Here is a 72,089-nt window from a genome sequence, read left to right as displayed (position 1 = left end):
GGGGATTTATAGAACTGTTTTGATAATTACATTTTTTTGATAATTATTGCCTCCTTTGAATTTCTGAGGACTGAGGTTTGCACTCTGCAAACGCCCAGCCCTGTTTAATCATCGTATGTCAGCTACCAGTTGTTTCCTACTCTGAGACATTTTACAGGATCATGGGACAGCAAAAAAATATGGAGGAAATTGCTTTTCACTTTCTGTTGCCATGACTCAACTTTCTTGAATTGCAAAAGAATTACTGCTTTTCACATTTTTTTATCTGAACTTTGTGTAATGCATACCCAACTAACGTTTTTATCTTTTTCTGGTCTAGGAAGGAATGCCTAATTGCAAGTCTTCTCCTGTTTTTAATTCTGCAAACACACTTAGAGATCCCAGTATAATAAAATCATAAAATATTAAACAAGAGAATTCAGTCCCTGGGTTCATTATCTCCATCATCTCAGATGACAACAGTACATCTGGTACTCGCCACACTTGCATACAAAGAAAAATACAATTTACCTCTGCTCTGAGCTTTAAAAAGAGAAGTAGTCTCCAAATACACCGGCTCATTCACACTATCACTGCTGACAGTGCAGGAGGTCTTTCAGCAATCGTGGAAATGTAGTGAAACACCATCGGATTTACTTGAGAGAGATAAGCCTTATTACATCAAAATGAGTTTAACCAAGGAGAATAAAATTCAAACACAGTCAGAAGAGAAACCGTATCACTGCTCAGAGTGTAGAAAGAGTTTTAGTGTGAAAGGAAATTTTGTTAGACACCAGCGGATTCACACGGGCGAGAGGCCTTACCGCTGTACAGAGTGCGGAAAGACTTTTTCTCAAAGTGGAAATTTAGTGACACACCAGCGCACGCACACTGGAGAGAAGCCTTTTTCCTGCTCACTATGTGGAAAGCGATTTACTGAAAGAGGATCTTTAGTGAAACATCAGCGCACTCACACTGGAGAAAGGCCTTATTCCTGCACCGAATGTGGAAAGAGTTTTAAACAAGTAAATACACTCCAAAGACATCAGCGAATTCATTCAGGAGAGAAGCCGTATCTCTGCTCGGACTGCGGGAAGAGTTTTAGTGGGAGAGGAAATTTGGTTAAACACCAGCGGATTCACACAGGAGAGAAACCTTATTACTGCACAGTGTGTGGAAAAAGTTTTTCTCAAATTGGAGGGTTATTGACACACAAACGGATTCACACCGGAGACAAGCCTTATTACTGCGCGGAGTGCGGAATGAGTTTTAAACAACAGAGTCATCTCCAAAAACACAAGCGCTATCACACAGGAGAGAAGCCTTATTACTGCGTGGAGTGCGGAATGAGTTTTACTCAAGATGATCATCTCAAAGCACATCAGCGTATTCATTCAGGAGAGAGGCCGTATCACTGCTCACAATGCGGGAAGAGCTTTAATGAGAGAGGAAGTTTGGTGAGACACCAGCGGATTCACACTGGAGAGAAACCTTATTACTGTGCAGAGTGCGGAATGAGTTTCAAACAATGTAGTAATCTCCAAAGACACGAGCGCACTCACACAGGAGAGAAGTCGTATCACTGCTCAGAGTGCGGGAAGAGCTTTAATGAGCGAGGACGTTTGCTGAGACACCAGCGGATTCACACTGGAGAAAAGCTGCAGCACTGTTTACAGTGCGGGAAGAGTTTCCCTGACAGAAGTAGTTTGGTGAAACATGAGCGTGCTCACACAGAAGAGAAGCCGTATCACTGCACAGAATGCGGAAAGAGTTATAAAACCAAAGAATCTTTAGGAATACACCAGCGGATTCACACTGGAGAGAAGGCATATCACTGCACAGAATGCGGGAAGAGTTTTACTCGACGGAATCATGCCCAAAGCCATCATTGCGTTTGTTTAGTAGAGAAGGCGTAACAATGCTCAACACGGTCAGGAAACAAACTATCGCCGTCATACATACACGAGAAGCTGCACGCCTCTTAACTCTGTGGACTGAGCTTCATTTAAACATGTACATTTAAGGCATACAGATGAACTGTCAATAATTTTTTTATTATTATGGGTGTGATGATACTAGCATCATGATTTAATTTACACTGATTCTCAGACTGTGTAGAACTAAATTTAAACAAAAGGTCACAGTCTTATTGTCTTACAATTCTCCTCTCTGTTCAGTTTTTAACAAATTAGTATTGTTGAATCATCTCAAAAATGTTTCTCAAAATAGTCGTTTAAACTGAGATACCAATGTTTTGCAGAATTAAAAAATTAAAATCAAACTTAATAAAAAGATAAATGTATATTTTTATAACTCATTTAATTAATTTATTTTTTATAAATGAATATACCATGCTTTGTTGTAAAAAGGCTTAGGAGTTGTTCATTGGGCATGTATAAATACAGAACCCTTTGTGAACTTGGTTCCTATATTTTGTCAACTTGCTACACTGGTAAAGAATGCGGGCATGCGGACCAGAACCAAGCCCACAAAAATCACCAGAATGAGATCTGGGGTATCTCCTTGAAAGCAACTTGCAACTACGGCCAAACTCTGATGCCTTCAGCATTAAAAAGCCACACGGATGTAATAACCTGGTTATTTAGTACGTTCATCAGCTGACTTTATTGCCCCTGATCCAAAACCTGAGCAACATTGAACTCTTTGACACTCTTTGTCACCAGTTTACTGGTATATAATCTACACTGAACAAAAATATAAACGCAACACTTTTATTTTTGCTCCCATTTTTCATGAGCTAAACTCAAAGATCTGTAACATTTTCTACATACACAAAAGACTCATTACTCTCAAATATTGTTCACAAACCTGTCTAAATCTGTGTTGGTGAGCACTTTTCTTTTGCCAAGATAATCCATCCCACCTCACAGGTGTGGCATATTAAGGTGCTGATTAGACAGCATGAATATTGCACAGGTGTGCCTTAGACTGGCCACAATAAAAGGCCACTCTGAAATGTGCAGTGTGATCACACAGCACAATGCCACAGATGTCGCAACCTTTGAGGGAGCGTGCAGTTTGCATTCTGACTGCAGGAATGTCTTCCAGAGCTATTGCTCATGAAATTAATGTTTTCTCTACCATAAGCCATCTTCAAAGGCATTTCAGAGAATTTGGCAGTACATCCAACCGGCCTCACAACCGCAGACCACGTGTACCCACACCAGCCCAGGACCTCCACATCCAGCATGTTCACCTCCATGATCGTCTGAGACCAGCCACCCGGACAGCTGCAGCAACAATCGGTTTGCATGATCGAAGAATTCCTGCACAAACTGTCAGAAACCGTTTCAGGGTAGCTCATCTGCATGGTCGTCATCCTCATCGGGGTCTGGACCTGAATGCAGTTTGTCGTCGTAACCGACTTGAGTGGGCAAATGCTCATATTCGATGGTGTCTCACACGTTGGACAGGTGTTCTGTTCACGGATAAGTCCCTGTTTTCACTGTTCAGGGCAGATAACAGACAATGTGTGTGGCATCATGTGGGTGAGCGGTTTGCTGATGTCAGTGTTGTGGATCGAGTGGCCCATGGTGGCGGTGGGGTTCTGGGGTCCGTTCTTCGTACGTCGCTAACTCAGTTAGCTGGATTTGATTGTTGTGGATTTGTCCTGATCTTGGATTGTTTCGTTCTTCGATGCGCTTCTAGCATTTGTTGTCATAGCAACATATCCGTAAGCTTGAACCTGCTCGGGAGCAGGTTTATTTCATGTAAACAGGATTTAGCCTGCTCTCCTGCCAGGTTATGATTGGTTGAAATGGCGAGGTCACATCTGATTGGTTAAAGAGCATGACTGACTCACGTGGAAAAAGAAAAGTATATGCCCCCTGCCATGGACTCCCCCCCACTCACACACACACACACACACACACACACATAATCGCTATCAAATATTATATATGAACATAAATTCATAGGTTTAGTATTATCAAATATGATATTACTTTTATAATAAACCCTAGGCATGAGACAGCCGTCGAGACCATTATTACAAACTCTTGTATAATGTTTATTTTGTAACATTTATTTTTCAGGGGTTTGTCATAAAAATATGCTAACAAATAATTATTAAAAATTAATATTTTATAATGATAAATTGGACGAAACTAATTTTATTATAAAATAAACAATATAAAAGTATACATAATATTTCTATTTTTTCATATACAACATATTTATTTTCATATTGCTTATTTTATTTTATTGTCTCATGTAATTTGTAATTTGTAAACCATTAACCTATGAATTTATGTTCTAATATAATATTTGATAGCGATTATGTAGGGGGGGCAATCCATGGCAGGGGGGCATTTCAGCGCATAACACGTGTTATAAAAAAAATTGAGCCGCTCTTTTTCCATTTCGTCAACCAATCGGAGGGCTTGTGATCAGTGTTTCTACTGTCGATGCATATCGCCTTTTAAACCAACGCACGAGCGCGCAATAATCCTAGACAACTCAGTCCAGCTATACTAATCATCAACCACACGTGTGCTCAAAGAACCAACTTAGCCGGATCGTAATTAGCACGATGATCTCATCTTAGATGTGTCAATTCATCTCGGATGTGTCAAGCGACGTACGAAGAACGGACCTCTGGTATGGGAAGGGATATTATGGACAACAAACACGGGTGCATTTTATTGATGGCATTGTGAATGCACAGAGATATCGTGACGAGATCCTGAGGCCCATTGTTGTGCCATTCATCCACGACCATCACCTCATGTTGCATCATGATACACAGCCCCAAATTGCAAGGATCTGTACACAATTCCTGGAAGCTGAAAACATCCTGGTTCTTGCATGGCCAGCATACTCACCGGACATGTCACTCATTGAGCATGTTTGGGATGTTCTGGATCGGCGTATACGACAGCGTGTTCCAGTTCCTGCCAATATTCAGCAACTTTGCACAGCTATTGAAGAGGAGTGGACCAACATTTCACTGCCCACAATCAACAACCTGATCAACTCTATGCGACGGAGATGTGTTGCACTGCGTGAGGCAAATGGTGACGACATCTGTGGCATTGTGCTGTGTGATCACACTGCACATTTCAGAGTGGCTTTTTATTGTGGCCAGTCTAAGGCACACCTGTGCAATATTCATGCTGTCTAATCAGCACCTTAATATGCCACACCTGGGAGGTGGGATGGATTATCTCGGCAAATGAGAGGTGTTTACTATCACAGATTTAGACAGATTTGTGAACAATATTTGAGAGTAATGGGTCTTTTGTGTATGTAGAAAATGTTACAGATCTTTGAGTTCAGCTCATGAAAAATGGGAGCAAAAATAAAAGTGTTGCGTTTATATTTTTGTTCAGTGTATGATCAGTGATATTCGATTCACTGGTTGGCTGTGTCATGGCTGATTGAGGAAAGGCTGTGTTGTGAAAGGACTTCCTATTCAAATAATCTCCTTCAATTAGTGAAGAGTCTGTGATAGGATTGTTAGTTAGAATCCAAATAGATGCTGTAGCTTCCCGCAGCCCGGGGCCTAGAGAGAGCTGATTGGCCGTGTTCTTTTAGAAAGGTGGAATGGAGGTACCTAGCGCTCTCACATCAATCACGGCTCTACAAACAATCATGGGCGTCTGTGAGATCATGCAAGCAGAAGGAGCAGAAGAGTAGTCTCAAAGAGTGATTCATTCATTTTCTCCTGGAAGCACATGCGTAAAGCATTGCAAATCCTCCATAGGTTATGTATAGGAAACTGAATTAAGCAGTACATCTCCTGAAGGTGAGTTGCAGTCGGCCTGAAATACCCTGCAGAGTACCCTGAACAAGTGAACTTCACTTCACCGGGGAAGGGAAAAAAAAATTCTCAGGGAATAAAAAAAAGTCATGAAAAAAATGGAGCTTGATAAAGGATTTATATACTTATCACTATTATCGAGGACAACATTATATTAAAAGAGTACAAAAAAAATGCAATTTTAATAAAGAAATCCTTAGTATTATAGAGGCTAGTAATCTAAGTTATACACGTTTCAAGAGTGTTTTATACTGGTATCAGTTTTTGTTTGAATAAATATTCAATATTTAACGTCAGTAGTGTTAGATTTCCACAGCAGCAGCGACAGGCATCCAAGATGTATAAGAAAAATGGGAGAAAACTCCTTAATACTTACCATGAATTCAACATCATCACTGAAGATTAAACGGACACTTTTCCACTTTCAGCGGAGAGATGAGCTGCTCATTCTGTTTATCGTACGTCCTTAGCTGAATTAAAATGTTTTAATTACTTTTTAATAAAGGCAAACATTTGTGTATGTAGAAATTTTATTTTATTTCTGATCAAAAGAATGAAATTAACTAAATGACTAGACTAAACTAAATTCAATGAACCGAGTCACTGAAATGATCCTAATTTCCCATCACTATCCCGCTTTAAACTACTCCTACATCTCTCCTTTGGACTCAGTATTCTTTAACAAATAACTTGCTGAGGTACATTTTTATTACCAGAGTAATTCATGTGTTTTGTGTGAAATGTTTTGTTAATTACAAAAACTAAAGTGGAAGTCTTTGTACACAGGTGTAAAACAATAGTGGACAGTAGAGGGCAGTAATTGCAATGAAACGTCGAAGAAGAAGAAATCCGGCTGTTCCGTTAATCTGAATATAATAGCGCGAGCCGACATGACGTAATTTCCCTGAAGCCAGGCGGCCATATTGGTATACTTAAATCAGAGACACGTGAAATGACATTATTTACACAACAATAATTTATTTACAGAACCATGTAGGCTAAAATTATTTTCAATTGAAATTGTAAATGGTACATTTTATTCCGTTTGTGTGTTTCAGTGTAAACATCCTTATACTGATGAAATTATTTCCATGCTAATGTTTACAAAATATACATATTTATATATAAATTATGTACTTGTAAATATAAAAAAGGTTTATATATTTCTAGTTATATAACTAGCTATGCAGATTTAAGATTACTGTTGATATAAAGGTTTATTTTTGCAAATTTGTAAGCTGCAGCTTTAAGGACAAATATGGCCGTCAGACTCCGCCTCCTGACGTCACTTCCTGGTTTTTACAGCGCCATGATTCTGCTTATCATCTGCACACAGAAACACAGATAGATCTTAATGAGTTAAAATATAGACAGTGGTTATATATCTGTGATGGTTTAAATCGTTCTCTAAGGTAAGTTGAACTAATGATGTGTAAATGAGCTGTTTGGTTTAGAGTTAGTCATTTAAAAATCACAAAAGCTGTAAGGCATTTCAATCATATGCATGCAAACTTGGGTGCATATAAACAGCACTGGTGTGGCATTAGTCTTCAGTTCAGTAAATGCAGTGATTAAGTATTTAAGTATTTCTCTGTAATTTAAATATTTTTTTGACGTACAGTCTGCAACTGATTGTTTTTAACATGGTGAATGTGAGCAGTCCTGAAACAATGTAAGTGCAAATGCCCAAGGAGCCACACTGTTGAGTTATGTGTACAGACTTTGAAGGCGTCTGAGGTGGTAAAATGTCACGTTTTTTAATAATCCTATGGGTGGTGCACTCTATTCAATTCAATAAAATTTTATTTGTATAGCGCTTTTAACAATTGCCATTGTCCCAAAGCAGATTTACACAATTCAAAGAATTATTTAAGTTTGTATGGAATTCGAATGTGTATGAATCTAAATGGTCAGATAGTCCCCGGTGAGCAAGCCGAGGGCGACAGTGGCAAGGAAAAACTCCCTGAGATGGTAATAGGAAGAAACCTTGAGAGGAACCAGATTCAACAGGGAACCCATTCTCATTTTGGTGAAACAGAGAGCAGGAATTGATCTGCATTCATACTGTGTGTTAGTTCGCAGGAAGTTCAGTATAACAGTTGATGTTAATTGATGTTAATATGGAGTCCAGTTAGGTATTGAAAACTCAGGTAGACTTGTATGAAGTTCCAGTCCTGAACTATCGAACAGTCAAGTCCTCAGAGAAACAGCTGTCAACACCAGTCGAGGCCAGAACCGGCTTCTAGGTAGAGAGAACCATCCCCAGACACGAGACGCATCCCAAAGAGACACACGGGGCATCCATGTGACGAGATCTCCAACCAGAAGCGGGGCACCAGGATGGGTCAGACAGGTCCGGAGGGCAGAGGGAGTCTGGATCACTGGCAGCTCAGACCAACAAGTGTAGCTCGAAGGAGAGGGGGAAGGAGAGAGTGGGGACAGGGAAGAGAAAGAGCAATAGAGAGAGCGCAGAAGAGGAGAGATAACAATTAGGTCTGGTCAAAGTCATATAATGTATAATGTAAATGTATATTTACTGTAGTGTGCAAGCAGAGACACCGGCAGGACTATCTATGACAGCATAACTAAAAAGGAGAGCCAGAAGGAAACACAGACATGAGGGCTCTCTGAGATGTAAAGCAACCAATCACCTCACCGTCAACAAACCTGAGTGATCAATGAGAGTGAGGAGGACAGCATATAAACATACCAGTTTACCATAATACTCTATGTCCATGAGTCCTCCAGATCTGCTCCTTTACCTAACGCAAATCTATTTATAAAAATGCTTAATTAAATAAATAAATAGGTTTTTAGCCTGGACTTAAACACTGAGACTGTGTCTGAGTCCCGAACACTATTTGGAAGACTATTCCATAACTTTGGGGCTTTGTAAGAAAAAGTTTGCCCCCTGCTGTAGTTTTCATAATACGCGGTACTAATAAGCAACCTGCATCCTTTAATCGAAGTAGGCGTGGCGGATCGTAAGACACTAGCAGTTCACTCAGATACTGCGGTGCGAGACTATTTAATGCTTTATATGTCCAAAGTGGTATTTTAAAATCAATGCGAAATTTCACAGGGAGCCAATGAAGTAAAGATAAGATAAGTGTGATGTGCTCGTATCTTCTGGTTTGAGTGAGGACTTATGCTACTGCATTCTGGACTAGCTGAAGCTTGTTTATGCACCTAGTTGAACAACCAGACAATAAGGCATTACAATAATCCAACCTAGACGTGATAAAAGCATGAACTAGTTTTTCTGCATCATTTGGTGGCAATATATTTCTTATCTTGGCAATATTACGAGGTGAAAGAATGCTATCCTGGTAATATTATCTACATGTGCTTCAAATGAAAGGCTGGAATCTATAATCACACCGAGGTCTTTTACTGTTGCACTTGATGGAACAGAAAGGCCATTTAAAATCACAGTGTGATCAGAAAGCTTACTTCTAGCTGCTTGTGGTCCTATGACTAGAACTTCTGTCTTATCAGGATTAAGCAGAAGGAAATTAATTAACATCCAATTTCTTATGTCCTGCACACATTACTCAACTTTAGTAAACTGGTTTTTCCCATCTGGTTTTGCTGACGTATACTTGTGTGTCATCAGCATAACAATGAAAACGAATACCCTGTTTACGAATTATGTTGCCCAGAGGAAGCATGTAAAGGGAAAAAGCAGTGGGCCTAAAACAGAACCCTGTGGAACACCAAACTCAACTTGAGAAGATGAGGAATGGTCACCATCTAAATCTACGAACTGATAACGATCAGTCAAATAGGATCTGAGCCATAAGAGGGCCGTTCCCTTAATCCCTACTACATTTTCTAATCTGTGAAGGAGAATACTATGATCAATAGTGTCAAAAGCTGCACTGAGGTCGAGTAACACAAGTATAATGACACAACCCTGAGCAGAGGCCACTAGGAGGTCATTTACTACTTTAACGAGTGCTGTCTCTGTGCTGTGATGAGGCCTAAATTCTGACTGATACAGTTCATGTATGCTATTCCTATGTAGATATAAACATAGCTGCTGTGATGCTAACTTTTCTAGAATTTTAGAGATAAAGGGGAGGTTTGATATCTGTCTGTGATTGTAAAGCTGACAGGGGTCAAGGTTAGGTTTCTTGATTAGTGGTTTAATAACTGCTAATTTAAGGGACTTAGTAACATACCCACTGCTGAGTGAACAGTTAATTACTTTCAACAGGGGTTCTGTTATTGCTGGAACTATCTGCTTGAGAAAATGTGTCGGTATAGGATCTAATTCACAGGTTGATGATTTTGAATAGGAGATGAGTAAAATTTGTTCTCTCGCTTCAAGGGGATTAAAGTATTCTAGGTTCTGATGTGATGTGATTCATTTACCAGAACTTAAATTGTCTGGTTTCAAAGCCTGAATTTTTTGCCTAATATTTATGATTTTGTTATTGAAAAAGTCCATGAAATCCTCAGTACTGTATGTTGTTGTTGTGAAGATTGTCTTTTTTTTAGTTAATTTAGCTATGGTATTAAATAAAAATCTAGGTCTTCTATAAGAAATTCTAAAATCTCTGTTATTTTCTATAAGAGTGGAGAGATACATTAATCTAGCAGCACTGAGAGCTCTTTTATAGTTCAGGATGCTCTCCTTCCAAGCTCTTTGGAAAACTAACAATTTAGTTTGACGCCATTTGCGTTCTAATTTCAGAGCGGTTTGTTTTAGAGTGCGTGTGTGGTCATTATACCAAGGAGCGAGTTTCTTATCTCTAATCATTTTTCTTTTAACTTGAGCTACATTATCTAAGCTATATTGATGTTTTTACTCTAGATATTCAATCACTTGATCGAGTTCTGTGAAGCATGTGCTGGCTGTAAGCCCACTGTCACACATCTTCAACAACACTTAAACAACACGTCAGTAATTGCTTCTAAGTCATCCAGGATTGCCTCTGAACCATCCATGATCTGTTTCGATCCTCCCTAATGCTAAGGAATGTGAGTGTGAGCTTCCGCCACCGCACTGACAGGATCCTGACTCTTCTCACCGCTTTCTTTATGTGCAACATAAAGGTACAAGATACAAAGCTAACTAATTTCTAACAGAAGACTGAATCCCAAAGCCCTCTCTAATCTCTAGACAAGGGCCCTACTTGGTGTGGGAAACAAGAGGGATTGTACATCCTACAATTGCATTAGCTTTCCATTCAACGCTAGTTGGGATTCAACCCTGAAACAGTTAGTTAGCTGAGGCTATTTTAAATTGGATTAAGTGAAAATATGAAGAAAAACTTGAAGGATTTTTAGGACTGTTTTAATGATTAAATTTTTTTAATAAATTCATTTTTGATAATTATTGCCTCTGTATTTTCTGAAAGGTTTGCACTCTGCAAATGCCCAGCCCCATTTAATCATCGTATGTCAGCTACCAGTGTTTCCTACTCACAGGGTAGGCAAATCACAGGGTCATGGGAAAGCAAAAAAAATATGGAGGAAATTGCTTTTCACTTTGTTTCCATTATTGCTAACTTTCTTGAATAAAAAAAAAAATTACTGCTTTTCAGATTTTTATCTGAACCTTCTTTTCATGTGTAATGCATAACTAACTGAAGTTTTTATCTTTTTCTGGTCAAGGAAGGAATGCCTAATTGCAAGTCTTCTCCTGTTGGTAATTCTGCAAACACACCAAGAGATCACAGTATAATTAAATGAAAAAAGATTAAACAAGAGAATTCTTGTCTCTACTCTTCAGAATCTCCAGCTGTCGGATGACTACAGTACATCTGGTACTCGCCTTGTAACGTCAAAATGAGTTTTACTAAGGAGAATAATCTCCAAACACTGTCAAAAGAGAAGCCGTATTACTGTACAGAGTGCGGAAAGAGTTTTAGTGTGAAAGGAAGTTTCGTTAAACACCAACGCACTCACACTGGAGAGAAGCCTTTTTCCTGCTCACTATGTGAAAAGCGATTTACTGAAAAAGGATCTTTAGTGACACATCAGCGGATTCACACTGGAGAAAGGCCTTATTCCTGCACCGAATGTGGAAAGAGTTTCAATCAAGCGGATACTCTCCGTAGTCATCGGCGAATTCATTCAGGAGAGAAGCCATATCGCTGCGAGTGCGGAAAGAGTTTTACTGGGAGAGGCAATTTTATAAAACACCAGCGGATTCACACGGGAGAGAAACCTCATTACTGCACAGTGTGTGGAAAGAGTTTTTCTCAACTTGGAGGGTTATTGAGACACCAACGAATTCACACTGGAGATAAGCCTTATTACTGCGCAGAGTGTGGAATGAGTTTTAAACAACAGAGTCATCTTCAAATACACAAGCGCGATCACACAGGAGAGAAGCCGTACCACTGCTCAGAGTGCGGGAAGAGTTTTAAACTCAAGGAAACTTTGGTAATACACCAGCGGACTCACACTGGAGAGAAGCCGTATCATTGCTTTCAGTGCAGCAAGAGTTTTACTGCGCGAAGTAATTTTGCAAGACATAAGCGCATTCACACCGGAGAGAAGCTGCAACACTGTTTAGAATGCGGGAAAAGTTTTCTTAACAGAAGTAGTTTAGTGAATCACGAGCGCACTCACACAGGGGAGAAGCCGTATTACTGCGCAGAGTGCATGAAGAGTTATAAAACCAAGGAAGCTTTAGCAATACACCAGCGGATTCATACTGGAGAGAAGCCGTACCACTGCTTACAATGCGGCAAGAGTTTTACTAACAAAAGTAATTGTGTGAAACACAAGCGCATTCACACAGGAGAGAAGCCGTATCATTGCACAGAATGCGGGAAGAGTTATAAATCTAAAGAATATTTAGAAATACACCAGCGGATTCACACTGGAGAGAAGCCGTATCACTGCTTACAGTGCGGCAAGAGGTTTAATTACAGAAGTAATTTTGCGAAACACAAGCGCATTCACACAAGAGAGGAGCCGTTTCACTGCACAGAATGCGGGAAGAGTTTTACACAACAGAAGCATGTCCAAAGCCATCATTGCGTTCGTTTAGCAGAGGAGATGCTCAACACTGCTCAACACGGTCAGGAAGAAGAAATCTTGAAACAAACCATCGCCATCATACATATACGAGAAGTTGCATGACTGTTAACCCTGTGGACTAAGGTTCATTTAAACATGTTCATTTAATGCATACAGATGAATTGTCAAGAAATTTTATAATAATAATAAGTGTGATGATACTGGCATCATGATTTAATTTACACTGATTCTCAGACTGTTTAGAACTAAATTTAAACAAAAGTTCACAGTCATATTGTCTTACAATTCTCTTCATCTCTGTTCAGTTTTTAATGTATTAGTATTGTTAAAACATTTAAAAAATGTTTTTCAAAATGGTCTTGTTAAAACCGATAGCTGCAAAAGTCCATGTTTTAATTTAGTTAATTCATTTTTTTAATGAATGCTTTGTTGTAAAATATTTCTAAATAATTAATACAGAACGGTCTGCATGTTTGTCTGTATTATAATTACAAACGTCACAGAATTTTCTTATCTGATATTTTACCACGTTATTTAAATTTACTCTTAGGCATTTGGCAGACGCTCTCATCCAGAAAAAAAATTGCTTTGAAGCTTTCGTTGCTGAATAGATACACTGGGTTACAGGTTATTAACTAAGTGCCATCATTCAAACACAATTGAGAAGTTTGACTGGGAAGTTTTTTTTTTTTGGTAGGGAGGAGGTGGGTGGGACAGGGGGATTAGTCCAAGTATTAATATGTCAAACAACAATTGATTAATCATTAGTAATTACCAGTATCTCAGTGTAGTTTTACTGTATGTAATGTGGTGCCCAGTTCATGTGTGAAAATGATTCCTCATGCTCCCGGAACCACTCAGTCGGAGTCCTTACAGTCGAAACTTACAGTCGGAGTCCTGGAATATACCCCATGGAATCAGGGAAGAAAAACTCTGTAGATGACTGTGATCAAACAACAATTAAATCACTCCTTCAGCCACCGGCCGCAATCTTGGGGTAACTGTGGACAATCATCTGTCGTTTTTCCCACACATCGCTAACCTTACTTGCTCTTGTAGATTTCTTCTTTACAATATCAGAAGATTTCGCCCATTTCTTTCTTCACAGGCTACTCAGGTGCTTGTTCAGTCCCTTGTTATTTCAAGACTGGACTACTGCAACTCACTCCTGGCAGGCCTGCCTCTGTCCACGATTCGTCCTCTGCAACTGATCCAGAATGCAGCAGCACGTCTCGCTTTTAACCTTCCCAAGTTCTCCCACACCACCCCACTCCTTCGCTCCCTGCACTGGCTTCCTGTAGCTGCCTGCATCATATTTAAAACGCTGATGCTTGCCTACAAAGCTAAAAATGGCCCAGCACCCACTTACCTCTCTGCTCTAATCACACCACACACTGCACCATGTTCTGTCTGATCCTCCAGCACTGCTTACCTCATCCCGCCATCTCTCAGGGATCGAGGGCGGCATTTATCCAGATTCTTTTCTGTTCTGGCACCTAGGTAGTTCCTCTAGATCAGTGGTTCTCAAACTTTCAAGCCAGCGAACCCTAATTGAAGATCGACAAGAGCTCGCGACCCCCACTATCAAAAACAAGCAATAAACAGAACAAGCTGTTCACAGTATTTTGACTACATTTACTATACATCAAAATAATTTTGGCTTACCTTTTAATGGGAAGGGTTTACTTTTTTTTTTTTTTACTTTTTTTTTGCTTGTTGAGCAATCGTGTTTGCCGGGCTTTATACTTTCATGAGCAAGCACTTCTGAACAGATTACACATTGAGGGAAATCTACGTTGTCAACAGTAGAGCAAGTGAATCCATACTTTATGAATTCTTTCTGATATTTTCGACGTTTCCTTATTTGGTCTGACGGGGTCTTGCTCTTATGCTTGGTCGAAGTACTTGGTTCAGATGACTCAGGCAAACTGTTCACAATTTCGCTGTGCGCTGTAGCAATAACTAGTGAGCCAGTCGCTGCACAGTGACGTCATATCTTTAAGTCACAAATTTATTTTTTTAAACACTCAATTTAAACACTCACACTCAATCAGTAATATCTTTACAAATCAGAAAATATTTATTTATAGCATTTACCTGTAATACTGAAAAGTGTGTATTATAATCACAAAAAAGACATAATTTTTTAATCCCTCTCACGACCCCATGAAATTATTCAGCGACCCCCAGTTTGCGAACCACTGCTCTAGATGTCCGTACAGCTCCAGTACTCGGACTTATTCACCCCCCCCCCAAAAAAAAAAACTCTCTCCAGTTGTTTGACTAATGGCACTTAGGTATTAACCTAGTTAACTAAGTGTAAGTATCTATCCAGTGATGTAAACTTTACAGCACTTTTTGTAAATCTGCCAAATGCCTAAATGTAAATGTGATAACCTGGTCTTGATTCAGTGCATTCAGGTCATCAGCTGACTTTATTTTATTGCCCCATAACGTTGCTGAGCCAAGAACTAAGCAACATTGAACTCTTTGACTCCTTCAACCATTAAATCCGCTAAGCCTCATACACAGCAGGCTGTGATGCACTGGGTATTTTGATGCCTTTCTTTTGTGGCCTTTTGTTTGTGCTACATTAGCTTTTCTGTAGAATTGGGCAGGTGGGCTGGCCTTTGGTCCCCGTTGGTGTAGACGGACCTTAGGTGTCTATGATCCTGTCTTCAGTTTACTGGTATATAATTGATGATCAATGATATTAAATTAATCGGTTGGCGGTGTCATGGTTGATCAGTGTAAAGCTGTGCTGTGAAAACACTTTCTGTTCACACAATTTCCTTCAATTAGTGAAGCGTCTGTGGTCGGATCGATTTCCAATTAATGCTGTAGCTTACCGCAGCCTGGGGCCTAGTGAGAGCTGATTGGCCGTGCTCTTTCAGAAGGGTGGAATGGAGGGACTTAGCGCTCTCACATCAATCACGACTTCACAAACAATTCGATTTAATTAGGTTTTATTTATATAGCGCATTTAACAATTGTCATTGTAGCAAAGCAGCTTTACAAAATCATAAAAAAATATTTAAATTTGTATGGAATGTGAATGTGTATGAATCAAAATGGATCAGTTAGCCCCTTGTGAGCAAGCAGACTCAACAGGGAACCCATCCTTATTTGGGTGAAACAGAAAGCAGGAATTTATCTGCATTCATACTGTGTTAGGTGGCAGCCAGTTTAGCTATAACAGTTGATTTAGTAATTGATATTAATATGGAGTCCAGGTAGTTTATTGGAGACTCAGGTAGGCTTGTAGGAAATTCCAGTCCTGAAGTATCAAGCAACTGCAGCCAAGTCAAGTCCTCAGAGAAACAGCTGTGAACACCAGTCGAGGCCAGAACCGTCTTCATGGTACAGTGAAACTATCCCCAGCCAGTGAATGCGCATCTCCACTTTGCTCTTTGGTGTGTGTTTGTGTTTTAGGTCTGAATCTTTATAAACATTAAGTGGGGAAAATTATGTTTGAGAAAACAACAACAATTAAACACTTGATCATTTGTGTCTGTGCTATTTTGTGCTTAAGTGACCCATATATATTTTTTTCCTAGTTTAAAAATGCTTTGGGTTTTACGAACTTCATAGACAAACTTAGGAGGAGTGGAATGTGAGAAAGGTAAAGTGAGAAATCTTAGTGGAGAATGTACTGACTCCCCCACTACTGACTGTTAGATTGTGCTAAGATGGGTTTTTTTCGTCTTGCCAGCGCGCAAATGTGTTTGTGGTAAATCCAGCTCAGACAAACCTGACGAATGCAGAAGCACACACACACACCTGTGGCACTTTAACCGTTAGTGCATCAACGTTGTCTTGTAAATTGCTGATTAAACCTATGAACAAAGCTGTTCAAAAGAAATACTAAACAGACACATGGTCTATTTTGTCCGCAAGTGAAATACATCAATTCGCTAATAATTTACACCATGATAACATTAGTGCAGAAGGATCTGAAGAGACTTGTCTCTATGACATCATGACTTTAAGACGTGCAGTATATTCAAACCGTAAACAGTGTTCATTTTGCTGAACATTACAGAACAGCCATGTCCAAATAAACAGTGCATCTTTAATAAGCCATATTGGTTTTGAGTCAGAAGTAAAATTAACGAAAGACTGAGAAGCCCCGAAAACTTGATCCTAAACAGCCACGGGCTGACTTTACCAATAATAGTTGATTGTTTTTATATTTATGTTTTTGTATACATTTTTTAAATTTTAAAATGCACGTTTTAGAGTATATAATTTGTTGTGTCATCTGTTTACAGTATTGGCTGATTTTGTGATTGAGACCCATGGGTTACATTGAGATCATTTTTATTAGTAGTAAACCAGGCTTGGATACATCACAATATAAGCCCTCTCTCAAGCACATGCGCTCTCTCTCTCAATTTCTCTCGCACACACAAAATCAAATAAAACTAAGGAAAAATATAAGCAGTAAAAATACAGTAGTATCCTGTAGGTGATGCCCCATCAGATCCTTGATGGGGAAATGTTATGTATGGTTAAATGACTAAAGAAATACTGAATCCTATAGACAGATATTTGTTCCAGATAATACAGTATGCGTCATCAATCGATTTGTTTTGCCAATATTTGACTATCAGCGAAAAAAATCTGCAAAAACATCAAAAATATAACGAAAATAAACCCAAGCATAAGTAAAATTTTAAGCTTAACTTTGCAGCAAAATATTATCTACCAGTGTATTAAACGGAAATAGAGAAAATATACTGTAATGTAAAATACTGTACATAGCCTGCATTTGTATTCCATACGTACAATGATCGATATAGATAAATTACAGATGTTACCGTGTCTTTAAGGATTATTAAGGATGTCTTGAAAAATATTTCAATAAGTAGTTTAATTAATAAATAAATGAATTAATTTAAAATAGCATAAGCATCATGTGTTGTGTATTGAGTGACTTAAAAAAAATCAGTTTTGTTAACTTTTTTTTTTTTTTTTACCACATCACCTATTTATCAAACTATGTTAACAATGTAAGAACTGCCTATATATTAAACATAGTGTAGACTGCTTGGACACTGCAGTTAACCGAAGCAGTCAGTGCTCCACCTGGCGGGATTAGACAGCATTGCAACCATCTTTTTACGCATGGGGGCGTTTATGGGGCGGGGCATCGTTAACTGCGTCATCGTGGGGGATCACATTCCGTGCATGGATCGTGCATGGACTTGTCATGGTTCTGTTATGGACCTGTCAGGCTCCAGGCGGCTGTTTGAGGTGGCTCCCACTGTAAGTCTACATACTGATATCGATCAGTCAAATAGGATCTGAGCCAGGAGAGGGCTGTCCCCTTAATTCCTACTACATTTTCTAATCTGTGAAGAAGAATACTATGATCAATGGTGTCAAAAGCTGCACTGAAGTCGAGTAATACAAGCATAGTTACACAACCCTGGTCAGAGGCCAATAGGAGGTCATTTACTTCTTTAACGAGTGCTGTTTCTGTGCTGTGATGAGGCCTAAATCCTAACTGATACAGTTCATGTATGCTATTTCTATGTAGATATGAGCATAGCTGCTCCGCTACTATCTTCCCAGAATCTTAGAGATGAAGGGGGAGGTTTCTTAATAATCGGTTTAATAACTGCTAATTTAAAAGATTTTGGAACATACCCAATGCTGAGTGAAGAATTAATTATTCTCAACAGGGGTTCTGTTATTGCTGGTACTATCTGTTTAAGAAAAAGTGTTGGTATAGGATCTAATATACAGGTTGATGAATTTGCAGAAGAGATGAGTGAAATTAGTTCATTCTCTTCAAAGGGGAGTGACGTATTTTAGGTCCCTATCTAACACGGTTAGTTTAACATCTGCATCAATTACATTGTCAAGTTTTAAAGCCTCAATTTCATGCCTGATATTTACAAGTGTATTATAAAAAAAGGTTATAAAGTCCTTACTCTTGCACGATTTTGTGGAGATTTCTGCAGTGGTCTTATTTCTAGTTAATTTGGCTATGGTATTACATACAAATCTAGGATTACTTTTGTTATTTTCTATAAGAGTGGAGAGATATGTTGATCTAGCTACACTAAGAGCTTTTCTATAGTTCAGGACGCTTTCCTTCCATGCTATTCGAAATATTAACAATTTAGTTTGAGCCATTTACGTTTTAATTTCCGAGCAGTTGTTTTAAAGTGCGTGTGTGGTCGTTTTACCAGGACACGTGCTTCTTATCTCTTAATAATTTATTTTTTAAATGGAGCATTATCTAAGGCAGTGGTTCCCAAACTGGGGGTCGCTGAAAAATTTCATGAGGTCGCGAGAGGGATTAAAAAATTGGCTTTTTTTGTGATTACAATACACACTTTTCAGTATTACAAGTAAATGCTATAAATAAATAAATATTTTCTGATCTGTAAAGATATTACTGATTGAGTGAGAGTGTTTAAACTGAGTGTTTAAAAAAAATAAATTTGCGACTTAAAGATATGACGTCACAGTGCAGCGACTGGCTCACTAGTTATTGCTACAGCGCACAACGTGAAAACCACACACAGCACATGAAAACTGCAACTGCCGAGACGGAAAAAATTTGTTATTCACAAATCTAAGAATGTTACGGAAATTGTGGACAGTTTGTCTGAGTCATTGGAACCATGTACATCGACCAAGCATAAGAGCAAGACCCCGTCAGACCAAAGAAGGAAACGTCGAAAATATCAGAAAGAATTCATAAAGTATGGATTCACTTGCTCTACTGTTGACAACGTAGATTTCCCTCAATGTGTAATCTGTTCAGAAGTGCTTGCTCATGAAAGTATGAATCCCGGCTTCATGAAAGTAGGTAAGCCAAACTTATTTTGATGTACTGTATAGTAAATGTAGTCAAAATACTGTAGACGGCTTATGTTTATTGCTTGTTTTTGATAGTGGGGGTCGCGAGATCTTGATCTATGGTATAACGGAACGTCGACTCTAAATATTCAGTCGCCTGATCGAGTTCTGTAGGGTCAGACGGTGATCCAATCAAAGTTGATAACTCTGGGAGATTACTGGTAAAGCTCTGTGTGGTAGTTGATGTGAATGTTTAATATGGTAGTGCGGTGCTGTACGTACATTATTACTATGAGACACTTTAATTGAGACAAAACAGTGATCTGAGATCTGTTCAGTCCCTTGTTATTTCAAGACTGGACTACTGCAACTCACTCCTGGCAGGCCTGCCTCTGTCCACGATTCGTCCCCTGCAACTGATCCAGAATGCAGCAGCACGTCTCGTTTATAACCTTCCCAAGTTCTCCCACAGTTACTATAGAGAATTTGAATTAAATTTGTGCCATGTTTTTGTACGATAGACAGATTATCATTGTAAATAACTGCGATGCGTCCTCCTCTACCAGTTAGCCGAGGCTGGTGTATGTAGCTGTATCCAGGAGGACTAGCTTCATTTAGAGCTACATACTCATCCAGGTTTCTGTTAAACAGAGTATAACAAACTCTTGATCCGTGATAATTTTTTTAATAATAACTGCTTTAAATGCGAGAGATCTAATATTTAACAGTCCTAGCTTCAGATCAGAGGTGCCGGCTGCACATTCAGTGTGATCCAAGTTTGTGGTATCTATGTTAATTAAATTACTAAAACAAACTTTCTGAGTCTTTTTATATTTTTGTTTAGCTTGGGGAACAGACACATTCTCAATATAGTGAACCCTGACGACTCTATGCAGCTAGCAGATGGTTAGTTTAGCCTGTTTGTCTGCTCCCTGGCCTGGGCTCTGTGTAGTCATCGATTAACTAGACCTCTTCTGAGATTATGAGCTATACTACAGGAAATTAGGGCAGCACATCCCAGAGTGGGATGGACACCGTCCCGCCCTAACAGGCCAGCTTTGCCCTCAAAGGTCTTCCAATTGTCTATTCAATTCAATTCAATTCAATTTTATTTGTATAGCGCTTTTAACAATTGTCAATTCAATCAATATCTTGTTTAGAGAAAATTTTATTAATTTGTAACAATCAGCTGTGTTAAAAAAACTTTTTTACATAATAACGGAGTTTAGAATCTAACTTCTGGTGTGATGTAGGCCTAGCGAAGCAAGAAAAGACAAACAACAACAAGTTAACCAAAACTCAAAATGTATTAAGTGACAAAAAAAAAAAACACAATATATACAAAATATATACAAAATACAAAAAATGCACGTGTGTGTGTCAGAGTCCAGGTTATTACTGAATGTGTATTCAGTCTGGGAGCACGAAAACGTATGAAGAGGTTCAGTGAATGAGTCCGGCAAGGATAAATCCAGTAAACGTGAAAGTCCGCTCGCCACGGTAATCACTCTCTCTTGCATAATTACAGCGCTGTCTCCTTATACTCTCCACACCGAGTTGTTTGCCGGTTCCTCTTTTATGTCGGGTCACATGACTCGACAAGTCATCAGGATTCCCTCGTGCTGGGACATCGAGCTCAACCCCGGAACCAAACACTGTCAAATGGGACAAACTAAAACCTATTAGGTTCATTTCCCGGCGCAGGGGTGCTTTATCAGTCCTTAGTGAATTCCCTGCTTTATAAAATGACCCATTTATGTGGCCACGCTACAAATTAAATTCCTATTTGAGAAAGTCTAGTAAATATTATTAGTAAGGTGGTGTTGCAAAATACCCACTACTAACCCTAACCCTAACTGTCTCCCCAGTCACTGATGTGCAGGTGCAGCGGGTGTAAATATGGACAAACTGTATTAAAAAGAAGATTATGGTGGAAAATCATATATTAATCTTGTCTAAAAGTTCATTAAAAAAATTCTACACTAAGGGTGTGGATAAGTTAAAAAGACTGTTTTGTATTAATTATTCCTTTTTTTTTTTTTACAACAAATCATGGTATATATTGTTGACTCACCCTTGTGTGTGTGTTATTTAAATTTTTTCCCCAGTTTTCTTACTCATTTAGTTGTATCTAATTCCCACCTCTCACTAGGGGGATCCGACATAAAGGCTACTACAATCAGTCGATGACGACCAAAGAACCATGCAACGCCAGCTGACCGCATCTTTTTAAATTGTTTGTTTATACACCGTTGGGAGCGGCATAACACACTCAGAGGACAGGGCTCCTTCCGCTTGCGTGATCTCACAGACTCCTGTGATTGGTTGTAGAGCCGTGATTTATGTAAGAGCGCTAGGTCCCTTCATTCCACAATGGTTACAGCATCAATTGGGAATCAAACTAACAATCCTATCACAGACGCTTCACTAATTGAAGGAGATCATGTTAATAGGCAGTCTTTTCACCGATACACTGATCAGTCATGACACTGCCGATCAGTAAACTGAAATATCATTGATCATCAATTATATACCAGTAAACTGATGACAGGATCATGGATATGTAAGATCCGTCTACACCAATGGAGACCAAAGGCCAGCCCACCTGGCCCAATCCTAGAGAAAAGCTAATGTAGCACAAACAAAAGACCACAATAGAAAGGCATCAGAATACCCAGTGCATCACAGCCTGCTACAGTATGTATGAGGCTTAGCAGATTTATTGGTTCAAGGAGTCAGAGAGTTCAATGTTGCTCAGTTCTTGGCTCAGCAACGTTTTGGGGCAGTAAAATAATGACCTGAATGTACTGAATCAGGACCAGGTTATCACATCTACAGAGTTTTTCTTCCCTGATCGCACGGGGTATATTCCAGAACTCAGTGGTGAAAAAGTGAATCAGGGAGCTTAAGGAATCATTTTCACACATGAACAGGACATCACATTACATACAATAAATCTACACTGAGATACTGGTAATTACTAATAATTAATCCATTACTGATTGTTAACGTGGTAAAATATCAGATAAGGAAAATGTGTGATGTTTGTAACTATAATACAAACAAACATGCAGACTGTTTTGTATTAATTATTCTGAAATTTTTACAAAGAAAGCATGGTATATTCCTTCATTAAAATATGAATTAATTAAATAATTAAAGAAAATACATTTTACATCTGCAAAACACAACAGCGGGACAAATAAAATTCTATATTAATAGACGCAACAATGCAATGTTGACAACGTGACAATGTGACAGTAAAGAATTTTTGGAGTTTATGATTGATGAGTACATGATTGAGTAGATTTAAGCCATAATTTTATCTTATATTTAAAACCAGTAAATGAACTGATGTCTGTGATCTCGTTTGGTATGAAGTTCCAGTAATTAGAGGCTCTGATAGAGATGGCTGATCTGCCAAACTTAGTACGTCTGTGCTGTACGGCACAGTGACCTCTACTGGTCCCCCTGGTTGTTCTTCTACTGTCAGAGAGTAATAATATAAACTCCTCCAATGGAGGTGCAGCCAGATTATTAATTATTCTGTACACTAAGCAAACATTGGCGAAGTACATACAATTTTGGAAAGTCATAAGTTTGTGCTTTTAAATGATGCTACAGTGATGATACCCTGGTGGCTTTTTGTCTAATACTTTGAGAGTTTGTTTATATAACGTTTGTAGTGAAGCAAGTATAAATTAGCAGGGAACATCGCTAGTCACACGTCGCACATGTCGCCCGACCCACATGCCTTATTATTCGAGATTATTCGGGCTGAATCTGGGGCGGGACTGCACGTGTCGCTCCATCCACCTGCCTTGTCATTAGTTGTAAGTAAATTAATAATGTCGAGATCACGTAACTCCCACAACTCATCTCATTGGTGGCAAAGTAATGACGTTGAAACTTTTATTTCTGGTGTTCTTTGCTGCATGGTGAGTTTGTGCACCTGCTACATTTTATGTGTAAATTGGTTATTTGTTACAGTTAAATTGTTCAATTAAATTGTTAAAGTTAGTTATTGTAAGTTGTTAATTGAGTAAGTTGTTAACCCAGTGTAAGTATTGTTAAAGTAAGTTGTTAACCCAGTGTAAGTATGTATCCAATGATGTAAACATTAAAGCACTTTTTGTAAGTCGCTCTGCATAAGAGCATCTGCCAAATGCCTAAATGTAAATGTAAATATAAAGTGTATTTTTTCCTCAGTAAATTAACTTAAGGTAAGATGAGATAGGTCTTTATTAATCCCGAAGAAAATAGTTTTTTCAGTGGCTGCATATTTAAAAAGATACAAATACAATAGGGGGAAAAAACAGATATAAATAGAATAAAAAATATATAGAGAAAACTAAAAAACTACAGACTGTACAGAAAGGTGCAGAATTGTCTCTTGTACATTTATGTTATTGCACCCATAATTATATTGCACATAATATTTGATATTGCACATAGAGTAGTAATGATATAGCACACCAAATATATATGAATATTACACATGATTTTCATAATATTGTATAATTAGTGGTCTTGCGTGTGATATTGTTATTGTGATAGTATTGCACTGTGTATCAGGGCATGATAAGAGTTCTATTGATTATTTTGTCATGACAGCTCCCGAATAAAGGGGGAGGAGTTATAGAGTTTAATTGCCACTGGTATAAATGATGTCCTGTGGCGTTCAGTTTTAGACCTTGGTTGTCTCCGTCTGAACGTGCTCCTGTATGACATCAGTGACTCGTGTAGGGGATGTGATGTATTGTCCATGAGAAGACTAAGAAGTTTCATTAAACAGTTTCATTTTTAATGTAGTGATTTTAACTTGTACTTTAAAAGAGCAAAATGTTAGGATTTGTTTCTGAGAATAAAAACTTAATTATAACAACTATATATGCAACTTCTATACATGCACAATTTAAATCATTTGCTACTAAAACCAATGATCTATTTTTTCTATTTGCAGATCCTTGATGTTGACATCCCCATTAATATTCCCTGTGCACCACATTTTTTATTTTGTTTAGCTTGTTTTGTTGTTATTCTCTAACGATTACCGCTACCCATCAATTCTCTCTTTGTTTTCTTCACATAACCCAAGGGGGCTCTTTTAAGAGCCATTTTCCTTGCAAACATGCACAAAACAGTGTTAAGCAAGGGGCAGCGTGAGCAGTATTTAAAAGACTGCTGCAGCAATTGCCCTTTCTGCTCATACACCAGTATGCCACAGTTTACTATGGTTTACTATGGTGCCAAACCAGCCAGTAATGCTCTGTGCATGATTTTTAAGTATGTCTGTGTATGTGTAATTTTTAGGTATGTCTGATTTTTAAATATGAATAATGTGTCAATGGTATGGTACCAATAATCATCTAAATAAATAAATGTAAAAGCATTTAAAATAATTTGTTTTTCAAGTTAGATTGACTGTGTTCAAGGCTACATCAACGGGGCCTTCAACAACAACTGTGGCATCCCACCTTCGTCGCTTGACATACCAGGCCTGTGCAATATAATAAATTTTTTTTAAGTATTGTAAATGTACATATTGCGATATGCACAATTGCTTTAGTTTTTAATCAATTTAGGGTTATAAACAAAAGCACAAAGAGTAATTTTTGTACATTTAATAAGAATCAGTAAATTTTTCATTTTAAAGGCATAGCACTTATTATTTTGAAAACTTTTATTTACATAATATAAACATATTTATCCTTTACTACGTTTCATTACAGGTCTGAAGAAGAAAGACGTGCAACAAAGAGACTCAAGAGGCAACTGAAAATAATGTAATTTAATTACACTTAATATGACTTTTTTTGTCGTATTCTCCAGCCGGCCGAGTTCTTCTGGGTTCACCGCATGGACAGGACACGGGATTTGGGGAAGTCAAGGGGAGGCGGCGTGTGTTTAATGGTGAACAGCAGCTGGTGCAACAGCGCGAGCGTTGTTCCTCCCACACACTCCTGCACACCCAACCTGGAACTACTGTCCATCATGTGTCGTCCTTTTTATCTACCTCGGGAGTTTACATCGGTCATAATTAGTGCTGTTTATATTCCACCACAAGCGGACACGGACACTGCCTTATGCGAGCTGCATGAGGCACTCACACAACAACAATCACAACACCGGGACGCTGCGCTTATTGTGGCGGGGGACTTTAACAGTGCCAACCTCAAACGCGCAGCGCCGAACTTTTATCAGCATATCACTTGCCCCACCAGGGGCGAAAGGACACTGGATCATTGTTATGGGTCAATGACGTGACGCCCCCTTTTTCTGTCCGGGTTAATTTTATTTTGCAGAAAAAACAAAAAAATACATAAAAATTTCTCATCTACTTGTTATACCTTCTTTACCTACTAAACCACTCTAACTTCTCCAAATTTTTAAGTTTTTCATCATTTTTCTGCTATCCGAAGTGCCAAAACACCATATGGGGCGACCGTCCAGGGCGAACTGGTTTAAAAACACTTTAAATCACCTTAAATATATCCCCTTTCCTAGTTGGCATAATTTTAAACATGTTTTACATCCATTGACAAAACTTTAAAGCATTTGCTCATATATTTCTATCATGATATACAAACGAATGTTGTCCGAATTATGTTGATTCTATCCATTTCATCCGGGGCGACCATTAACAAACCACAATTTTGGGACATTTATTTTAAAAAACATTTCAAGGATGGGATACTGCATCAGCCAGACACAAGTGAAGACCCCCTGGAAACAACTGTTTAGTAAATCAGTCTCTCTCATATAGTAAGAAAAAGCTGTTTTTTCATGTGGGGCGACCAACCCAAAACTGTGAATTATAATTTTTTTCCACAAATCTATATTTTGATGATAAATTTGATAGTGCTTTGTCACTAGAAGAAGCTAGTTTGGTTTCTGAGGCTAACCTTTAGCCTGTTATACTTGAGTGAACTTGAAAACATCATGTGGGGCGACCACTGCTGAGTGTTTTAAATGATAGATATATGTCCTATATTTGTAGTTTTCATATTCTATACATCAATTATATACATAGAGTTAATTGTTTAAGTATAATTATTTGTATATTTTATCTTTTTTTTTCTAAATTCAGCCATTTTCCATTCCTTTTATAGGGATAAACATTTATTTTAACTGGATAATAAAGGAGACTCTGATATTATAGAATAAAGTTGTGAAATAATGGTTTTCATAAAATGAAAGGGCACCAAAGTTTATCTTTCTTCATCAGTTTATCTACTTACTAATATGAGTTCAACTAGTCTTAATGATACATAAAAATGTGAATTCTGAGATATATTACGGTCGCCCCAGATGACTTTTTTAAGGCTATGTTTTATTAACTTAAGTGTAAAAACACTAAAATGACAATTTTTTTTACTTTTCTTTATAAAGGCATGTGTACACTACATTCCAAATGTTTAGAAAATGGCCGAACATATCCATATTTTTGGTATTTTAAAATTGGCCTATTAAAAAGTCTTGTCTGTCAATGACCCTTATACAACTGTCAAGGACGGCTACAAGGCACAATCTTGTCCACCGTTTGGTAAATCCGACCACGCCGCCATCTTCCTCATGCCAAAATACAAACAAAGGCTGAAACAGGAAGTTCCGGTTCAGAGGGAGGTTGCGCGCTGGATGGACCAATCGGTGGCCGCGTTACAGGACGCACTCGATGACACAGACTGGGACATGTTCAGAAACAGCTCTGATGATGACGTCAGCGTGTTTACGGAAGCGGTTGTGGGATTCATTGGGAAACTAGCGGATGATACCGTGGAAAAAAAGACTATTAGAACGTTTCCCAACCAGAAGCCGTGGGTGGATAAAACCATCCGCGACGCTCTGAAATCTCGCACCGCTGCCTACAACACGGGACTTGCGTCGGGTGACATGGAACCGTACAAGGCTGCGACCACAGGCAGTAAGGATGGGCGGACATGTCTCAGCCTCCCTCACTCTCAGCACTGGAGCCCCCCAGGGTTGTGTTCTGAGCCCCCTGCTGTACTCTCTGTACACCCACGACTGCGTGGCCACTACCAACTCCACCACCATCATCAAGTTTGCTGACGACACTGTTGTGTTGGGCCTGATCACGAACAACGATGAGACGGCCTACCTGGAGGAGGTTGGAAATCTGGAGAACTGGTGCCAGAGGAACAATCTCCTCCTGAACGTCAGTAAGACAAAGGAGCTGATAGTGGACTTCAGTACAAAGCAGGTGAGGAACTACCAGACCCCCGTCATCAACAGGAGCCCAGTGGAGAGAGTGGACAGCTTCAGATACCTCGGTGTTTACATCACGCAGGACCTGGCATGGTCCTGTCACATCAACACCGTGGTAAAAAAGGCCCGGCAGCGTCTCTACCACCTCAGACGCTTGAGAGACTTTAGTGGTCAAGCACTAGGTGCTCAGGAATTTCTACTCCTGCACCTTAGAGAGCATCCTGACGGGAAATATCACGACCTGGTTCGGGACCAGCACCATGCAGGACAGACGAGCTCTACAGAGGGTGGTGCGATCAGCTGAGCGCATCATCCGCATCGAGCTCCCTGACCTGCACTCGATCTACAGCAAGAGGTGCTTGACCAAGGCCAGGAAGATCGTGAAGGACCTCAGCCACCCCAACAACGGACTGTTCACTCTGTTGCGGTCTGGGAAGTGATTCCGCTCCCTGAGGGCCAACACAGAGAGACTGAGGAGGAGCTTCTTCCCGCAGGCGATAAGGTCTCTCAACCACACCACTATGCAGAACTAACACAATCTTTTCATAATTGATCAATCAATCAATCTTTTTACATCCAAGGACACTATGGACACGCACACCTTCCTTCATATCTACACTACATGTTGTACGTTTACATCCTGGACCATTGCACAAAGACACTTTAAAGGTCCTACACATTATATTTTTCATTAAATTTTAATATGATCTTTAGGGTCCTAATGAAAAGTTTGTATTATACGTTAATTAAAAATTCAAAAGGATTGTGTAAAAAAAACACTACTTTTACCTGGTAAAAACTAGCTCTGTTCTCAGCAACCTGTTTCAGTACATGCTAATTTAAATGCTCATGACCTCTGCTCATGACCTCATAACCCTAGAAAAGGCGATCTGCAAAGAGTCATAGTAAAATAAATCACACTCACCGAGCCTGGTGAAGATGAAGCAGGAACACGAAGCGTTAGTACAGATCCATTTTTTAGGAGCAGCTTCCTAGTAAAACCTGCTTCATATTGACCCACGTTTATATAGCAGTCTGGTGAAAAATGATTATCGCAAACATGAACGCATTTAGGTAGATCAGCGGGGACGTTAGCTTTAAAAACTAAATTCAGCCACTGAGTCCTCAGTGGCTCAGATACCTAACCCTAGGTAGGTACCCTAGGTCACTAACCCTAGGTAGTGATTGACGACTGCTGTGTTCGCTATTACACCCAACAACTGTACACAACACTCGCTTAGGCGTCATTTTGCTCCAGCGGCGAAAAAACAATGGCCGACAGCGTCTTCTCACTCGGGGCAGGTCTTTGCTAAAACACCAGTGTCAATCAACTTGTGTAGGAACGCCCTCTTGTGGTGTGGCGTCACAAGGCAAGGCTTTTGCGATTGGCCTGATTTCAGAAGGGGGATGTTACTGTAATAAACGAAAAGAAAACCACTGGGCGGCTCTTTATCATCGTAGAGTGGTTGTGTACGCACTCTCCTAACACACAGTTTAGTCCAAACAGCTTAAAATAGTGCATGTAGTGCTGTATGACCCCTTTAATAACTTTGCACACCTACCTTCACAACTACACTACATGTTTACGTTTACATCCTGGACCAGTGCACAAAGACACTTCGTTCTATGCATACGTATTTGCACACCCAGTACAGTATATTTTTTAATTTGTACAGTATATTTCTCAGTACAGTATATTTCAATTTGTACAGTATATTTCTATTTTTATGTACATCATATTTCTATTTTTATTTCTATTTTTCCTAGCATATTTCTATTTTTAGTTCTATTTTTCCTAGTTTAATTGAATTTTTCTATCGTATTTCTTTTATTCATATTTATTTCTTATTGTAAACTTTAATTCTCTTTTAGGGTCACTGGCAGTCGTATAAGCATTTCACTACATTTCGTACTGTGTATGACTGTGTATGTGACAAATAAAATTTAAATTTAAATTTGAATGGTTAACAATCCTAGATGAGTTCTGCTTTGTGTGTGCGCTTTTGGCTACAACTATTGTGAACTGGGAAAAATGGAGTGAAACATCAAGAGCTGAATTATGGGTGCCTTTTGAAATAAAAGAATGCAAAATGTGTAAAACGTTATTTAAGACCTGCTTAGGTTATTACAGAAATGGGAAACGTGGTTTTCTCAGAGGACCCAGACTGCTGTCTCACGTGCCATTATTAAATTGGGAGGGAGAATGAATGCTTGACCACAGAGAAATGTATAAATACCTGCTTTCTCCTCCTTTGGAAATAACTGTGAACAGTATAAATAAATAAATAACAGTGAAATTCATTAATGTGTCATCATAATTCATTCATGTGTCATAAATGTTTGTATTTATAAACAATTCTAGTTGTGCAGCCCCACCCCAGATTCAGCCCCGCCACCTGATCTGCAGGCAGCAGACAGGGGCTTCTCAAAATAAACCTTTAAATCAACAGCAATCTTAATTTCGTTGTATTAGTAGAAATATATAAATTTTTACAATTACGTAATGTGTATATACATATGTATACTTTGTAAACATTGGCCTGGAAATAATTTTATCAGTATAAGGCTGTTACACTGAAACACTCAAATGGAATAAAATGTATCATTTACAAATTCAATTGAAAATAATTTTAGCCTACATGGTTCTGTAAATAAATTATTGTTGTGTAAATAACGTCGTTTCACGTCGCTATGTTTTAAGTATTCCAATATGCCCTGGTTTTAGGGAAATTACGTCATGTCGGCTCGTGCTATTATATTCACATAAACGGATCAGCCAGATTTATTCTTCTTCACCGTTTCACCTGCATTACTGCCCTCTACTGTCCACTATTGTTTTAAACCTGTGTACAAAGACTCAACGCAATGCAAACAAAAGGCCACAATAGAAATGCAATTGGAATACCCAACCCATCACAGCCTGTTATGTTTTAGCAGATTTTGGAGTTCTGGCACAAAGTCTCGTTGAGAGTTCTTGAAGAGTGGATGACGCCAGCAGGGGTGGCAAACCGCCCGCAAGGGCGAAAGCCCGAGCTGCTCGGAAGATGTTGTAGGTTGCAGTAGTAGATGTTAACTCCCTCTTACTGTTGTAAACTTCCTTAGGGTTTTTATCCCTTCGGGGTCAGTCCGTCCCACGGGTGATTGGTCCAATCGGATGTGGTTGCGGGGCTTAGCCACGCCTTATGTGGTTCCCCCTTTTGTGCATACCTTAGCCTGGTGTTTCAGCTGTCACGTGGGACCCATGCGGTTGGAGTTTTTAATACTTTTTATAAAGTAATTTTGCATGAGCTCTGTTCATGCTACCACTTTTGTTCACCAATGTTTTTTGAATAAAGCCAGCTTTAGATTAATATCAAACATTACATATCTTACCCACTCATTCTTTCCTTTATTTAATAAAAGGAGTTTGTAAATGCTGATTACACCTTTAAAATTATGCAGAATAATCAAACATGTACAAAAGAAATAAAAAATACTGAGTGAATATGTGTAAATACATTTTGCCCTACTGGCCCACTTTAAAGATGTTTTAAAATAGTATCCATGCCCTATGCCTTTGTTCATTGAAAGGCATGTGCTCCGGAGGTCAAGAGAGTGTCCAGATGTGACTTGGTGGTCCCCCCCCCTCCAGCTCAGGGTGAAGCTGTAAAACGGTCTGGTTTGTTGACCAGATTGCTGATTTACAACCTTGTTTTTGGGGTTTATTTCGAGGCGCCTTGTCTTTACGCCTTGTAAAGTTTCTTGCAGCTTTGATCGCGAATCAGATAAAATCGCAGCCTCGTTTGGCAGACGCTGCTTTATGATCGTGGATCAGATAAGATTATCGGGATGGCGACTTGCTGGCTGGGAGCGGGGCTCTGGGATGTGATAAACTGACTGCTGTCTCTCTCTTTAGGAGCCTCGTTATCCACTACAAATGTTTTAACAATACTAATACATTAAAAACTAAACAGAGATGAAGAGAATTAGGACTGTAAGACTTATGACAATAAGTCTGACAGTCTGAGAATCAGTGTAAATTAAATCATGACGCCAGTACCATCACACCCATAATAATAATAATAATAGTAATAAAATTTCTTGACAATTCATCTGTATGCCCTAAATGTACATGTTTAAATAAAGCTCAGTCCACAGAGTTAACAGTCATGAGGCTTTTTGCATATGTATGACGGCGATGGTTTGTTTCAAGATTTCTTCTTCCTGACTGTCTTGAGCATCTTCTCTGCTAAACGAACGCAATGATGGCTTTGGACATGCTTCTGTTGTGTAAAACTCTCTCCGCATTCTGTGCAGTGAAACGGCTTCTCTCCAGTGTGAATCCGCTGGTGTATTTCTAAATATTGTTTAGATTTATAACTCTTCCCGCATTCTGTGCAGTGATATGGCTTCTCTCCTGTGTGAGTGCGCTTGTGTAACGCACAATTACTTTTGTTAGTAAAACTCTTGCCGCACTGTAAGCAGTGGTACAGGTTCTCTCCAGTGTGAATCCGCTGGTGCATTTTGAAATATTCTTTAGATTTAAAACTCTTCCCGCATTCTGTGCAGTGATATGGCTTCTCTCCTGTGTGAGTGCGCTCGTGTTTCGCACAATTACTTTTGTTAGTAAAACTCTTGCCACACTGTAAGCAGTGGTACGGCTTCTCTCCGGTATGAGTCCGCTGGTGTATTGCTAAAGCATCCTTGGTGTTATAACTCTTCATGCACTCTGCGCAGTGATACGGCTTCTCCCCTGTGTGAGTGCGCTCGTGATTCGCAAAACTACTTCTGTCAAGAAAACTCTTCCCGCACTGTAAACAGTGTTGCAGCTTCTCTTTGGTGTGAATGCGCTTATGTCTCGCAAAATGACTTCGAGCCCTAAAACTCTTTCCGCATTCTGAGCAGTGATACGGCTTCTCTCCAGTGTGAATCCGCTGGTGTATTACTAAATAGTCCTTGAGTTTAAAACTCTTCCCGCAATCTGAGCAGTGATACGGCTTCTCTCCTGTGTGATCGCGCTTGTGTATTTGGAATTGACTCTGTAGTTTAAAACTCATTCCACACTCTGCGCAGTAATAAGGCTTATTTCCAGTGTGAACCCGTTGGTGTCTTATTAACTCTTCAAGTTGAGAAAAACTCTTTCCGCATTCTGTGCAGGAATAAGGCCTTTCTCCAGTGTGAGTGCGCTGGTGTTTAACGAAACTTCCTTTCACACTAAAACTCTTTCCGCACACTGTACAGTGATATGGCTTCTCTTCTGACTGTGTTTGAAGATTATTCTCCTTAGTAAAACTCATTTTGATGTAATAAGGCTTCTCTCTCTTCTAAGTAGACCCGCTGGTGTTTTACTACATTTCCACTATTGCTGAAAGACCTCCTGCACTGTCAGCAGTGATAGTGTAAATGACCTGGTGTATTAAGAGACTACTTTAATTTTTAAAACTCAGAGCAGAGGTAAATTGTATTTTTCCTTTGTCTGCAAGAGTGGCGAGTACCAGATGTACTGTAGTCGTCTGACAGCTGGAGATTCTGAAGAGTAGAGAATGAATTCTCTTGTTTAATCTTTTATGATTTTCTTATACTGGGATCCCTTGGTGTGTTTGTAGAATTACAAGATTCGCAATTAGGCATTCCTTCCTAGACCAGAAAAAGATAAAAACTTTAGTTTGGTATGCATTACATATGAAGTTCAGATAAAAAAAATGTGAAAAGCAGTAATTTTTTAGCAATTCATAGATGTTGAGCAACAGAAAGCGAAAAGCAATTTTCTCCAGATTTTTATGCTGTCTCATGACCCTGTGATTTGTTTAGAGTAGGAAACAACTGTAGCTGACAGACGATGATTATAGGGCTGAGTGCAGAGTGCAAACCTCACAGCACCAAAAGTGTTTTACCTTGACCAGTTGCCACCAATGCCGAATGAATTTTAGAAATGAAAAAGGAAATTATAAAAAAAATGACATATCAAAAAAAAACAATCATCAAAACATATTCGGGTAATGACAATCACCAACCACTACTACGTATGTATGGCATGTACTCAGCCTGCCACAAACCACAATGTAGGCAGGGGTGAAAGTAGTTTTAAATTCTGTACCCAAAATAAGAGTCAAGAACCTGTCAGTGCATTGGCTGAAGCTCACGCTCACATTAATTTCAGAGGCAATCCAGGATGACTTCGAAGCAATTACTGACGAGTTGTATAAGGGTTGTTTTAGTGTTGATGGCGGGCTTATAGCCAGCACATGCACACATTGAAAACCTATGCTCGAACCCGTCAAACACAGTATTGACTGCTTTTGGTAGCCCAAGTGTGTGGAAAGGGGGTGGAGAACACTCAGTACTCACTATTCCGCTGTCTGCAGCGGACTATAAAAGAGCCTTGGATCTCCAGACGGGCAAGTAGATTATTGTCCTAATGCGAACTTACACAGGTAGACAGACTCCATAATCTCGGGTCCAAAATCGCCAAGGAGAAATCTGCCCACCACACGTCCTTGTGCACCCTATTTGCCTCTACCGCCAATGGCCCTCCTGCTCTGAATCTAAGAACTCTACATGCAATGAGCTAGGCTTTGTAGACCCGTATCCTTACTCCACACTAAAGCTCCTAAATGCACATCTGAGGATTACAGTCATTAAAGAGAAGCTGTTCATTGAGCTGTATAAATAAAGAACACTTTGTGTTTTGAGGAACTTGGCTTCTGTGTTTTTCTCTGCCTTGTCAACCTGCTACACTGGTGGAGAACATGGGCATGTGGACCGAAACCAAGCCCACAAAGATCACCAGAATGATATCTGGGGCATCTCCTTAAGACCAACTTGCAACAACAGGTGGTATTGGGAGAACTCGCACAGGGTCCAAACAAATGGCCAAACTCTTATGCCTTAGGCCAAACTTTCATCAGCACATCACCTGCCCCACCAGGGGCAAAAGTCTACTGCATCATTGATACACAATGGTCAAGGAGAACTACAAGGCACACTCTCGCCCCCCCGTTTGGAAAATTCAACCATGCCGCCATCTTTCTCATGCCAAAATACAAACAAAGGCTCAAACAGTCACATCAACACAGTGGTGAAAAAGGCCTGGCATCGTCTCTACTACCTTAGGCGCTTAAGAGACTTCAGACTGCCCTTCAGGGTGCTCAGGAATGTCTACTCCTGCACCATAGAGAGCATCCTGTTACAAAACATCACAACCTGGTTCGGAAACAGCACCATGCAGGACAGACGTGCTCTACAGATCAGCTAAGTGCATCATCTGCACCGAGGTTTTTGACCTGTACTCAATCTACGGCAAGCAGCGCTGAAAGATTGTGAAGGACCTCAGCTACCCTAGCAATGGACTGTTCTCTCTGTTGAGGTCAGGAAAGCGATTCCGCTCCTTGAAGGCCAACACAGAGGAGGAGCTTCTTCCCGCAGGCGATAAGGTTTCTCAACCGCAACACCATATTATACAGCTATTGAATGTTTTAGTAATCGAGTATTCTACCAAAAATTTTATCGATTAATTGAGTAATCAGATAAAATGTACTTTTGCTTAATTAAACAGCAATGGAAATATATAAGAGAAACAAAGATTAATTGTTAATTTTTACTGATTTATTATTTTTAGGAAAATTAACTTCTGTTTCTAAATGCATACAGCCTTTTATCAAAATCAAACATTGCCATTATTTACAATACAAGGAATACCTTATACCCCCATCTCACCTATGCGGTTTGACTCGCAGTGAGATGCGGTGTTGGGCACCGTGAGCCGCTGTGATTGCCCGCCGACGTTCCGCAAAGTTCTGCAAGGTCTGCAAGCTTCCGCAAGAACCGTCATAAAAATTAAACATGTTTAAACATGCTTTTAAGGCGGCTTAAATATGTTAAATTTTGTTTGCAATTACGTTCCAAAGATGGAAATGTAATCGCAGCGCCAAAACTCGCAGTGAATCATAATGAACCGTACTTCTGGCCACCGCGCGAAACCGCGTAGGTGAGCTAGGGCTATTAAAGTTGTCTTATAAATTAATTGCATTAGAGTGCCATACATTGCTATTTTAAAGCCTTTTTTTAGATGCAAAAACTAAAACAAAAAGTGTAAAGTTTTTAAAAAAAGTAAGGCACACATTGAAATAAATAATTATATAAAAACATTAAAGTCTGCAACTAAACTTGAGGAACCAAAAGTTTAAAAACCCACAGCTCGGGCATAACATATAAGCCTCTACTGACAATTTCTGTCGTTTTCTCTTGCTGGTTTCTTCATCTCTTGGCTCGTTGACAATTTTATCGCTCCGTTCCATTTTGTCGCCCGCACCAGAACACTCCCTCAAATTAATACACAGCTAACTGTTTGCGTCTCCTTCCGCTTTTTTGGGTGACGTAAGCGCTTCTTCTTTATTGGTGTTTACTGGCGGCTTGCATCCGGAAGCGCACTTTGTCAAAAGAGCGCTGTTAACAAATAATTGCGCAAAAACATAATGCAAGCTTTTAAAATTAATTAAAAGAAACTTAGAGGCAGAAGATTTTGCCTTAATCATTTTTTGTGATCAAATTACTCGAGGAATCGTTTCAGCCCTAGACTAAACCATTCAAAAAACATGCACAATTATGACATTGTCTCTTTGCACTCATTCTGGACATTCATGAACACCTGCAGATTTATACACACTTACATATTTATATTTAATTTCTTGGCTCATTGCACAGTAGTCACTTTAATTAAGACACTTTCATGCGTACTTGCATACCCCCACAGGCATTTTTTATTTTACACAAAAATTCCTATATTTTTCTATATTGTATAGAATCTTTTCTTTTCCATAGTTGTACAGCTAAGTTTCTTATATTTCTCTCATATTTTACATTTTTGTCTTCTATAGATTCCATTATTCTTATCCTAGCTAATATGTCCTATTGTATTTCTTTTTTATTAATATACATTTCCTATTAATAATCTTTTATTTTTAAGGTCTATCATATAAGCCATATTACAACTCACCATACTGATAGACGCGTACTCAAAGCTTGTCCTATAGAAACTGTGTCTGTTCCCCGAATAGTAAGAAAAAAAGAATAAATTCGTTAAATTCGCCAGAAACAATCCAATAACCAGAAAACCAGAAAAAGTCCAAATAAGTAACCAAAATCTACCTCTAAAGTTTGGACTTCTTAACATCAGATCCCTTGTGCCCAAAGCACTTATTGTTATTAAAATGATCTCAGATCTCACTTTGCCTCACCGAAACCTGGCTTAGACCAAATAAATATATTGGTCTGAATGAGTCTACTCCGTCAGGATATTTCTATAAGCACAAGCCCCGTCAAACTGGTCATGGTGATTGTGTCGCAACTATCTACAATAATGTACTCACTGTTACTCAGAAAACAAGGCCCAGGTTTAACTCATTTGAAGTGCTTATCATTAATGTTGTACTCAGTGAAATGCATAATAAACTCTTGCTAAATTTTACAATGGCCACTGTGTACAGACTCTCTGAGCCATATGTTGATTTTTTTTTTATTAAAGTCTGGACACATGCTATCAGATTAACTCTGACAAAGTGTTGATAGTAGGAGACTTTAACATTCATGTAGATGATGCTAACCGCTTTAGAACTCGCATTTATGGATTTACTAAATTCCTTTGCGGTTAAACAAAATATAAATGAAGCAACTCACCGCTTTAATCATACGCTAGATTTAATTATATCCCATGGTATAAATGTCTCTAATATAGAAGTTTTACCTCAAAGTGATGATATCACAGATCATCACCTCCTGATAAAGAAGACAACCCGTAACCTCGAGCGAAAGTGGAGAAAAACTAAATTCGACATTTTTAAAATTGCGTATAAAGAAAGTATGTGCAGCTATAGACAAGCTCTTAAAGCTGCTAGGACCGAGCATCTGAGCCAACTGATAGCAAGAAACCAAAACAATCCCAGGTTCTTATTTAGTAAGTCACTTAAGTAGTGACTCGCCTAACAAAACCTATGATGCCTGCAGAGAGTATCCAATCACAGTTAGTAGTGAAAACTTTATAGACTTCTTTAATAAAAAAAATCTATAGTGTCAGGAAGAAAATAACGGAGGTTCAACCTCTAATAGCATCTCATGATCCAGTTCAGTCTATAGCTTCACATTTAGATTTTCAGTGCTTTATAGGTATAGGACAGGAAGAGCTGTATAATCTTATCACCTCGGCTAAATCAACAACATGCCTATTAGACCCAATCCCAACCAAATTTTTAAAAGATGTGATGCATACGGTTGGAGAGCCACTTCTAAAAGTTATTAATTTTTTATTATATCTAGGTCACGTCCCTAAACCTTTCAAGTTGGCAATTATTAAGCCTCTTCTTAAAAAAGTGTCAGCTCAAATATGCACATTCTTGCAGGAAAACAACATCCCAGAAAAATTTCAGTAAAGTTTCAGGTCCCATCATAGTATAGAAACTGCACTAGTTAAGATTGCAAATGACTTGATTTTAACTTCGGACCAAGGCTGCATCTCAATACTAGTCTTACTTGATCTTATTGCTGCATTCAACACTATAGATCATAATATTCTCATAGATCTCTATCACATAGGTATTCAGGGACAGGCATTAAAACGGTTTAGATCATACCTGTCTGATCGATACCATTTTGTAGATCTAAATGGAGAATTGTCTGGTGTAATGCCAGTGAAATATGGGGTCCCACAAAGGTCAGATTTAGGACCTCTGCTGTTCTTAATATACATGGTTCCCTTGGGTAACATCATTAGAAGACATGGGATTAGTTTCCATTGTTATGCTGATGATACCCAATTATATATCTCAACTAAACCAGACTAAATACCCAAGTTGTCTAGACTAACTGAGTGTGTCCAGGATATAAAAGATTGGATGACTGATAACTTTCTTTTATTAAATTCAGATAAGACAGAGATATTACTCACCAAAAACCAGTTCACAACAGCTTTCACAATTCAGCTTGTGTTTAGAATGATGTACTATTACTACTAGCTCAACAGTAAAAGACCTGGGCGTAATATTAGACAGTAACTTGTCCTTTGAAAATCATATCTCCAATATTACAAAAAGAGCTTTTTTCCATCTTAGAAATATTTCCAAGCTTAGGAAAATCTTATCCATATCTGATGCAGAAAAGCTAGTTCATGCGTTCATGACCTCCAGACTGGACTATTGTAATGCATTACTAGATGGTTGTCCTGCATCCTTAATAAACAAGCTTCAGTTAGTCCAAAATGCAGCCGCCAGGGTTCTTACTAGATCCAGATACTTGGTCCCCCGGGGTGGTGTTGTCTAAAATGTTTGACTGTTAGGGACATCCCATCCTGTTTGTGAATAAAAGGCTGTCACTTGCTGGTACCTGCACAGAGCTAGGCCACGTGGACCTGCGGCCGAAGTTTAGATTTTTCCCCTGCTACGATTAATTACTAAATGAAGCTGTTCATTGAGCATTTTTAAATAAAAAGAATGCTTTGAGAAACTTGGTTTCCATGTTTTTCCCCACCTTGTCAACTTTCTACAGATGACATTAGCTTCTGTGACTAGACTGAATGTGATGTTTGGCAGCCTGCGTACTGCGTACTGAGTCTTTTAGTGTAACTCAAGGGCCTACTTTTGAAGACATCAAGGGCCTACTTTTACCCATGGTAGTACATCTATGTAAATGGTCATGAGGTTTGCACAACATCACATAATATATATAAGCCAAATCCTTAAATTCCCAACTAAATGCAGGAAGCTTTCTAGCTTTTTCAGGTGAGAAATACAGACAGAACAAAATATGGGAATGTTTCAATATTTGCTGCACCAAAACACTAAACTTTTGTGACTGCTCTATGCGTGACAGATTGATGTATAATTAAATAAAACCTTTCAGTCATAAAGTTTTGTATTACTGGGCAGCTCTGACCGCCAGGGCACGACTCCACAAAACCCCAGAGGGTATGCTTTGGCGTCTCGCATTTGAACATTAGTGACAGATCCTTGGAGTGCCGTGGGTTGCGATGTCAAGCGTCCATGGATCAGACTGATTTATCTGGGGTATTCTATGAATGCTTATTCGAGGAATTTGGGAGCTGGATTAACAATCTTGAACTTCTTCCATGCTGGCCCTCATACTGGGTGATGAACTGAGTGCTCGGATATCTTTATATCAGGCTGGCCTCTGCTGCCTGCAGGCATTGGTCAAGTTCCTGCCACAAGTTTACTGGTGTATAGTTGGTGATCTGTGTTATTTACTTTACCCGTCAGTGGTCATAATGATATGGATGATCAGTGTATATACCTGTAGTTCCAATTTCAGTAAGGAGGATTTACTTGCTAAAGCTTTACTTGTGCTTTTTGCACAAAATGCAATTACTGTAGTATTGTAGTAGGGACATGAGACTCCTTCCCTGGTAGTGTATCAACTCTGTAAGGTATTTTTATATATTTTTAAAAGATATTGTATATGCCATCATGCAAGCAAGAACCGACTGCATTACATTTGCCTCTGACATCACCCTGCATGGTAACACTGCTCAGGTGTAAACTGTTCACCAAACAATTATTCCGTTTTAAACAGTTTAAGGCATTGGACTACTAATCGACAGTCATGGCGGCGCACAGCAGTGTAAAAGCTTCTAAGCTTTTAAACAAACTGTAATAAAATGTAATTCGGCAGTATTCATTCAACAGCTAACCACAGCACTAGGTTAAAACTGGAAGTAAAAATAATGTTAACAAAAAAAATGCAGCACTGTTGTGCACGATTTCTAATAGACACATGGCTTAATGTGAATATCAGAACCCAGATTACTTAATGTTAATATGTCGAACTCAGCTGACTAGATCGAGGGGCTACTACAAGCTGACAGCAATCACCTGTCAGGAAAAACTCATGGAGAAGGACTCTGGATTAAGATCAACAAATGCTGCACAAATTGTAGTCCGGTAAACAGCCATCCTTGTTGTGTACATGGTTGCTGTTTATATCCCTTATAAGGACATTTTATATCCTTAGGGTGTCTACCCTGTACTTGAGAACGCTACAAAAGATCAATTCTCGTAAAAGAGCAGGCCCAGAAAACATCACAGGACGGGTTCTAAAAGAGGGTGTTCAGGAACTAAGTGAGATGCTGACGTATTTTCAGATATACATCTGTCCCAAGCTTGCATATGATTGCTCTGCAAGGTAACCAGGAAATCAACTAAAGGTTGCGGATAAAACGGTCATGTTTGGGCTGATCAACAACGACGAGTTAGCATACATACAGTGAAAGAGCAGGTGTAACACAAATAATCTGTACATCAATGTGGGGAAAACTAAGGAGATAGAATTGGATTTAAATGGGGAGGTCATACATCAACTTTCTTTTTTGTAAGAGAAGAAGCTGTGGAGGTGGTGACCATTTATAAATATTTGGGTCTACACATCTCTAGCAACCTCTGGAATTGAGCCCGAGTCTGCTGGACACAGTGGTCTCAAGAACAATACAGGGTACAGCATCAGGCATGGATTGAATAAGAAATGGAAGTTAATCAATTGAATCAGATTTGGAAGTTAATCATACCTGAAAACAAAAGTAGATTGCTGTTTAGATGTCAGTGTCAAAAAGCTTTCAATCCTAAACTGACTCCTGCCCTGAAAGAAAACACATTTCATTATTTATCACAACATTATTTACATTGTGAAGAGCCTTTTTAATTTAAGTCTTTTGAGCGATCAAAATTCATTACACTTTTTGTTCAATTTGTATGCACGAGATGTTGGGATCCCCTTAACGATATGTTACAATACTCTGACTAATACCCATGCCTTGACTACACAGAAGCTGACCCCATACTGCACCACAGCGAAATAAACCTTAATTAGTGAATGTCTATACACCACCAATGATGTAAATGAGAGTTATTCAGTTGTTGTTACAGGCTCTCTTTATTATCCATCAATCTAGCTATTAGGGACAAGAATCACCAGTCACCTCCCAATATGATATCACCATACCTGTGTCGATTTGATTAAAATTGCAATAAGTCTCATGATTGTATATATTCAATGCATCACCAGAAAATGAGAAGAGTATGGCACAATTGCAAACCCACCAAGACGTGGCCACCCCCCTCTAAACTGGCAGGATGGGCAAGGACAGCATTATTTAGAGAAGCAGCCAAAAGGCCAACGGTAACTCTGGAGGAGCTGCAGAGATCCACAGCTCAGGTGGGAGAATCTGTCCACAGGACATCGATTAATCATGCACTCCACAAATCTGTCCTTCATGTAGAATTGGCAATAAGAAACCCAATGGTAAAAGAAAGTTATAAGAAGGTTGCAGTTTTATAACTGTGTTACTTGTTCTGCCACACATAGCGTTTTGCATTTAGGCCAAAACGTAAAATTTTGGTCTCATCTGACCAGATCACCTTCTTCCACATTTTTGCACACGAATTGTGGCAAACTGCAACCTTCTTATAACTTTCTTTCATGGTGGCAGCATCATGTTGGTGGGATGCTTGTCTTCAGCAGGGACGGAGACGCTGGTCAGAGTTGATGGAAGAATGAAGAAAGCCAAACACAGAGTCTGCAAAAGTCAAATTCCAGCAGGACAGAGACCCTCAACATGTAGCCAGAGCTACAATAAAAAGGTAGCTCTGGCTTAAAGCACATGTGTGTGTGTTATAATGGCCCAGTCAAAAAACAGACCTAAATCCAATTGGTAATCTGCGGAAAGACATGAAAATTGCGACTAAGCCTGAGCTATTTTGCAATGGAAAATAGGCAAAGATTTTATCTAGATGTGCAAATGCACCCTATATATATATATATATATATATATATATATATATATATATAAAACGGTTTAATGTTTTTTTTTTTCAAATAAATATCTAAAAGTGTATATATATATATATATATATATATATATATATATATATAGGGTGCATTTGCATATACACTATATATACACTGCATATATTTTCACTTCACAATTATGTGCCACCTTGTGTTGGTCTATTCCAATAAAAATACATTTACGTTTGTGGTTGAAACCATGACAAATTGTGAAAAAGTTTTAGGGCTATGAATACTTTTGCAAGGCACTGGAAATAATATGAACCAGCGTCAAATACAAGAGTTTAACATTTAACCAAGCAGCACATATTTTTTTCATTTCAGCTTTTAACACACACAAAGATTGATATTGTAACGCCACAAACTAAAAACAAACCCGTTTAGATCACTAGCAGATTGACAGGTTTATCTTGGTCATAAATATATATATACAGTATATTATATGTATTATGTGATTATATACAACTTCTTTATTACGCTCACAACACCAGGAAAAGAAAAAACAACACCACTGCTGCTCACATTCATCATGTTAAAAACAATCAGCTGCAGACTGTACACCAAAAGATTTTTAAATTACAGAGAAATACTTAAATACTTAATCACTGAGTTTACTAAACTGAGGACTGATGAGATCAGTGCTGTTCACATGCACATGATTGAAATGCATTACAGCCTTTGTGATTTTTAAATCACTAACTCTAAACCAAACAGCTCATTTACACATCATTAGTTCAACTTACCTTAGAGAACGTTTTTAACCATCTCAGATATATAACCACTGTCTATGTTTTATCTCACTAAGCTCTATCTGTGTCTTTGTGTGCAGATGATCAGCAGAATCATGGAGTTGTAACGTGAGGTGACGTCAGGAGGCGGAGCCTGTCGGCCATGTTGGTTCTTAAAGCTGCAGCTTACAAATTTGCAAAAATAAACCTTTAAATCAACAGTAATTTTAAATCTGCATAGCTAGTTATATTAGTAAAAATATGGCCGCCTGGCTTCAGGGAAATGGGGTCATGTCGCTCTTGATATTATATTTACATTAACGAAATAACGGATTTCTTCTTCTTCTTCGAAGTTTTACCTGTATTACTGCCCTCTACTGTCCACAAATTGAAGGAACGTTTGAATCAATTTAGTGACTCGGTTGTTTGAATCAAGTTCATCAAAATGAACGAATCTTTTTTTGAGTCATTTTTTTAAAAATAGAAATGTAAATTTTTTAACAAACAGACTCCCAACACGTCTACATACACAAGTTTTGGCTATAGTTCCAGTAATTTAAATATTACAATTCAGCTAAGGACATGTTATAATAAACAGAATGAGCAGCTCCCCATCATATCTTCTGGTCCGAATCATTCGTTCTTTTGAACAGTGTTGCCAACTTATAGATTTTTAGACGCCGCTGATGACTTTTTTTCAAAAACCTTAGCAACTTTCCAAATGTCGCCAGTACTGTCCTGTAAGCGTGAGGTCTTGCTTTCCCGGTACAGTTACTCATCTCCCTGTTTTCAATGAGCGATAGCTCCTGCTAAAAGTTGCAGCATATTCCCATGACTGCACGGCAGCTGAAGAATTAGGGAAAACATGCAGAATGCAAATACGAGGTAATTACATCATCAATATGCAAATATACACATGGCGTCATCTAGCGACATTTGGCGACTTTTCAAGCAGACTTTAGCTACTTTCCATTGAAAATAGTATATACTGCTTTTGAATCTATTGCGCTGCAGCTTTAAGAACCAATATGGCCGACAGGCTCCGCCTTCTGACGTCACCTCCCTTATTCAGTGATGGAGTGATTCAGGATTCTAATACAGTTACTGTACACCGTAAACAATGCTGATTATTCCTGCAACCATTTTTTCCAGTACAAGTTCTAGTCAAAAGTTCTACTTTTTTAAAGGAAGAAACAGCTGTAAACTTTTTTTTGTACTACACTTAGATTATTAGATCATAAATAGTTGAATACGAAAGTATTGTGTGAAATACAGTGAGAAATGCAAATGTTTTTTTTTTGCCTGCGATTTCTTCTCCCCTCTGACATTTTTTCAAGGAGGTAGCAGCAAGCTTTTACTGACGATGACTGCAGAGTCTTCAGAGTTTTAGGGAAACAATAACAAAAAAAACAACAATACCATATTAAAACATTTAATACACCTAGGGCTCAGAATGCTGCAGGCTGGGCAAATCAGTTTGTGTGTATATAATTACATAATACATATAATATACTGTATATATAATATTTATGACCAGATGAACCTTTCAATCTGCTAGTGACCTAAACTGGCTTGTTTTCAGTTTGTGACGTTACAATATCAATCTTCGTGTGCGTTAAAAGCTGAAATGAAGGAAATATGTGCTGCTTTGGTTAAATGTTAAACTTATATTGTTTCCAGTGCCTTGCAAAAGTATTCACTTTTTCACATTTTGTCATGGTTACAACCACAAACGTAAATGTATTTTATTGAAATAAACCAACACAAAGTGGCACATGGTTAAAATGTAATTTATTTTTTTCAAATAAATATCTAAAAGTGTGGGGTGCATTTGCACATCTAGAGAATACAATTTTTGGCTATTTTTCATTGCAAAATAGCTCAAGCGGATTTGATCTAAAAATCCATTTTCTGGATTTTTTTTATTCTTATTTTGTCTCTCATAGTTGAGGTATACCTATGATGAAAATTACAGGCCTCTCTCATCTTTCATTGGTGGCTGACTAAATACAGTACTTGCCCCACTGTAAGCACATTGGTTACCTGTCGCTGCTGTTATGGAAATTTAACACTACTGACATTAACTATTGAATATTTATTGAAACCAAAACTGATACCAGTATAAAACATATGGGACATTTTTTATTCCATTTTCCGGTGAAGTAAAGACCCGATGTTCCCTGCACTGTTTGCAGTTACCTTTGAACTGAACATTTTCGCTCCTTGGTTTGGAATCAAACTCAACATGGCTAAACACCAGGCCTCTGCCATAAAAAAATACAAACATCAAACCAAATTTAAAATGATCAAAAGGGGTATAACCTTAGTGGGTTTAGTGAAATCTCAGAGTTAATTAAAGGATTTTGGTTAATAAAAACCTGTTTAGCTCAGCTCTCAGTTAGTTACTATGGAAACAGTCTGTAAAGCTAACCTGCTCGCAGAGTTACTTAAACTTACCCTAAGTTTCCCCTCCTCTTTAGTTAAACCCTGCAGACTGAATAAAGTGTCAGACAAGAACTTGAATTGCAGTTATTAGCCTGAGCAACAGTTAATTAAGAGTGGAGTGGGGAGTAAACATCAGCGATTTCCATTCAAGGCTACTGTCTCCCCAGTCACTGCTGTGCAGGTGCGAACGTGTTATGGAAGAAGAGCAGTGTGCAGTGATTCATGTTTTTTTTTCTTTTTAGATGTAGGGGGTGTAAATATGGACAAAGTTTATTAAAAAGAAGATTATGGTAGAAAATCATATTTATCTTGTCTAAAAGTTCATAAATTTTTACAGCCAGAGTGCGGATAAGTTAAACAGACTGTTTGGTATTAATTATTTTTTTTTACAACAAATCATTGTTTACTCACACTCGGACTAATCCCCCTGTACCACCCACCACCCACGTCCCTCCTACCAAAAAAAAAAAAAACTAAAAAAACTTCCCAGTCAAACTTCCCAATTGTGTTTGATGGCACTAATAACCTAGTAACTCAGTGTAAGTGTCTATCCAGTGATGAAAACTTCAAAGCACTTTTTTTTCCTAGATGAGCGCGTCTGCCAAATGCCTAAGGGTAAATTTAAATAATGTGGTAAAATATCTTTATAAATATCATAATTATTCAGATTTTTTTTTACAACAAAGCATGGTATATTCATTCATAAAGGAATTAATTAACTAAATGAAAACATGGACTTTTGCATCTATCGTTCTTGAAAAACATTTTTGAGATGTTTTAACAATACTAATACATTAAAAAATGAACAGAGATGAAGAGAATTGTACGACAATAAGACTCTTAGATCTTTTGTTTAAATGTAGTTCTAAACAGTCTAAGAATCAGTGTAAATTAAATCATGATGCCAGTATAATCAGACAAATAATAATAATAATAATAAAATTTCTTGACAATTCATCTGTATGCCTTAAATGTACATGTTTAAATGAAGCTTAGTCCACAGAGTTCATGCAGCTTCTCGTATATGTACGACAACGATAGTTTGTTTTAAGATTTCTTCTTCCTGACCGTGTTGAGCAGTGTTGAGCATCTTCTCTGCTAAACGAACGCAATGATGGCTTTGGACATGCTTCTGTTGTGTAAAACTCTTCCCGCATTCCGTGCAGTGATACGGCTCCTCTCTTGTGTGAATGCGCTTGTGTTTCGCAAAATTACTTCTGTAATTAAACCTCTTGCCGCACTGTAAGCAGTGATACGGCTTCTCTCCAGTGTGAATCCGCTGGTGTATTTCTAAATATTCTTTAGATTTATAACTCTTCCCGCATTCTGTGCAGTGATACGGCTTCTCTCCTGTGTGAGTCTGTGTGTGTTTCGCACAATTACTTTTGTTAGTAAAACTCTTGCCGCACTGTAAGCAGTGGTACGGCTTCTCTCCAGTATGAGTCCGCTGGTGTATTGCTAAAGCTTCCTTGGTTTTATAACTCTTCATGCACTCTGCGCAGTAATACGGCTTCTCCCCTGTATGAGTGCGCTCATGATTCAATAAACTACTTCTGTTAAGGAAACTCTTCCCGCACTGTAAACAGTGTTGCAGCTTCTCGCCGGTGTGAATACGCTTATGTCTCGCAAAATTACCTCGGGCCCTAAAACTCTTACCGCACTGGAAGCAGTGATACGGCTTCTCTCCAGTGTGAGTCCGCTGGTGTATTACTAAACATTCCTTGAGTTTAAAACTCCTTTCGCACTCTGAGCAGTGATACGGCTTCTCTCCTGTGTGATCGCGCTTGTGTATTTGGAAATGACTCTGTTGTTTAAAACTCATTCCGCACTCTGCGCAGTAATAAGGCTTATCTCCAGTGTGAATTCGTTGGTGTCTCATTAACCCTTCAAGTTGAGTAAAACTCTTTCCACACTCTGTGCAGTAATGAGGTTTCTCTCCTGTGTGAATCCGCCGGTGTTTTATTAAATTTCCTCTCCCACTAAAACTCTTCCCACACTCGCAAAGATACGGCTTCTCTCCTGAATGAACGCGCTGATGACTTTGGAGAGTATCCGATTGTTTAAAACTCTTTCCGCATTCGATGCAGGAATAAGGCCTTTCTCCAGTGTGAGTGCGCTGATGTTTCACTACTGAGCCTCTTTCAGTAAAACGCTTTCCACAAAGTGAGCAGGAAAAAGGTCTCTCTCCAGTGTGCGTGCGCTGGTGTGTCACTAAATTTCCCCTTTGATAAAAACTCTTTCCGCACTCTGTACAGCAGTAAGGCCTCTCAGCTCTGTGAATCCGCTGGTGTTTAACAAAACTATCTTTCAACCTAAAACTCTTTCTGCACTCTGTACAGTGATACGACTTTTCTTCTGGCTGTGTTTGAAGATTATTCTCCTTAGTAAAACTCATTTTGATGTAATAGGGCTTTTCTCTCTCTCTTCAGTAAATCCACTGGTGTTTCACTACATTTCCACTATTGCTGAAAGACATCCCACACTCTAAGCAGCAATTTTTAAAACTTAGAGCAGAGGTAAATTGTATTTTTCCTTTGTCTGCAAGTGTGGCAAGTAAGATTCTGAAGAGTAGAGACTGAATTCTCTTCTTTAATCTTTATTCAGTTCATTATACTGAGATCCCTTGGTGTGTTCGCAGAATTAAAAACAGGAGAAGACTTGCAATTAGGCATTCCTTCCTAGACCAGAAAAAGATAAAAACTTTAGTTGGGTATGCCACATGAAGTTCAGATAATTTTTTTTAAAAAAGCAGTCATTTTTTTTAGCAATTCATAGAAGTTGAGTCATGGCAACAGAAAACGAAAAGCAATTTCCTCCAGATTTTTATGCTGTCTCATCACCCTGCGATTTGTTTTAGTGTATGAAACAACTAGCAGCTGACATACAATGATTAAATTGGTCTGGGTGTTTGCAGAGTCCAGAGTGCAAACTTCACAGAAATTAAAGAAGAAATTATAAAAAAAATGTATTTATCAAAAAACATTTATCAAAACATATTCGGATAATGACAAATTCACCAACCCAAATTACAAATTACTACGCCTGTATGGCATGCACTCAGCCTGCCACAACACCACATTGTAGGCAGGGGTGAAAGTAGTTTTTAATTCTGTACCCAAAAGATGAAGATGGAGCCATGGAGGTGGACAGTCCTATAAATCCCCTAAGTTTCTCTTCATATTTCCACTTACTTCAATTTAAAATAACCAAGCTAACTAACTGTTCCAGGGTTGAATCCCAAATAGCGTTAAATAGAAAGCCTTTGGGATTCAGTCTTCTGTTAGAAATTAGTTAGCTTTGTATCTTATGTTACACATAAAGAAAGCAATGCGAAGAGTCAAGAACCTGTCAGTGCAGTGGCTGAAGCTCTCGCTCCCATTAATTTCAGAGGCAATCCAGGATGACTTAGAAGCAATTACTGATGAGTTGTATAAGGGTTGTTTAAGTGTTGTTGAAGATGTGTGACAGCAGGCTTATAGCCAACAGTATTTACTGCTTTCGGTAGTCCATGTGTGTGGAAAGGGGATGGGCATTTAAATAAAAAGGCTGGAGAAGACTCAGTACTCAGTATTCCACTGCCTGCAGTAGACTACAGAAGAGCCATGGATCTCCAGGCGGGTAAGTAGATTATTTTTCTAATGCGTACTTACACAGGGTAATCCATAAGCTTGGGTCCAAAATCGCCAAGGGGAATTCTGCCCACCACATGTTCCCTGTTTAAAAAATTTGACCATGCCACCATCAACTCATGCCAAAATACAATACAAATACAAAGGCTCAAACAGGAAGCTCTGGTTCAGAGGGAGGATGCGCGCTGGACAGACCAGTCGGTGGCTGTGCTACAGGACGCACTTGACGCAGACTGGGACATGTTCCGGAACAGCTCCGATAACAACGTGTTTATGGTAGCGTTTGTGTGATTCGTCGGGAAACTAGTGGATGATACCGTGGAGAAACGAGTATCTGAAGGTTTCCAATTAGAAGCCGTGGGTGGGTACCCACTTAGTCTTCTGATACGCTACAATCCACCACGCTCCTTAAGATCACAAAACTCTGGACTTCTGGTAGTTCCCAGAATTTTTAAATCTACAAAAGGGGGTAGGGAATTTTCATATTTAGCTCCAAAGCTTTGAAATAGCCTTCCAGACAGTGTTCGGGGAGCAGACATGGTTTCCCAGTTCAAAAGTAGACTCAAGACGCATCTCTTTAATCTGGCATACACGTAACTCATCCCATAACCTCATACTCCAGTACACCTATCCTGAATGGCAACTACGCTAATGCTCTCCATCTGTTCTGTATTTTTCTATCCATCCCAAGGCATTAGGAGATTGTGCCAGCTTCAGTAGACAAAGGCCAACCGTGCGAGGTTTCTGAGGCCTCCAGAGAAGGACCAGCTCCAGCTAGATTCTGCTTTATGATGGTTGGAGCTACGCATGCTGCTCCTGTGCTTCCAGTGACCCAGACCCCATCTGCCCTCTGCACCTACTGACTCCCTGTGCTGAACTGGACTTCATGTTAATTTAAATAACTTCTGTTATATTGGACTTTCGCCTGCACAACACAAATGATGTTATTTCTATCTGTTATCACCCAAATGAGGATGGGTTCCCTGATTGAGTCTGGTTTCTCTCAAGGTTTCTTCCTTTGCCATCTCAGGGGGTTTTCCTTGCCGCCAACGCCGCCATCACCCTTGGCTTGCTCATCAGAGACATTTCATTCATCATTCATTAATCTCATTATTATCTAGACACATTTTTCTTACACATACACACTTAAATACATACATACACCAAATATTTTCTTTTCTAAAAAATTCTTTCATTTTTGTGAAGCTGCTTTGAGACAATGACCATTGTTAAAAGCGCTATATAAATTAAATTGAATTAAATTGGATACAACCATCTGCAGCGCTCTAAGATCTCGCACCGCTGCCTATAACGCTGGACTTGCGTGTGAGGACATGGACCCCTATAAGGCTACGTCATACAGTAGGTGGACAAGCAGTATGTGACTTTTACTGTTGCGGCGCACGGCAACTGCATTTGGGTTTGTGCGTTTGCTGGCTTTTACTGCAGACTGACGCCTCAGGCCTTAGTTCGTTCTCTCCAGGATTAATTAGGAGTCGCAGCTCGTCTAGATCCGCATGTAGTTGCGGATAAAATCAAGTAAAACATTGTAATTAAACGAATTCATAATCACAGTAGTAACATTACAGTACAAATTTATAATTAAAATTAATTTAAATATTTTTAGGATTGAATTTAAGCAACGTAAACGTTAACACACTGAGCCTTTAAATTTGATGTGTAATTAGAAAAGCTACACGTGTAGGGTCTTGCGTCATCTTATATTTTGTGTTCTTTAAATTTGTAGTAGATTTATTAACTGAAATAAATGAAACTAAACGACCATAAAATTAAAACACTGTCAGATTAATGTGCAAAAACTATATAGTAAAACTATATAAGCTACACAGCCTTTATAAGACTACTTTTATTTAGGTGCGCTCACAATGATGAAAAAACTTTATGATTTTATTAAATAAAGAAAGTAAACAAGGTGCGCTGTTCTGTATTGTCTTCAGTGAACTTGAGCGCGTCAGAAAATGAGCCGAAACTCCGTGTATACTCGCCTCATAGATGTGAAAATATCTTCTTTTATATAAAATGTAATTCGTATGAAAAGTGAATTGTAGGCGCGGCCACTGGTGCAGAGACGATGAGATGAGATGACCTTCAGCACAGCTGAAACCAAAGAAATCACTAATTTATCAATTAATTATTAAGAGTGAGTAGTCAGAGTGAGTTTCATTGTGAGTTCCAACGCATTTTTTTTTAACTTTATGCCTGCAGCTGAGCGCTGATTAAACTACAGAGGAAGTTAAAGACGTGGATCACAATATGTCACGGCGTGCGCCTGTGATGGGCGTGCGGCCAAATATACTATCGCTCCTCACTCACTCCGTAGATAGGCGGCAGGTATGTAAAGGGACGGAGCCGCCTATTCGGGCCGGCTGGCGATAATTAGCGTTAGGATCTCGGGCTCCGCATTATAAAAGGAAGGCGCGGAGTTTAGTCCGGGAAGTACACGATGCAGTGGAGCAGGAGAGAGTGGCATGCGAGTGGGGTGATGTGATGCGGCCCAGGGACTTTAAACAGGACACTGAAATTCCGCCCTTTGATCCTCGTGCTCACTCTTAGCACTGGAGCCCCCCAGGGTTGTGTTCTAAGCCCCCTGCTGTACTTAATGTACACATACGACTGCATGGCCACTACCAACTCCACCGCCGTCATTAAGTTTGCTGATGACACCTTCGTGGTGGGCCTGGTCACCAACAACTATGAGACGGCCTACCTGGAGGAGATTGGAAATCTGGAGAAATGGTGCCAGTGGAACAATCTCCTCCTGAACGTCAGCAAGAGAAAGGAGCTGATAGTGGACTTTAGTACAAAGCAGGAGAGGAACTACAAGATCCCCATCATCAACAGAAACCTAGTGGAGAGACAGCTTCACGTACCTTGGTGTTCACATCACGCAGGACCTGTCATGGTCCTGTCATATCACCACCGTGGTGAAAAAGGCCCGGCAGCGTCTCTACAACCTCAGGCGCTTGAGAGCCTTCAGACTGCCCTCCAGGGTGCACCATAGAGAGCATCCTGTTGGGAAACATTGCGACCTGGTTCGGAAACAGCACCATGGTGGACAGACATACTCAACAGAGTATGGTGCGATCAGCTAAGCGCATCATCCGCATCGAGCTCCCTGACCTGCACTTAATCTACGGCAATCAGTGCTGGACCAAGGCCAGAAAGATTGAAGGACTTCAGCCACCCCAGCAATGGACTGTTCTCTCTGTTGAGGTCAGGATTGCGATTCCGCTCCCTGAAGGCCAACACAGAGAGACTGAGGAGGAGCTTCTTCCTGCAGGCGATAAGGTCAACCATGCTTCTTACCTACGCACCTCACTGCGAATCTGAGGTACCTGCACTGAGCTAGGCTACGTGGACCTGCAGCCAAAGTTTAGGCATTTCCCCTGCTACCATTAAACATTAAATTTATTGAGCGCTGTGTATTGAGCATTTTTAAATAAAAAGAATGCTTTGTGGAACTTGGTTTCCATGTTTTTCTCCACCTTGTCAACTCTCTACAGATGACAGAAGCTGATGTTATGTGACTAGATTGAATGTGGTGTTTGGCAGCCTGCATACTAGGTACTGAGTCTTTTAGTGTAACTTAGTAAAAGACTGTAAGGGCCCACTTTTACCCATGGTAGTACGTCTATGTACGTGGCCATGAAGTTTACACAATGCTGACTAGGCATAGAAAAGCCAAATTGATGAATTACTCAGCTAAATGCAGGACGCTTTCTAGCTTTTTCAGGTGAGAAATATGGAAATGTTTTAATATTTGCTGCACCAAAACACCAAACTTTTGTGCCTGCTATATGCGTGACAGATTGATGTAAAATTAAATAAAAACTTTCAGTCATAACATTACAAAACCTTAAGTCTTATATTCTACAGGTTTCCCTTGTATTACTGGGCAGCTCTGACCACCAGCGCATGACTCCTCAAAACCCCAGAGGGTAGGCTCTGGTGTCTCGCATTTTAACATTAGTGACAGATCCTTGGAGTGCTGTGGGTTGTGAGGTCAAGCGTCCATGGATCAGACTGATTTGTCTGGGGTATTCTATGAATGCTAATTTGAGGAATTTGGAGGCTGGATTAACAATCTTTAATTTCTTCCATGCTGGCCCTCATTCTGGGTGATGAACTGAGTGCTCTAATTTCTTTATATTGTAGCTTGTATTAACTTACTTCAGTGATTTGTGCTGCATTAATTTTTCTATGGGATCGGACTGGACAGGCTGGCCTCTGCTCCTTGCAGGCATTAGTGAGGTTCCTGCCACAAGTTTACTGGTGTATAGTTGGTAATCAGTGTTATTTACTTTACCTGTCAGTGGTCATAATGTTATGGATAATCAGTGTATATACCTGTAGTTCCAATTTTAGTAATAAGAATTTACTTGCGCTCATTGCACAAACTGCAATTACTTTTGTATTGCTAGGGAAATTAAACTCCTACCCTGGTGGTGTATCAACTCTAAGGTATTCTGATATATTTTTAAAAGATATTGTACTGTATATGCCATCATGCAAGCAAGAACCGACTGCATTACATTTGCCTCAGACATCACCCTGCATGGTAACAGTGCTCAGGTGTAAACTGTTCACCAAACAATTATTGCGTTTTAGGCAGTTTAAGACATTGGACTACTCAATGACAGTCATGGTGGCGCACAGCAGTGTAGAAGCTTCTCAGAGCAAACTGTAATAAAATGTAATTCGGCTGTATTATTTCAACTTGCTAACCACAGCACTAGGTTAAAACTGGAAGTAAAAAAAACATTGGGGAGACTAAGGATTTTGCGGACAGTGGCCTGGAGAAGTTATACACACCAGCTCAGAAGATCCAGGAAGCAATGTACAAGACAACAAAATAGACTTAATGCGGTGCTGACTGAACAGCTACATAAAAATTGTTGTGCACGCTTTCTGATAGAGACATGGCTTAACGTCAACAGGCCGAACTCAGCTTACTAGATTGAGGGGCTACTATTCTCCCAAGCTGATTGCAATCAGCTGTCCGGAAAAACTCATGGAGAAGGACTACACTACACTATTGGGTCTACACATCTCTAGCAACCTCACATGGCCAACAAACACAACCAGCACCATTAAGAAGGCTCACCAACGTCTTTACTTCTATAAACGCTATGGAACTGTGGCCGAGTCTGCTTGACACAGTGGTCTCAAGAACAATACAGGGTACAGCATCGGGCATGGATTAAATACTATATGAAAGTTAATTAATTGAATCAGATTTGAAAGTTAATCATACCTGAGAACAAAAGTAGATTGCTGTTTAGATGTCGGTGCCAAAAAGCTTTCAATCCTAAACTGAATCCTGCCCTGAAAGAAAACACATTTCAAACATTATTCACATTGTAAAGAGCCTTTTTGATTTTAGTCTTTTGAGCAATCAAAATTCATTATGCTTTTTGTTCAATTTGTATGAATGTTGGGATCCTCTTAACGATATGTTACGATACTGTGACTAATACCCATGCCTTGACTACGTGGGAGCTGACCACGTCCCCATACTGCACCACCACAGTGAAATAAACCTTAATTAGTGAATGTCTATACACAATGATGTGAATGAGAGTCATTAAGTTGTTGATACAAGCTTTCTTTATTATCCATCAATCTAGCTCTTAGGGACAAGAATCACCAGTCACCTCCCGATATGATATCATCACCATACCTGTGTCGATTTGATTAAAATTGCAATAAGTATCATGATTGAATATTCAATATTACATTTTCCCCTGTTTTAGTGAAAGCAAGATTAGGTTATAAAAATATATTTTATAAAGCTTTGAATATCTCACGGAGCACTGTTCAATGCATCACCAGAAAATGGGAAGAGTATGGCACAATTGGAAACCTACCAAGACGTGGCCATCCCCTTCTAAACGGGCAAAATGGGCAAGGACAGCATTATTTAAAGAAGCAGCAAAAAGGCCCACGGTAACTCTGGAGGAGCTGCAAAGATCCACAGCTAAGTCGGGAGAATCTGTCCACAGGACATCTATTAGTCATGCACTCCACAAATCTGGCCTTCATGTAGAAGTGCCAATAAGAAAACCATTGGTGAAAGAAAGTTATAAGAAGGTTGCAGTTTTACAACTGTGTTAGTTGCTTCCCCAGACATAGCATTTTGCATTTAGGCTTAAACGTAAAATTTTGGTCTCATCTGACCAGAGCACCTTCTTCCACATGTTTTCACTTGACTTGTGGCAAACTGCAACTGTCTTATAATTTTCTTTAATGATGGCAGCATCATGTTGTGGAGATGCTTGTCGTTAGCAGGAACGGCGACGCTGGCCAGAGTTGATGGGAAGATGAAGAGAGCCAAATACAAAGCAATAGAGTCTGCAAAAGACTTAAGACTGGAGCGGAGGTTCACATTCCAGCAGGACAAGGACCCTTAATGTGCAGCCAGAGCTACAATAAAAAGGTTTAGATCAAAACACATGTGTGTGTTAAAATGGCCCAGTCAAAGAACAGACCTAAATCCAATTGAAAATCTGTGGAAAGCAATGAAAATTGCTGTGCACAATCTCTCTCCATCCAATCTGACTGAGCTTAAGCTATTTTGCAAAGAAAAATAAGCAAAAATTTGATGATGTAAATGCAAATGCACCCCACACTTTTAGATATTTCTTCGAAAAAAACAACAACAATTAAACCAATATATATATTCCAATAAAATACATTTACATTTGTAGTTGGAACCATGACAAAATGTAAAAAAGGTCAAGGGCTATGAATACTTTTGCAAGGCACTGGAAATAATATAAACCAGCGTTAAATACAAGAGTTTAACATTTAACCAAGCAGCACATATTTCTTTCATTTCAGCTTTTAACACACACAAAGATCTGAAAACAAGCCAGTTTAGGTCACCGGCCGATTGACAGGTTCATCTTGGTCATAAATATTATATACACAGTATATTATATGTATCATATACACACACAAACTGATTTACCCAGCCTGCAGCATTCTGAACCCTAGGTGTATTAATTTTTTTAATATGTCTTTTTTTTGTTATTGTTACCCTAAAGCTCAGTCACAGGCAAAAAAATTAATAAACAACAGTTACATTTCTCACTGTATTTCACACAGTACTTTCATATTCAAACATTTATGATCTAATAATCTAAATGTAGTACAAAAAAAGTTTACACCTGTTCCTATCTATAAAAAAAAAGACTAGAGTAGTTTTAAGTAAAACTTGTACTGGAAAAAATGGTTGCAGAAATAAGTAACTGTGTACAGTAACTGTATTAAGATCCTGAATCACTCCATCACTGAATGAAGAAGACATGAGCAACTTCTTTATTACGCTCACAACATATCAACACCAGGAAGGGAATAAACAACACCACTGCTGCTCACATTCATCATGTTAAAAACAATCAGCTACACACTGTACACCGAAAAATATATAAATTACAGAGAAATAGTTAAATACTTAATCACTGAGTTTACTAAACTGAGGACTGATGAGATCAGTGCTGTTCACATGCACTGGAGTTTACATGCACATGATTGAAATGCATTACAGCTTTTGTGATTTTGAAATCACTAACTCTAAACCAAACAGCTCATTTACACATCATTAGTTCAACTTACCTTAGAGAACGTTTTAAGCCATCTCAGATATATAACCACTGTCTATGTTTAAACTCATTAAGATCTATCTGTGTCGTTATGTGCAGATGATCAGCAGAATCATGGAGATGTAAAAAAACCAGGAAGTGACGTCAGGAGGCGGAGTCTGTTGGCCATGTTGGTTCTTAAAGCTGCAGCTTACAAATCTGCAAAAATAAACCTTTAAATCAACAGTAATCTTAAATCTGCATAGCTAGTTATATTAGTAAAAATATCCAATTTACAATTACGTAATTTATATATAAATATGTATACTTTGTAAACATAAGCAGTATAAGGCTGTTTACACTAAGACACTCAAACGGAATAAAAATGTACCATTTACAAAGTAAATTAAAAAATAATTTTAAAGCCTACATGGTTCTATAAACCATTTATTGTTGTGTAAGTAATGTAATTTCACGTCGCTTTGTTTCAAGTATTCCAATATGGCCGCCTGGCTTCAGGGAAAAGGCGAAATGTCGCTCTTGCTATTATATTTACATTAACGAAACAGCCGGATTTATTCTTCTTCTTCAACGTTTCACCGCAATTACTGCCCTCTACTGTCCACTGGTGAAGGGAAGTTTGAATCAATTTAGGGCTCCGCCCCCTGACGTCACCACCCTCATTCAGTGTACAGTTACTGTACACCGTAAACAATGCTGCTTATTCCTGCAACCATATTTTCCAGTACAGGTTCTACTTTTTTTTAAAGAAAGAAACAGCTGTAAACTTTTTTTGTACTACACTTAGATTATTAGATCATAAATAGTTGAATACGAAAGTATTGTGTTAAATACAGTGAGAAATGCAAAAATTTAATTTTTTTTTTGCCTGCGATTTCTTCTCCCTCTGACATTTTTTCCAGGAGGTAGCTGCAAGCTTTTACTGACGATGACTGCAGAGTCTTCAGAGTTTTAGGGAAACAATAACAAAAAAACAACAATACCATATTGTAGCGTTTTTACGCCGGGAAGAATGCTGGAGAGACGAGTGAGCTTATTTGCTACCCAATGCAATGGCTGGGAGTACTTTATTAAGCACACAGCATGTAAGGCATGAGCAGCACCTTCACTCAGGAGCCTACATCCAATTCAGCACTAGCTTGAACTGGAGCACATTTCACACGTCACACCCACCTCACACACAACAGGGCCTAAGCCACTAACCAGAACACCTTTCCCCAACATGGTGAACACACACCGACATCCCCGCAAGGCATGCTGGTCGTCAGCCGCCGCCCCGCCCACGCCACACTGCCCCCACCCGAGCTGTGACCGTCCCTGGTCACCATGACGAACTCCGTTTCGGAGGCGTGGAGGCGGTCGGCGCTGGCGGTGGGAACGCCGGCGTCCTTTGGCAGGTGAGGGGTGAACGCGAATGTAGTCCTGAGGCGGTCCGGCCTCCAGAGTTCGATGGTTCCCCGGCGTGCGGCTGGTGAGGCGCAAGACGGTCCCGGTGGGGCAAAACTCGTGCCCGCCCTGCCAACCGCACCCGGTAGATGACATCGGAGAGCCGAGCTGGCTGTGAGTGTCCACGCCCATTCGCCCCATAGGTGCCCCCACCCAAAAGTCTTGCAGCGGTGGTGCCCGCGAGCGCTGGGTGGGGCCCTTCTGCCTGGCGATGAGCGGTTCACAGTTCCACAACCCGTGGGAAACAGTGGAGCCGGTGTCCACGAGCGCCCGCAGTAAGACGCCGTCCGGCACACAGTCGATGTAAAACTCCGCGGGGCTCCCCAACCGTCCACCCGGCGCTAGGTTAGCGGCTGCTGGTGTACGCTGTTCCTCAGGCCTGAGAACGTTAAAGCGGTAGTCCGGCTGTCCCTCAGGCCTGAGAACGTTGCAGTGGTAGTCCGGCGGTCCCTGGCCTCGGCGTCGTCGCGGAATCTCGGAAGCGGTGTCAAGGCCTAGCCGCGACGGGTAGCCCTGTCCCCGGCTAGGTTCACCTACCAAGCGCCACTGAGCTGCGGGCGGTCGCTCGGCTCTTTCGCCGTGATGTGCCGCCATTATGGGCTCAGCGCGCTCGACCTCGCGCAGCGCCTCCTTACGGGCACCCGCGCCGTCGCCTCGCCGCGAAACGTCGGAGAGCTGCTCGTTGCCTAGCCGCGACGGGTAGCCCTGTCCCCGGCTAGGTTCACGAACCGAGCGCAACTGAGCTGCGGGCGGTCGCTCGGCTCTTCCGCCGCGATGTGCCGCCGATATGGGCTCAGCGCGCTCAGCCTCGCGCAGCGGCAGGTCGCTTTGCCGGCTAACGGCGCACGGAGCTGTATCTTGCTCCGGCGCTTGCGCAGCGCCAGCGTCCGCCCCGAGATCCAGCGCCGGGATTTTCTGCTTCCCGCTCCGCGTTGGTTTACGTGGTGTGCTCGCGCTAGCTCCGCCAGGAAAGCGCTTCTTCTGCGCGAGTAGTCGCTCCGCTACTCAGCGGCCCGCTTGGATTTTTAGAAGGTCCTCCTTTGTGCGCTCGAACCCGTTATTCTCCATCCCACTTCTGACACCAATGTAGCGTTTTTACGCCGGGAAGAATGCTGGAGAGACGAGTGAGCTTATTTGCTACCCAATGCAATGGCTGGGAGTACTTTATTAAGCACACAGCATGTAAGGCATGAGCAGCACCTTCACTCAGGAGCCTACATCCAATTCAGCACTAGCTTGAACTGGAGCACATTTCACACGTCACACCCACCTCACACACAACAGGGCCTAAGCCACTAACCAGAACACCTTTCCCCAACATGGTGAACACACACCGACATCCCCGCAAGGCATGCTGGTCGTCAGCCGCCGCCCCGCCCACGCCACAATATTAAAACATTTAATACACCTAGGGCTCAGAATGCTGCAGGCTGGGTAAATCAGTTTGTGTGTATATAATCACATAATACATATAATATACTGTATATATAATATTTATGACCAGATGAACCTGTCAATCTGCTAGTGACCTAAACTAGCTTGGTTTCAGTTTGTGACGTTACAATATCAATCTTCGTGTGCGTTAAAAGCTGAAATGAAGGAAATATGTGCTGCTTTGGTTAAATGTTAAACTCTTGTATTTGACGCTGGTTCATATTATTTCCAGTGCCTTGCAAAAGTATTTATAGCCCTTGAACTTTTTCACATTTTGTCATGGTTACAACCACAAATGTAAATGTATTTTATTGGAATAGACCAACACAAAGTGGCACATAGTTAAAAAAAAAAAAAAAAAATGTAAATATGGACAAAGTTTATTAAGAAAAGAAGATTATGGTAGAAAATCATATATTTATCTTGTCTAAAAGTTCATAAATTTCTACAGCCAGAGTGCGGATAAGTTAAACAGACTGTTTTGTATTAATTATTCAAATTTCTTTTTACAACAAATCATGGTATATATTGTTGACTCACACTCGGACTAATCCCCCTGTACCACCCACCACTAAGTGATGGCACTTAGTTAATAACCTAGTAACTCAGTGTAAGTATCTATTCAGTGACGAAAACTTCAAAGCACTTTTTTTTCTGTAAATTTAAATAATGTGGTAAAATATCAGATAAGAAAAATGTGTGACCTTTGTAATTATAATACAGACAACTATGCAGACTGTTTTGCATTATTATTCAGAATTTTTTTTTTTTTTTTACAACAAAGCATGGTATATTAATTCATTCAAAAATTTATTAACTAAATGAAAACATGGACATTTGCATCTATCGTTTTTGAAAAACATTGAGATGTTTTAACAATACTAATACATTAAAAAATGAACAGAGATGAAGAGAATTCTGAGAGATGAAGAGAATGAAGAGACTCTTTGATCTTTTGTTTAAATGTAGTTCTAGTGTAAATTAAATCTTGATGCCAGTATCACACCAATAATAATAATAATAATAAAATTTCTTGACAATTCATCTGTATGCCTTAAATGTACATGTTTAAATGAAGCTTAGTCCACAGAGTTCATGCAGCTTCTCGTATATGTCTGACAACAATAGTTTGTCTTAAGATTTCTTTTTCCTGACTGTGTTGAGAAGTGTAAAGCTAAACGAACGCAATGATGGCTTTGGACATGCTTCTGTTAAAACTCTTCCCGCATTCTGTTCAGTGATGCGGCTCCTCTCTTGTGGTAATGTGCTTGTGTCTTGCAAAATTACTTCTGTAATTAAACCTCTTGCCGCACTGTAAGCAGTGATACGGCTTCTCTCCAGTGTGAATCCGCCGGTGTATTTCTAAATATCCTTTAGATGTATAACTCTTTCCACATTCTGTGCAGTGATACGCCTTCTTTCCAGTGTGAATCCGCTGGTGTATTTCTAAATGTTCTTTAGATTTATAACTCCTCCGACATTTTGTGCAGGGATACGGCTTCTCTCCTGTGTCAATGTGCTTGTGTTTCGCACAATATCTTTTGCTGGTAAAACTCTTGCCGCATTGTAAGCAGTGGTACGGCTTCTCTCCAGTATGAGTCCGCTGGTGTATTACTAAAGCTCTCCTGGTTTTAAAACTCTTCATGCACTCTGCGCAGTAATACGGCTTCTCCCCTGTATGAGTGTGCTCGTGATTCAATAAACTACTTCTGTCAAAAAAACTCTTCCCGCACTGTAAACAGTGGTGCAGCTTCTCGCCGGTGTGAACGCGCTTATGTCTCGCAAAATTACCTCGGGCCCTAAAACTCTTGCCGCACTGAAAGCAGTGATACGGCTTCTCTCCAGTGTGAGTCCGCTGGTGTATTACCAAACATTCCTTGAGTTTAAAACTCCTTCCGCACTCTGAGCAGTGATACGGCTTCTCTCCTGTGTGATAGCGCTTGTGTTTTTGGAGATGACTCTGTTGTTTAAAACTCATTCCGCACTCTGCGCAGTAATAAGGCTTATCTCCAGTGTGAATCCGTTGGTGTCTTAATAACCCTCCAATTTGAAAAAAACTCTTTCCGCATTCGGTGCAGGAATAAGGCCTTTCTCCAGTGTGAGTGCGTTGATGATTCACTAAAGATCCTTTTTCAGTATAACGCCTTCCACAAAGTGAGCAGGAAAAAGGTCTCTCTCCAGTGTGAGTGCGCTGGTGTATCACTAAAGTTCTCCTTTGATAAAAACTCTTTCCGCACTCTGTACAGCAGTAAGGCCTCTCACCTGTGTGAATCTGCTGGTGTCTAACCAAACTTCTTTTAAACCTAAAACTCTTTCCGCACTCTGTACAGTGATACGACTTTTCTTCTGGCTGTGTTTGAAGATTATTCTCCTTAGTAAAACTCATTTTGATGTAATAGGGCTTTTCTCTCTCTCTTTAGTAAATCCACTGGTGTTTCACTACATTTCCACTATTGCTGAAAGACATCCCACACTCTAAGCAGCAATTTTTAAAACTCAGAGCAGAGGTAAATTGTATTTTTCTTTTGTCTGCAAGTGTGGCAAGTACCAGATGTACTATAGTTGTCTGACAGCTGGAGATTCTGAAAAGTAGAGACTGAATTCTCTTCTTTAATCTTTATTCATTTTATTATACTGGGATCCCTTGGTGTGTTCGCAGAATTAAAAGCATGAGAAGACGTGCAATTAGGCATTTCTTCCTAGACCAGAAAAAGATAAAAACTTTAGTTGTGTATGCCACATGACGTTAAGATAAAAAAATGTAAAAAGCAGTAATTTTTTAGCAAAAAGCAATTTCCTCCAGATTTTTATGCTGTCTCATCACCCTGTGATTTGTTTTAGTGTAGAAAACAACTAGCAGCTGACATATGATGATTAAATTGGTCTGGGTGTTTGCAGAGTGCAGAGTGCAAACTTCACAGAAATTGAAGAAAAAATATATTTTTTTTTATTAAAACATATTCGGATAATGACAAATTCACCAACCCAAATTACAAATTACTACGCCTGTATGGCATGCACTCAGCCTGCCACAACACCACATTGTAGGCAGGGGTAAAAGTAGTTTTTAATTTTGTACCCAAAAGATGAAGATGGAGCTATGGAGGTGGACAGTCCTATAAATCCCCTAAGTTTCTCTTCATATTTCCACTTACTTCAATTTAAAATAACCTCAAGCTAACTAACTGTTCCAGGGTTGAATCCCAAATAGCGTTAAATAGAAAGCCTTTGGGATTCAGTCTTCTGTTAGAAATTAGTTCGCTTTGTATCTTATGTTACTATGTTACACATAAAGAAAGCGGTGCGAAGAGTCAAGAACCTGTCAGTGCAGTGGCTGAAGCTCTCGCTCCCATTAATTTCAGTGGCAATCCAGGATGACTTTGAAGCAATTACTGATGAGTTGTATAAGGGTTGCTTAAGTATTGTTAAAGATGTGTGATAGCAGGCTTATAGCCAGCACGTGCACACATTAAAAACCTTTGCTCGAACCCATCAATCTAACACAGTATTTACTGCTTTCGGTAGACCGTGTGTGTGTGGAAAGGGGGTGGGTATTTAATTAAACCAGGGCTGGAGAAGACTCAGTACTCTATTTCACTGCCTGCAGTAGACTACAGAAGAGCCATGGATCTTCAGACGGGTAAGTAGATTATTTTTCTAATGCGTACTTACACAGGGTGATCCATAAGCTTGGGTCCAAAATCGCCAAGGGGAAATCTGCCCACCACACAATCCCAGTTTAAAAAATTCAACCATGCTACCATCTCCTCATGCCAAAATACAAAGGCTCAAACAGGAAGCTTCGGTTCAGAGGGAGAATGTGCGCTGGACGACCGAATCGGTGGCTGCGCTACAGGACGCACTTGACGCAGACTGGTACATGTCCTGGAACAGCTCCGATAACAACGTGTTTATGGAAGCCTTGTGGGATTCGTCGGGAAACTAGCGGATGATACCGTGGTAAAAACAAGCATCTGAAGGTTTCCCAATTAGAAGCCGTAGGTGGATACAACCATCTGCGATGATCTGAGATCTCGCACCGCTGCCTACAGTATAATGCAGGACTTGCGTCGGGGGACATGGACCCGTACAAGGCTGCGTCATATAACGTCTGGAAGGCAGTGAAAGAGGTGAAGCAACGCTACAGGAGAAAACTAGAGTCACAGCTCCAACAGAGTGACTGTAGGAGCCCGTGGCAGGGACTAAGGACAATAGCGGCCTACAAAGCACCAACATCCAGTAAGATGAACTCAGACGTGACTCTGGCAGATGAGCTGAACACCTTCTATACTCACTTCGAGGCTGCAGCTAAAGGTGCTAGCGATGCTAATGACACGTTCATCATCTCCGAGCATGGCGTGAGGAGAGCCTTCAGGAGAGTGAACACCAGGAAAGCAGCAGGACCAGACGGCTTCTCAGGTCGAATCCTCAAAGCCTGCGCAGACCAGCTAGCACCTGTGTTCACAGATGTTCAACCTCTCTTTATCTCAACCGGTGATCCTCACATGCTTTAAGGAGTCCATCATTGTTTCTTTTATACCCCATGCTGCTTTCCTCAATGACTATTGTCCTGTAGCCCTCACCTCAGTAGTGAAGAAGTCCTTTAAATGGCTGGTCAGAGACTTAATTTCTTCACTACCTGACACACTGAGACCAGCTAGCACCTGAACTTGGTTTCCATGGTACCCAACCCTTGTCAACTCTCTACAGATGACAGAAGCTGATGTTATGTGACTAGATTGAATGTGGTGTTTGGCAGCCTGCATACCGAGTCTTTTAGTGTAACACATCACTCACTCACCTGGACACTAGAAAAGGGAATTATGTTAAAATGCTCTTCATCGACTACAGCTCTGCATTTAATACCATAATTCCCTCCACACTCACCACCAAGCTGGAGCACCTGGGACTCAGTTCATCTATGTGCCAGTGGATCTCCAACTTCCTAACTGGCAGACCACAGGCAGTAAGGATGGGCGGTCATGTCTTAGCCTCCCTCACTCTCAGCACTGGAGCCCCCCAGGGCTGTGTTCTGAGCCCCCTGCTGTACTCTTTGTACACATTTGACTGCGTGGCCACTACTACTCCACCGCCGTCATCAAGTTTGCTGGCGACACTGTTGTGGTGGGCCTGATCACGAACAACGATGAGTCGGCCTACCTAGAGGAGATTGGAAATCTGGAGAACTGGTGCCAGAGGAACAATCTCCTCCTGAACATCAGCAATACAAAGGAGCTGATTGTGCTTTTGTACAAAGCAGGAGAGGAACTACCAGACCCCAGTCATCAACAGCAGCCCAGAGAGAGAGTGGACAGCTTTCGATACCTCGGTGTTCACATCACGCAGGACCTGTCATGGTCCTGTCACATCAACACCATGGTAAAAAAGGCCCGGCAGCGTCTCTACCACCTCAGACACTTGAGAGACTTTAGACTGCCCTTCAAGGTGCTCAGAAATTTCTACTCCTGCACCATAGAGAGCGTCCTGACGGGAAACATCACAACCTGGTTCGGGAACAGCACAATGCAGGACAGACGAGCTCTACAAAGGGTGGTGCGTTCAGCTGAACGAATCATCCGCACCAAGCTCCCTGACCTGCACTCGATCTATAGCAAACGGTGCTGGACTAAGGCCAGGAAGATGGTGAAGGACCTCAGCCATCCCAACAATGGACTGTTCTCTCTGTTGCGGTCTGGGAAGCGATTCCGCTCCCTAAAGACCTACAGTATACAGAGAGATTGAGGAGGAGCTCCTTTCCGCAGGCCATAAGGTCTCTCAACCACAACAAATACAGGACTAATATCTCTTTTACATCCAACACTGACTGGGCATTCATGGCCACTATGGACACATTCATGCACACTTTTTGCACTATATACTTATAATTTCATTATGGACCACTGCACAAATCACTTTAATAATAAGACACTTTAAGAAGTCACTTTATGCATATTTGCACACCTCAGCCATTTTTACATTTCTTATATGGACAAATTTCTATTTTCTTCTTTTATATTTCTATATTATATACATTTTGTTCTTATTTGTATTGCACAATATATTTTACTAGCTAATTTCATTTTTCTGCAATATTTCTTTTACTGCAATATATCTTTATTTTTACTTGTACAGTATATTTTACCAGTTAACTTTATTTTCTACCGTATTACCTTTTATTTCTTATGTTTAAGCTTTTATTTTAAGGTCACTGGTAGTCGAAAAAGCATTTCACTGCATATTGTACTGTGTATGACTGTGTACATGACAAATAAAATTTGAATTTGATTTGATTTGTAACTCAGTAAAAGACTGAAAGGGCCTACTTTTACACATGGTAGTACGTCTATGTACGTGGCCATGAAGTTTACACAATGCTGACTAGGCATAGAAAAGCCAAATTGTTAAATTACCCAGCTAAATGCAGGAAGCTTTCTAGCTTTTTCAGGTGAGAAATATGGAAATGTTTGAATATTTGCTGGACCAAAACACCAAACTTTTGTGCCTGCTTTATGCGTGACAGATTGGTGTATAATTAAATAAAACCTTTCAGTCATAACATTACAAAACCTTAAGTCTAATATTCTGCAGGTTTCCCTTGTATTACTGGGCAGCTCTGACCACCAGCGCACGACTCCTCAAAACCCCAGAGGGTATGCTCTGGTGTCTCGCATTTGAACATTAGTGACAGATCCCTGGAGTGCCGTGGGTTGTGAGGTCAAGCGTCCATGGATCAGACTGATTTGTCTGGGGTATTCTAATGCTTATTCGAGGAAATTGGGAGCTGGATTAACAATCTTAAACTTCTTCCATGCTGGGCCTCATAACGGGTGATGAACTGAGTGCTCTGATTTCTTTATATTGTAGCTTGTATTAATTTAATTTAGCGATTTGTGCTGCATCAATTTTTCTATGGGATCGGACTGGACAGGCTGGCCTCTGCTCCTTGCAGGCATTAGTGAGGTTCCTGCCACAAGTTTACTGGTGTATAGTTGGTGATCAGTGTTATTTACTTTACCTGTCAGTGGTCATAATGTTATGGATAATCAGTGTATATACCTGTAGTTCCAATTTCAGTAATAAGGATTTACTTGCTAAAGCTTTACTTGTGCTTTTTGCACAAAATGCAATTACTGTCGTACCCCTAGGGAAATTAAACTCCTACTCTGGTGGTGTATTAACTCTAAGGTATTTTGATATATTTTTAAAAGATATTGTATATGGCATCATGCAAACAAGAACCGACTGCATTAAATTTGCCTCCGACATCACCCTGCATGGTAACAGTGCTCAGGTGTAAACTGTTCACCAAACAATTATTGAGTTTTAGGCAGTTTAAGGCATTGGACTACTAATCGACAGTCATGGTGGTGCACAGCAGTGTAGAAGCTTCTCAGAGCAAACTGTAATAAAATGTAATTCGGCAGTATTATTTCAACTTGCTAACCACAGCACTAGGTTAGAACTGGAAGTAAAAATAATGTTGGGGAGACTAAGGATTTTGCGGACAGTGGTCTGGAGAAGTTATACACACCAGCTCAAAAGATCTTGGAAGCAATGTATATGACAGCAAAATAGACCTAATGTGGTGCCGACTGAACAGCTACATAAAAATGCAGAACTGTTGTGCACGCTTTCTGATAGAGACATGGCTTAACGTCAACAGGCCGAACTCAGCTTACTAGATTGAGGGGCTACTATTCTCCCAAGCTGACTGCAATCAGCTGTCAGGAAAAACTCATGGAGAAGGACTCTGCATTTATATCAACAAATACTGTTGATATTCGATGACATGGTTGCTGTTTATATCTTTACGGTGTCTACACTGTATGTGAGAAGAATGCTACAAAGGATCAATTCTTGTAAAGCAGCAGGCCCAGAAAACATCATAGTACAGGTCCTAGGGAGATAAAAGTAAATTTAAAAGGGAAGGTCACACATCTCCTTTCTTTTTTGTAAGAGGTAAAGCTATGGAGGTGGTGACCATGTATAAATACTTGGGTCTACACATCTCTAGCAACCTCACATGGCCAACAAACACAAGCAGCACCATTAAGAAGGCTCACCAACGTCTTTACTTCTTAAGAAGGCTGTTGCACGGTATGGATCTGTGGCCGAGTCTGCTGGACACAGTGGTCTCAAGAACAATACAGGGTACAGCATCGGGCATGGATTAAATAATATATAAAAGTTAATCAGTTGAATCAGATTTGGAAGTTAATCATACCTGAGAACAAAAGTAGATTGCTGTTTAGATGTCGGTGCCAAAAAGCTTTCAATCCTAAACTGAATCCTGCCCTGAAAGAAAACACATTTCAAACATTATTCACATTGTAAAGAGCCTTTTTGATTTTAGTCTTTTGAGCAATCAAAATTCATTATGCTTTTTGTTCAATTTGTATGAATGTTGGGATCCCCTTAACGATATGTTACGATACTGTGACTAATACCCATACCTTGACTACATGGGAGCTGACCACATCCCCATACTGCACCACCACAGTGAAATAAACCTTAATTAGTGAATGTCTATACACAATGATGTGAATAAGAGTCATTCAGTTGTTGATACAGGCTCTCTTTATTATCCATCAATCTAGCTATTAGGGACCACCAGTCACCTCCCGATATGATATCATCACCATACCTGTGTCGATTTAATTAAAATTGCAATAAGTATCATGATTGTATATTCAATATTACATTTTCCCCTGTTTTAGTAAAAGCAAGATTAGGTTATAAAAATATATTTGAATATCTCACGGAGCACTGTTCAATGCATCACCCGAAAATGGTAAGAGTATGGCACAATTGCAAACCCATCAAGACGTGGCCACCCCCCTCTAAACTGGCAGGATGGGCAAGGACAGCATTATTTAGAGAAGCAGCCAAAAGGCCCACGGTAACTCTGGAGGAGCTGCAAAGATCCACAGCTCAGTCGGGAGAATCTGTTCACAGAACATCTATTAGTCATGCACTCCACAAATCTGGCCTTCATGTAGAAGTGCCATTAAGAAAACCAATGGTGAAAGAAAGTTATAAGAAGGTTGCAGTTTTACAACTGTGTTAGTTGCTTCGCCACACATAGCATTTTGCATTTAGGCTTAAACCTTAAATTTTGGTCTCATATGACCAGAGCACCTTCTTCCACATGTTTTCACATGACTTCTGGCAAACTGCAACTGTCTTATAATTTTCTTTAATGGTGGCAACATCATGTTGTGGAGATTCTTGTTTTTAGCAGGGACGGAGACGCTGGTCAGAGTTGATGGGAAGATGAAGGGAGACAAATACAAAGCAATAGAGTCTGCAAAAGACTTAAGACTGGAGTGGAGGTTCACATTCCAGCAGGACAAAGATCCTCAATGTGCAGCCAGAGCTACAATGAAAAGTTTTAGATCAAAACACATGTGTGTGTTAAAATGGCCCAGTCAAAGAACAGACCTAAATCCAATTAAAAATCTGTGGAAAGCCATGAAAACTGCTGTGCACAATCTCTCTCCATCCAATCTGACTGAGCTTAAGCTATTTTGCAAAGAAAAATAAGCAAGAATTTTACCTTCCAGATGTGCAAATGCACCCCACACTTTTAGATATTTATTTGAAAATGTTTTTAAAAATTAAACCGTTAAAAAAAAAATTTCACTTCACAATTATGTGCCACTTTGTGTTTGTCTATTCCAATAAAATATACATTTACATTTGTGGTTGTAACCATGACAAAATGTGAAAAAGTTCTAGGGCTATGAATACTTTTGCAAGGCACTGGAAATAATATGAACCAGCGTCAAATACAAGAGTCAAACACAAAGATTGATATTGTAACGTCACAAATTGAAAACAAGCCAGTTTAGGTCACTGGCCGATTGACAGGTTTATCTGGTCATAAACATTATATATACAGTATATTATATGTATTATGTGATTATATACACACAAACTGATTTACCCAGCCTGCAGCATTCTGAGCCCTAGGTGTATTAAATGTTTTAATATGTTTTTTTTTTTGGTTATTGTTTCCCTAAAGCTCAGGAGACACTGCAGTCATCCTCAGTAAAACTTGCAGCTACATCCTTGGAAAAATGTCGGCGGTATATATTTCACACAATACTTTCGTATTCAACTATTTACAGCTGTTTCTTTTTTGACTAGAACTTGTACTAGAAAAAAATGGTTGCAGGAATAGGCAGCATTGTTTACGGTGTACCGTAACTGTATTAAGATCCTGAATCACTCCATCACTGAATGAAGAAGACATGAGCAACTTCTTTATTACGCTCACAACATATCAACACCAGAAGGGAATAAACAACACCACTGCTGCTCACATTCATCATGTTAAAAACAATCAGCCACACACTGTACACCAAAAGATTTTTAAATTACAGAGAAATAATTAAATACTTAATCACTGCATTTACTAAACTGAGGACTGATGAGATCAGTGCTGTTCACATGCACTGGAGTTTACATGCACATGATTGAAATGCATTACAGCTTTTGTGATTTTTAAATCACTAACTCTAAACCAAACAGCTCATTTACACATCATTAGTTCAACTTACCTTAGAGACCGTTTTTAACCATCTCAGATATATAACCACTGTCTATGTTTTAACCCATTAAGATCTATCTGTGTCTTGAATCATGAAGTTGTAAAAGTCAGGAGGCGGAGTCTGTCGGCCATGTTGGTTCTTAAAGCTGCAGCTTACAAATTTGCAAACATGAAGCTTTAAATCAACAGTAACCTTAAATGTGCATGGCTAGTTATACTAGTTAAAATATATTTTAAAATTTCACATTATGAAGATAATATGCTTTGTTATAAAAACATATTTTAGATGTTTTAGATTATAAAAACATAATCTAAATAAACGATACAAAACAGTCTGCATGTTTGTCTGTATTAATAACTAACTTTACACATTTTCATTATCTGATATTTGACCTCGTTAACAATGAATAATGGATCATAGTGTAGATTTTATTTAAACCATTCTATTGGCACATCAATCCCTCCCAAAACGTATTATGTTTGGCACATTAATGAAGCCCAAATCATATAGTAAAAAAACAGTAAGTCTGTCGAAAATACTGCTTGTCTCTTTGTCTTGGAGCCAGTTTAAAATTTACAGTCGGACAATAAAAAGTCATGCATACTAAGATTTCATTCAGTCACCTTTAGCTTTGATTTTACACACACACACACACACACACACACACACACACACACACACACACACACACACACACACAATGTTGTGTCTAGTTCATGTTTTAAAATGATTCCTTGTGCTCCCAGAACCACTCTTTGACATGGAATATTCCTGTATCATCAGAGAAGAAAAAAATCTATAGATGTGATAACCTGGTCATTCAGGTCATCAACGGACTTAACATAACAGTGCAACAAGAGGCTTGTACAGTGGCCACTAATGATGGCTGTACGTGCATATTATTATTATTATTATTCACAAGTTCTAGCGCGTATCTTTCTTGTTACACATGGTTGGTTACTTACGACTCAAGACGTCCGTAGATTTCTTTGTCTCTTGTTGTATTTTCAACATCAAAGTACAACGGTGTTGCTGTGTTCTGTAGCTTAGATTATGGTCAAAGGCTTTTTTGTTCTTCACACTTCCGTATCTTGGACAACAACTAACAACTAACATGTATGATAGACATGCAGCTACACAACTGTAAGATGATGTCACAAAACAACTTATGAAATGATGTCACAATACAACTTACGAGTATAATACTAAATGCTTAACTAAAAAACTTAATAAACTTAATGTATAATGTTTAACTAATAAACTTAATGTATAATGCTTAACTAATAAGATAAAGATAAACACAACAATAGAGCCACAAGAATAATCACCCTTACATTTCCAGCCCCTAATTGACAGGCAGGGAGACTGACAATTACACACATTTTTATTTTTATTTTTTCTTTAACAATAGAGCCACAAAAATTAAATCTTCTTAACATTTTAAACCTTTTTGTTTGCTATTTAATTTATGGTAATCATATCTTTACGTACCGAAGGAAAGGAACATAACTACTTATAAGTAAATATACTATATATTATATAGACTGTAAAATAATAACAGTCCATTTTACATATGAGGCACAACTTGTCGATGGGTCGTCTCA

The 72,089-nt window shown here is 39.5% G+C and overlaps 5 protein-coding genes across 12 annotated transcripts in view; 2 read left to right on the top strand and 3 right to left on the bottom strand.

The window, feature by feature from the left end:
• LOC128526392 (zinc finger protein 271-like) overlaps positions 1–2,669 on the top strand; it is a 22,339-nt gene extending 19,670 nt beyond the window's left edge. Inside the window, exon 5 of the mRNA XM_053498197.1 lies at positions 770–2,669. Coding sequence (XP_053354172.1) covers positions 770–1,895 — 1,126 coding nt within the window. The 3' untranslated portion in view covers positions 1,896–2,669. The remainder of the gene's footprint in view (positions 1–769) is intronic.
• Positions 2,670–7,074: 4,405 nt separating this feature from the next.
• LOC128527099 (zinc finger protein 418-like) lies at positions 7,075–16,853 on the top strand. 3 transcript variants are annotated; one of them, XM_053499398.1, is made up of 3 exons: positions 7,075–7,173; positions 11,384–11,417; positions 11,502–16,853. In XM_053499398.1, exon 3 carries the CDS (start codon positions 11,558–11,560, stop codon positions 12,860–12,862), a length of 1,305 nt encoding a protein of 434 aa, XP_053355373.1. In that variant the 5' UTR covers positions 7,075–7,173; positions 11,384–11,417; positions 11,502–11,557; the 3' UTR covers positions 12,863–16,853. The 3 variants fall into 3 exon arrangements, with proteins under 3 accessions (XP_053355373.1, XP_053355371.1, XP_053355372.1); XM_053499396.1 differs by having other exon boundaries at positions 11,388–16,853; XM_053499397.1 differs by lacking the exon at positions 7,075–7,173 and adding an exon at positions 11,178–11,198 and having other exon boundaries at positions 11,388–16,853.
• Positions 16,854–30,178: 13,325 nt separating this feature from the next.
• LOC128526351 (zinc finger protein 135-like) lies at positions 30,179–57,491 on the bottom strand. 6 transcript variants are annotated; one of them, XM_053498136.1, is made up of 3 exons: positions 57,066–57,491; positions 41,346–41,416; positions 30,179–33,418 (listed from the first exon to the last, which is right to left on the bottom strand). In XM_053498136.1, exon 3 carries the CDS (start codon positions 33,076–33,078, stop codon positions 31,990–31,992), a length of 1,089 nt encoding a protein of 362 aa, XP_053354111.1. In that variant the 5' UTR covers positions 33,079–33,418; positions 41,346–41,416; positions 57,066–57,491; the 3' UTR covers positions 30,179–31,989. The 6 variants fall into 6 exon arrangements, 5 of the variants coding, with proteins under 5 accessions (XP_053354111.1, XP_053354107.1, XP_053354112.1 ...); XM_053498132.1 differs by lacking the exon at positions 57,066–57,491 and adding an exon at positions 43,369–43,869; XM_053498137.1 differs by lacking the exon at positions 57,066–57,491 and adding an exon at positions 43,369–43,869 and having other exon boundaries at positions 41,346–41,411.
• LOC128526348 (zinc finger protein 501-like) lies at positions 46,273–48,354 on the bottom strand. The gene has a single exon (XM_053498130.1). It carries the CDS (start codon positions 48,191–48,193, stop codon positions 46,805–46,807), a length of 1,389 nt encoding a protein of 462 aa, XP_053354105.1. The 5' UTR covers positions 48,194–48,354; the 3' UTR covers positions 46,273–46,804.
• Positions 57,492–60,147: 2,656 nt separating the features above from the next.
• Positions 60,148–70,598, bottom strand: LOC128526350 (zinc finger protein 585A-like). Its single transcript, XM_053498131.1, has 3 exons — positions 70,495–70,598; positions 68,157–68,227; positions 60,148–62,631 (listed from the first exon to the last, which is right to left on the bottom strand). Exon 3 carries the CDS (start codon positions 62,316–62,318, stop codon positions 61,167–61,169), a length of 1,152 nt encoding a protein of 383 aa, XP_053354106.1. The 5' UTR covers positions 62,319–62,631; positions 68,157–68,227; positions 70,495–70,598; the 3' UTR covers positions 60,148–61,166.
• Between the last annotated feature and the right edge of the window lie 1,491 nt (positions 70,599–72,089).

Source organism: Clarias gariepinus, chromosome 6 (genome assembly GCF_024256425.1).
Source record: "Clarias gariepinus isolate MV-2021 ecotype Netherlands chromosome 6, CGAR_prim_01v2, whole genome shotgun sequence".
Taxonomy (NCBI): domain Eukaryota; kingdom Metazoa; phylum Chordata; class Actinopteri; order Siluriformes; family Clariidae; genus Clarias; species Clarias gariepinus.
Note: the sequence above shows the minus strand (reverse complement) of the source record. Positions and strands in the feature narration are given on the sequence as shown.

What these genes read in the sequence shown, in the direction of transcription:
- LOC128526350 (XM_053498131.1), bottom strand. Translation starts at nt 62,318, where the DNA reads ATGAGTTTTACTAAGGAGAATAATCTTCAAACACAGCCAGAAGAAAAG.
- LOC128526351 (XM_053498136.1), bottom strand. Translation starts at nt 33,078, where the DNA reads ATGAGTTTTACTAAGGAGAATAATCTTCAAACACAGTCAGAAGAGAAG.
- LOC128527099 (XM_053499396.1), top strand. Translation starts at nt 11,558, where the DNA reads ATGAGTTTTACTAAGGAGAATAATCTCCAAACACTGTCAAAAGAGAAG.
- LOC128526348 (XM_053498130.1), bottom strand. Translation starts at nt 48,193, where the DNA reads ATGAGTTTTACTAAGGAGAATAATCTTCAAACACAGCCAGAAGAAAAG.